The sequence below is a fragment of the Saccopteryx leptura genome, chromosome 1 (assembly GCF_036850995.1).
Source record: "Saccopteryx leptura isolate mSacLep1 chromosome 1, mSacLep1_pri_phased_curated, whole genome shotgun sequence".
Classification (NCBI taxonomy): Eukaryota; Metazoa; Chordata; class Mammalia; order Chiroptera; family Emballonuridae; genus Saccopteryx; species Saccopteryx leptura.
The window spans coordinates 251,016,617-251,084,370 of NC_089503.1; the positions used below are offsets into that span (position 1 = coordinate 251,016,617).

Genomic DNA, 67,754 nt, shown 5'->3' on the forward strand with positions numbered 1-67,754 from the left:
GAGCCCTAAGAAAGAGGTTGGGTGAAGCATGACTGGGCACCGGGGCAGGTTGGCTGGCATACACCCAAGTTTCAGGACTCCCTCCCCCAACAGTTTTGGGGTGATATGCTTCTTTTCTGATGTGTATATGGAAGATGAAGAAGTGAAATTCACCTGACCAGTGGTTTCGCAGCGGATAAAGCGTCTACCTGGAATGGCTGAGGTCACCAGTTTGAAACCCCAAGGTTGCTGGTTCTGAGAGCAGGCTCGTCATTGCGAGGTCACTAACTTGAATGGGGGATCATCCACACAATCCCAAAGCTCACCAGCTTGAGCCAAAGGTTCTGGCATGAAAAGTACAAGGTTGCTGGCTTGAGCAAGGAGATACTTGGTCAGCCCTTGTTAAAGCACATATGAGAAGCAATCGATGTACAACTAAAGTGAAAGCAACTACGAGTTGATGTTTCTCACTCTTCTCTGTCAGAAGCAATCAATGCACAACTAAAGTGGAAGCAACTACAAGTTGATGCTTCTCATCCTCTTTCCCTCCCTGTCTCTAAAAAATAAAGCGTAAATTCTTTTTTTTTTTTTTTTTTTACAGAGACAGAGAGAGAATCAAAGAGAGGGATAGACAGAGACAGACAGACAGGAACAGAGAGATGAGAAGCATCAATCATTAGTTTTTCATTGCGACACCTTAGTTGTTCATTGATTGCTTTCTCATATGTGCCTTGACCGTGGGCCTTCAGCAGACTGAGTAACCCTCTGTTCAAGCCAGCGACCTTGGGTCCAAGCTGGTGAGCTTTTGCTCAAACCAGATGAGCCCACGCTCAAGCTGGCAAACTCGGGGTCTCGAACCTGGGTCTTCCGTATCCCAGTCTGACGCTCTATCCACTGCGCCACCACCTGGTCAGGCAAATTCTATTTTTTTAGAAATAAAATTCCATTGGAATCAGACAAATAACATCTCCACCCATGAATTACTAAGGGCTATGAGGACGAAAGGAGAAGCAGATTTGTCTATCAGTACCGGGGTAAGAAGGAGAAACAGAAGAGGCAGAGACAAAGTGAGCTGTAGGGCCACCTACAATAGAGTGTCATGACAATGACAATAATAATATGCCCACTTATGAACTCTATTCTGTGCTGACCAATCACTAGGGGCTTTATAACTCACTGTATTAATTAAAATTTTTTTGTTTCAAGTGGTCCAATTCAAATAAGCATGTACAAAAAATGAAATTAATGGTTCATGCAGTTGAAAAGTTCAATGGGTACAGCTTATGGAACAGTTAGATTCAGAAACTCAGAAGATGTCATCAGGATTTTCTTGCTGTCACTTGGCTCTAATTTAGCTCTAAGAATGAGACTGCCCATTGTTCCCTCAAATCCAGTTACTGTCTACGGTGACAGAACCAGTGATTTTTATCTAATCACCCATACCAGCAACCCGGCACTCAAGCTGGTGAGCCCATGCTCAAGCTGGCAACCTCAGGGTTTCGAACCCTGTATCTTCAGCATCCCAGGCCTATGCTCTATCCACTGTACCACTGCCTGGTCAGACCCTTTCCTCCTTTTCTGCTCCTTTTGTTTAGAATGAAAACATAGAGTCTCATGTTGGATCATGTTGGATTGGGTGGTTCATACCCTCTAACTGAGCAACAAACTGAAAGGAGCATGGGAGTCTGAGACCAGAGAGCAGCCATATTATATTGCTGCTACTGGATTATTATATAAGAACTGTCTATCTTGCCTTATTTGAGTCTCCATTACAGTGTCCAAAGAACATTTTAAGTAATATAGCCCCACTTCAAAGTAGTCTCACACCTCCTGGGGGCCATGCCAGACTTATATCCCACCATCTCTGCCTTCCCGTGCAAGGAGAACAAACCCCTTTCTCCCACAGGTCCACAGCAGATGTCCTTTGGACAACTTGGGTCATGTGGCCATCCCAGAACCAATCACTTTTAGAGGAATGTAATATACTAATTAGCCAAGCCTGGGTCCTGTGCCATCCTTTGATCTGGCAGAGAAAGTTCAAATTTACAGGAGTGAAGTCTGGGAGGGCACAAAAATGAAAATTACATTTGGGTGCTGTTAATAGGAGAAAAGAGAATTCTGGTGAATGGGTATAAAAACAATTTCTAGGGTTCTAAACATGGTCCTTGGAGCAATAATGAGGGATGCTCAGGCCCTGTTTGGGCTGGGAGAGGAGAGAGAAGAATGTAAGCATCATGTAGGGTCTGGTAAAAGACAGGTTGCAGTACTCAACATGCTACTTTACAGGCTTATTGGGGGGGGGGGGTTGTTATGAGTATTAAGACCTTAGTACTAATGGGATGTAACAATATCTTGAACTATCTTAAGCAAACAATAATTGCTATATATGCCTGACTGGTAATGGTACAGTGGATAGAGTGGTGACCCAGGACACTGCGATCCCAGGTTCAAAACCCTGAGGTTATTGGCTTGACCATGGGGTAGCCAGCTTGGCCAACATGCCAGCTTGAGCACTAGGTCACTGGCTTGAGCATGAGATCATCAGCATGATACCGAGGTCGTTGCCTTAAGCTCAAGGTTGCTAGCTTGAGCAAGAGGACACTGACTCAGCTCGAGCCACTTCACTCAAGGCATATATACCTGACTAGGAGGTGGCACAGTGGGTAGAGTGTCAGCCTGGGATGCTGAGGACCCAGGTTTGAAACCCTGAGGTTGCCGGCTTGAGCACAGGGGGTCATAGATATGACCCCATGGTCGCTGGCTTGAGACCAAGGTCACTGGCTTGGCTGCAGCCCCCCCCCCCCGCCAGTCAAGGCACATATGATAAAGCAATTATGAACAACTAAGGTGTCGTAACAAAGAATGGATGCTTCTCATCTCTCTCCCTTCCTGTCTATCCCTCCCTTCTCTCTCAAAAAAATAAAAAAGGCATATATGAGAAGCAATCAATGAACAACTAAAGTGAAGAAACCACGCCTGACCTGTGGTGACGCAGTGGATAGAGTGTTGACCTGGAATGCTGAGGTTGCTGGTTTGAAACCCTGGGCTTGCCCAGTCAAGGCACATATGAGAAGCAACTACTATGAGTTGGTGCTTCTCATCTTTCTCCTCCCTCTCTCTCTCCTTTCCTATTTTTCCCTCTCTAATAATTTAAGCCCTGGCCACATAGCTCAGTTGATTGGAGCCATCCTGAAGCGCAGAGGTTGCCCATTTGATCCCTGGTCAGGGCACATACAGGAGCCGCTGGATGTTCCTGTCTCTCTCTCCCTTGCCTCTCTCTCAAAAAAAAAAATAATAATCATTGCTATATAATGTAATATGTCAATTATATCTCAATAAAAATAAAATAATTGCTCTACATACCAAGTGCTTATTATGTTCCAGGCTGTTCTAAGAACTTGATATAACCTCTCTCCTCGAATTCTCATAATAGCCCTATGGAGTAGGCACTATGATTTGACCCATTTTATTTTGTATATTTGTTATTATTATTATTATTATTATTAGAGAGAGAGAGAGGGGAAAAGGGAACAGAGAGACAGGAACATAAAGCTGCTCCTGTATGTGCCCTGACCAGGGATGGAACGGGCAACTTCTGAGCTTCGGGATGACATTCCAACAAACCGAGCCATCTGGACAGGGCTTAAGTTTTTATTTATCAACTGAGTTTTACAGAAACAGGGAGGGGAAGGGAGAGAGAGAGGAGGGGGAAGGAAGCATTAATTTCTTGTTCTACTCAGTTGTGTATTCATTGGTTGCTTCCCTTATGTGCCCTGCTCAGGAATTGAACCCACAACTGTGTTGTTTCTGGATGATGCTCTAACCAGGCAGGGCTATTTGACCCATTTTATACATGAAAAACTGACACGAGGAAGGGTTAAACAACTTTTCCAAGGTAGCATAGTAAGTGGCAAGGCTGGGGTGCAATGTGCCCCATTCATGGTCACCCGTTACAGTTTCTGACTTTCTCTCACACACAGTCCAAATGCCAGTTTACTGAGGAAGAAATTCTTACTGAATCACTCCTGTTTTTCAAACATGCAGGGGTAGCCCTGGCCAGGTAGCTCAGTTGGTTAGAGCATTGTCTCAATGCGCTAGGGTTGTGATGTGATCCCTGGTTAGGGCACATACAGGAACCAACTAATGAATGCATGAATGAGTGAAACAACAAATCAATGTTTCTCACTCTCCCTTCCTCTCTCTCTAAAATCAACCAATAAATAAAAATAAATAAAAATGCAGGGATAGTCAGAAACAGCTGTATCCAGTGATTAACATAAAATCAGCTATATCTTTTATTTATTTATTTATTTATTTATTTATTTATTTATTTATTGTATTTTTCTGAAGTTGGAAACGGGAAGGCAGTCAGACAGACTCCCGCATGCACCCGACTGGGATCCACCCGGCATGCCCACCAGGGAGCGATGCTCTGCTCATCTGGGGCGTTGCTCTGTTGCAACCAGAGCCATTCTAGTGCCTGAGGCAGAGGCCATAGAGCCATCCTCAGCACCCGGGCCAACTTTGCTCCAATGGAGCCTTGGCTGAGGGAGGGGAAGAGAGAGACAGAGAGGAAGGAAAGGGGGAGGGATGGAGAAGCAGATGGGCGCTTCTCCTGTGTGCCCTGGCTGAGAATTGAACCCAGGACTCCTGCACGCCAGGCCGACACTCTACCACTGAGCCAACCGGCCAGGGCCAAGATCAGCTATATCTTTATATCTCTTAGCTAGGCTTTTCTCTAATTTTTACTCCACAAACATTTCTTGAGCACCTGTTCTAGGTGCTGGGAACACAAAAATGAACAAAACAGACTAGTGAGGACAATGAATCAATAACAAAAGGTGATATTAAGTACTGATGATGCAAAATATAATAAGCTATTTCACGGCGATGGGGAGTGTGGGATGGGTTGCTATTTTTTAAATTTTATTTATTTATTTTTATATTTGTTTTTTGTTTTGTTTTGGTTTTGGCTTTTTTTACAGAGACAGAGAGAGAGTCAGAGAGAGGGATAGACAGACAGGAACAGAGAGATGAGATGAGAAGCATCAATCATTAGTTTTTTATTGCTCATTGAAACATCTTAGTTGTTCATTGATTGCTTTCTCATATGTGCCTTGACCACGGGCCTTCAGCAGACCGAGTAACCCCTTGCTGGAGCCAGTGACCTTGAGTCCAAGCTGGTGAGCTTTTGCTTAAACCAGATGAGCCCACGCTCAAGCTGGCGACCTCGGGGTCTCGAACCTGGGTCCTCAGCATCCCAGTCCAACACTCTATCCACTGCGCCACCACCTGGTCAGGCTGAGATGACTTTCTAACCAATCAAGCAATCCAGCCTGGGTGAGGGTAGCTATTTTAAATAGAGTGATCAGGGAGGTCTTTATTGAGGAGGTAACATTTTATTCAGAGGCCTGAATAAAGTGAAGGCATGATCCCTGATATTTAGAGGAAGAGCCTTCCAGGCTGAGGGAACAGATGGTGCAAAAGCCCATGTTAACTTCACCATCTGGCAAATTTTCCCCTCCAAGTGGCAAAGATGTTCCTGGCTACTCCATCTGCCCATTTTGTCACCCAGTAGAAAGTGACACCCCCTTTGTAAAGTCCTAGGATGGAAGCTCATTGATTACATTTGGATCACATTCCACCCTGGTGGTTCACCGTGCTCCAGGGATGGTGCGTTTAATTGGCTAATCTGGGGCTGGCAAGAACAATCAGGTAGGTATTATCCTCCCCCCAGGAACGTACCTCTGTGGGGTTTACCCCAGTTTAAACTAAGCCCAAGCAAATAACTGTTATAGTTTGGTCTATAATTACTTTCCACATTATGTTTTTGTTTTGTTTTTTAATTTTTAAAGATTTTATTTATTGATTTTTAGAGACAGCCAAGAAAGAGAGAAAGTAGGAGTGGGAAGCATCTCGAAGTTGCTTCTCGTGTGTGCCTTGACCTGGCAAGCCTGGGGCCTCGAACCAAGGACATCAGCATTACAGATTGGCACTTTATCCACTGCACTACTACAGGTCAGGCTATTAAAATTTTTTTTAATTTATCGATTTGAGAGAGAGAGGAAGGGGGAGAGAGAGAGAGAGAGAGAAACATTGATTTATTGTTTTACTTATTTATGCATTCATTGGTTGACTCTGGTTGACTCTTGTATGTGCCCCGACTGGGAATGAAACCTGCAACTTTGGTGTATTAGGACGACATTCAAACCAACTGAGCTACCAAGCCAGGGCACTTTCCACATTATTAAAAGAACTGCACACTCCTTGTAAAATAATATCCCGAGTATACAAATGCACACCATATATTTCCCCCCCAAAATTACAAAATTTCACACTCCCAAATATATGTAATTTTACAAATACAGGATCATACTATATACATACTGCCTGGCAGCACTGCCTAGCATTATGCAAAAACTCAACAGCTTATCACTATTTTTTTTTCTATAAATATTTTTTATTTATTCATTTTAGAGAGGAGAGAGAGAGAGAGAGAGAGAGAGAAAGGAGAGAGAGACAGGGGGAGGAGCTGGAAGCATCAACTCCCATATGTGCCTTGATCAGGCAAGCCCAGGGTTTTGAACTGGCGACCTCAGCATTTCCAGGTCGACACTTTATCCACTGCGCCACCACAGGTCAGCCCAATTTTTTTTTTTTTTTTAAGGGTTATTCTTTTTTTTTTTTTTTTTTTTAATAATTTTTTATTTATTTATTCATTTTAGAGAGGCGAGAGATAGAGAGCGAGAGAGAGAAAGGAGAGAGAGACGGGGGGAGGAGCTGGAAGCATCAACTCCCATATGTGCCTTGACCAGGCAAGCCCAGGGTTTCGAACCGGTGACCTCAGCATTTCCAGGTCGACACTTTATCCACTGCGCCACCACAGGTCAGGCCATTATCACTATTACCATTATTATTTATTACTACCCAGACTGGCAAGAGATGCTGATTACCTGATAACATCAGTAGCTTACATTTTTGGAATGTTTGCTACATGCCAAGCCAAATTTTACAGATGAGGAGGCTGAAGCTCAGATAAGGTAGGTCACCTGTCCAGGGTCACACAGCAAGAAAGTGTTTTGGCCACAGAAACCAAAGCTGTTCACCACCACCACCACCACCACACACCCCCGCGCAGTAGCAGGAGCTCGAGAGGGCCCCTGCCCCCTCCTGCGGGGCCTGGCAGGGCTACAGCCTCCCGCTTATCTCAGCCCAGGCTCCCTGCTGGTCCCGCCCCCTCGGGGCAGCTGCCACTTGGAGGCGCCTGGCCGGGAAGGGCCTGGTCAGCTGTGTCCGGCGGAGGCAGCTGTGGACTGAGCCAGAGGTGGAGGAAGCGTGGGGCAGGAGCTCTGGGCCCCCGGTGGCAGGGGCTTCATCATGGATCACTTAGGGGCGCCCCTCTGGCCCGGAGTCGGCTCCCTCTGTCTCCTGCTCACCGGGGCCACCTTGGCTCCCCCTCCCAACTCCCCTGGTCCCAAGTTTGAAATCAAAGGTAAGGAAGGATGGAGCTGTGTGTGGACCCCTACACTGGGTCCTGGAGGACAGTGCTCGGGCCTGAACTTCCAGCCTGGGTGTCTGAACCTCTAGAGCGGGTTCTGGTGAGGCATGCCGGGTCTAAGTCCCCAGACTGAGTTCTGGGGCAACGCTGGAAAAAAACGTAAGGTTCCTATTTTATCTTTTCGGGGAGCCTGGGACATGCTACATCCTAATGGAGCAGGAGTGGTGCTGGGTCTGGGCTCCGCGGTCTAGAGTCCCTGAGGGGAAAGGACCAGCGGACCCTCCAGTCGGGGAGAAAGGAAGAAGCCCGGGTCCGAGTCAGAGGGGCCGGGCCGCAGGCGACTGTAAACACGGTTGGCGTGCGGGCACCAGATCCCTAGTGCGGCTGGGTAGAGGGAGGGGGGCGGGGGGCACGGTTAGCGCTATCGGGCGGCCGGGAGCCTGCAGGAGCCGATAGGGGGCCCTGCCTCCTCTACACACACCCACGGGCTCTCTTGTCCTAGGCTGGGGCAGGCCGTGCAGCGGGAGACCGAAGCCTTGAGTGCTGCGCTCAGTTCAGAGAGTTGGGGGGTGGGCGAGTATGTATGGCGGCAACAGTAAGGAAAGTAACCTGCGCTTGGGAGTTCTGGAGGCACTACCTCTGCGTATCCCTCCGGCGCCCCACGGGGTAGAGAGCTGGGTGGGGCTTTTGTCTTATCTGTCCGCACAGGCGGCGGGAAAGGGGGAGGGCTCTGTGGTCCGAAAACAGGGCTCGGCTCCCCTGACCCCTTGTACCCCCCCCCCCCCCACACACACACACTTCCAGCGGCCCTGCTGGTGGCCCGCGGGCCCGAAGAGCTTCTGTGCTTTACCGAGCGGTTGGAGGACTTGGTGTGTTTCTGGGAAGAAGCTGCAAGCGCCGGGGTCAGCCCAGACAACTACAGCTTCTCCTACCAGCTCGAGTGAGTCAGTCTGACCCGGCAGACAGACGCCCCCACAAGTGGAGGGGGCGGGTGCGGCCGGGACCGGTAGGCACCTCCCCTACTTGGTAGGAAGCCCGCGGGTTCAGGGCTGACACAACCACCAGTGGCGGGGGCTGGAACATTCCGGCTATCACCGCTGGAGCGCGTCTCCGAACAGAGGGCTGGGACAACCTCTAAATCAGGTCTAAGGCGTCGCGTACATGGGGCTGAGACGCCCTCTCGTGGTAGTGACCAAAATGAAACCACGGTCGGGTCACCACCACTTATTTTGCTCCCTTCTCTCCCGGTTCCTCCGCACACAGAGGTGAGCAGTGGAAGCCGTGCCGCCTGCACCAGGCGCCCACAGCCCGCGGAGCGGTGCGCTTCTGGTGCTCACTGCCTACTGCCGACACGTCGAGCTTCGTACCCTTAGAGTTGCGCGTCACAGCGGCCTCGTCGGGTGCCCCACGCTACCGCCGTGTTATCCAGATCAACGAAGTGGGTAAGTTCTCCGGGAATGGGGGAGTGGTTGAAAGAGCGTCTCCGTCTGCGCCCACCTGAGCTACCTTTCTTTTTTTTTTTTTTTTTTTTTTTTTGTATTTTTCTGAAGCTGGAAACGGGGAGAGACAGACAGACTCCCGCATGCGCCCGACCGGGATCCACCCGGCACGCCCACCAGGGGGCGATGCTCTGCCCCTCCGGGGCGTCGCTCTGCCGCGACCAGAGCCACTCTAGCGCCTGGGGCAGAGGCCAAGGGAGCCATCCCCAGCACCCAGGCCATCTTTGCTCCAATGGAGCCTTGGCTGCGGGAGGGGAAGAGAGAGACAGAGAGGAAGGGGGGGGGTGGAGAAGCAAATGGAGAAGCAAATGGGCTTTTCTCCTATGTGCCCTGGCCGGGAATCGAACCCGGGTCCCCCGCACGCCAGACCGACGCTCTACCGCTGAGCCAACCGGCCAGGGCCTGAGCTACCTTTCTTGGTAGTGCTCCTGGATCCCCCGACGGGGCTCGAAGCGCGGCGAGCAGATGAGGGCGGCCACGTGGTACTGCGCTGGTTCCCACCGCCTGGGGCACCCATGGCGAGCCTCGTCCGCTACGAGGTGAACATCTCCGCAGGCAGCGCCACAGGGAGTGCACGGAGGGTGAGGATCGTCACTACCTGCCTGCGCCAAGGCTACCCCAAAGGTCCAGCCCCTCTGAGTCCCCCCAAGAGGGTCACTATGGCCCAACCCCTCCAGGTCCCGCTCCAGATGTCAGACAACCCATTGCCCTGGCACACAAACCAGCTCCACGCCCACCGATAAAGGACCTTTCTCACTGCCTTCCCAGTCTACCTGAATCTTTATCCCAAAGCCTTCAGGGCTCCGCCCCCTCCATGTCTGTTTGCCTCTCCTGTATTGGCCACGCCTCTCACCGGGCCCCGCCCTTAGGTAGAGATACTGGATGGCCGTACTGAGTGTGTGCTAAGCAATCTGCGGCGAGGAACGCGTTACACTTTCATGGTCCGCGCACGTATGGCGGAGCCGAGCTTTGACGGCTTCTGGAGTGCTTGGTCGGAGCCTGCGTCGCTGTTGACAGCTAGTGGTGAGGCCCCAGGTAGGGGTGTAGAAGGGGCTGGGGCTGAGCATGGGCAAGCCCATTGCCTTGACCTATTCCCGGTTCTCCAGACCTGGACCCGCTCATCCTGACGCTCTCCCTTATCCTCGTGCTCATCCTGCTGCTGCTGGCCGTGCTCGCCCTCCTCTCCCACCGCCGGTGAGCACCCCATTCGGGCACATGGTCCAGACCCCCCCCCCCCCACCAACGTCCCCCTTTCGCTGTGGAAACTTCCTCTCAGAGGGAGGGAGGCACCTACCCAAGGTCACACAGTGAGAAGTCAGCGTTAGGGCAAGGATGCAAGTCAGACAAGACCCAGACTCTTAGTTAAAATATTCTGCTCTGGGGGACAGCTCATCTTGTTTCCCTTCTACCTCAGTGACTGCCCCTTTTTAGATTCCTTTGCAAGTTCCTTTATCCAATTTCATCAACGAGATGGGCTTAATGGAAAGATTTAAGCCCTTGAGTGTCTTCCCATCCCTGTTAAGCTCCTCAGATGCTTTATGATATGACCAGTCATCCTGAGGTTTTTGTAATTCTAAGCACATCCCATGTGGTTTCACACCCCCAAGCCTTGGCACATGCTGTTCCTTCCGCATGGATTGTTCTTTCTGCCTTTTCCACTCAGCAATCTCCTAGCTGCCTTTCAAGGTCCTGTTCATTTATTTGGTTGGAAAATACATATTGAGTGTCAACTATGTGTTAGACACTGGGGAGAAAGTAGAGAACAAGCCAGACATATCCCTCCCTGATCTTGTGGATCTCATCGAGTCAGACAACAAACAAGGGAACCAACAGATATTTGATTCTATTTAGCAATAATCATGCCTTGGATAAACCTCATTTGCTATGATACTGCCACTGCCCAAAGCTTGATATTTGACTATAAATTGTGATGAATGATATCACAGAAACAAGTGAGATATGGGGACATGACACATGGTTAGGTAAGACCTCTGGGATGTGACATCAGAGTGGAAATCTGAAGGTAAAAGGAAGCAACCATGTGAAAAGCAGGGAGAAGAAACAAGTGCAAGGGCCCTGAGATGGTAATGAGCTTAGAACATTGAAGCAGCTGCAAGAAGAACTCTATTGCTAACACAGAGTGTTTGAAGAGGGAATGGTGGATGATGAGATGAATGAGGTAAAAGGGGTGAATATATGCAGGGTTGTCTGCAGGGCTGTGGGGAGGAGACTGGATTTTATTCTTAATGCATTGGGGAATCACGGGAAGGAGTGAGAGAAGTTACATAATGGACCTCCAGGCAAGCCTGGGCCAAGTTTAGAGGGGTGAGGCAGTGTGTATTGAACACATTCTTCAAAACACTGTTTCAGTTGCTTCCTGTAGGGCCCTACAGATGTTTCGGCCAAAGCCCCTATTCCATTTCCCCTATGCACTCTTCTGCTTTCATCACGATTGTCAGGGGCTAGGAGTATGTGCCCCTATGACTGGATACAGAGGGGATGTACTCAATGACATATGCCCATGTATTTATTTTTTTTTTCACCAGGGCTCTGAAGCAGAAGATCTGGCCTGGCATCCCAAGTCCTGAGAGTGAATTTGAAGGCCTTTTCACCACCCACAAGGGTAACTTCCAGGTAGGTGGTCTGGTTGTTTCCTCAGGGCCTGCAACTTCCCTGTTCCTGTGGCCAAACCTCAGGTCTCAGAGATGGCTGGTACTGTTTTCCCAGCTGTGGCTGTATCAGAATGACGGCTGTCTGTGGTGGAGCCCCTGTACTCCCTTCGTAGAGGACATACCCACCCCTCTGGAAGTCCTCTCTGAGCGCTGCTGGGGGGTGACACAAACAGTGGAACCAGGGGCCAACGGTGAGGGGTCCCTGCTGGAGCCGGTGGGCAATGAACATGCCCAGGACACTTACCTGGTGCTGGACAAGTGGTTGCTGCCCCAGAGCCCACCCAGCGAGGAGTCCCCACGGTCTGGTGGTGATTTGGACATAGCAGCCGTGGACGAAGGCTCAGAAGCATCCTTCTGCTCATCTGTTTTGGCCCTGAAACCAGAGGGGGCTTCGGCTGCCAGCTTTGAGTACACCATCCTGGACCCCAGTTCCCAGCTCTTGCGCCCAAGGGCACTGCCCCCTGAGCTACCCCCCACCCCACCCCACCTAAAGTACCTGTACCTTGTGGTGTCAGACTCTGGCATCTCAACTGACTATAGCTCAGGAGGCTCCCAGGGAGTCAAGGGGGGCTCATCCAATGGTGCCTATTCCAACCCTTATGAGAATAGCTTCATCCCAGCCCCTGAGACTTCACCCTCCAGCTATGTGGCCTGCTCCTAGGACTCTAGTCCTCAGAGGCTTGGGCACCCAGTATGACCTCAAGTGCTAGTCCAGGCTTAAGACTGATCTGGCAGGGTTGGCAAGGCCTCTCTTAGGACTGGGGGCATTTCTGACCTGGTTGTGTGCCTAATCCATCCTACTCAGGAAGTCACAACCTTGCAGTATTTTTAAATGTATAATATATATAGCGCCTCCTATGGCTAGGCCATATGAAGAGCAGTTTAGTATATGTGCTGCCAAAGCGAGTACATGAAGAGCAGTTTAAAAGGCTGTGAGCTCAGTCTGAAATTCAGGACCTGGAAATCTGAATAATCATAATAAAATGAATCAGCCACTGTAAGTTACACTAGCTGCAAAAGAAACAACTTCTAAATCTGAGTGGTTTAACACAATTAGTAGTTTCTCTCTCATATCTCAGTTCAAACGGGTGGGCAGCCATTCCTGAGATGAATCAGAAGCCCAGACTCTTCCAGTCTGTAGCTTCACCATCCTCCAATACCACCCTGGGGTCTTTAGATGGACCCTCTGCATTCTGCCAACCAGCAAGTAAAGGGAGAGAGAATTCTGTGGGCCATTTTAGGGATATAGCCTAGAAGTGGGCTCCCTCTCTTCACAAATTCCACAGGCCAGAAATGGTTATATGGCCCCAGCTAGACCCATGGATGGCTGGGAAGTGAAGTTTAGCTGTATGCCCAGGGAGAGGAAGGCTGTTAATGGGCCTCTAGCTTGTCTCTGGCACTAATAACAACAGTAATAACATTAATTCATAGAGCTTTATTCTACATCAAGGCCTCATTCTAAAAAGCATTCTAATAGCACCAAATGTCATCAAGTGGCTCAATGGGAGTTCAAGTTTAACCATTTTTTAAAAAAACCCATTTTATTTATTTAGAGAGGTGAGAGAGAGAGAGAGAAGGGAGGAGGAGCAGGAAGCATCAATTCCCATATGTACCTTGACCAGGCAAGCCCAGGGTTTCAAATTGGCAACCTCAGCAGTCTAGGTTGATGCTTTATTCACTGGGCCACCATAGGTCAGGCAAGTTTAACCACTTTTTTTTTTTTTTTGTATTTTTCTGAAGCTGGAAACAGGGAGAGACAGTCAGACAGACTCTCGCATGCGCCAGACCGGGATCCACCCAGCACGCCCACCAGGGGCGACGCTCTGCCCACCAGGGGGCAATGCTCTGCCCCTCTGGGGCATCACTCTGCCAAGACCAGAGCCACTCTAGCACCTGGGGCAGAGGCCAAGGAGCCATCCCCAGCGCCCGGGCCATCTTTGCTCCAATGGAGCCTTGGCTGCGGGAGGGGAAGAGAGAGACAGAGAGGAAGGAGGGGAGGGGGGTGGAGAAGCAAATGGGTGCTTCTCCTATGTGCCCTGGCCGGGAATCGAACCCGGGTCCCCTGCACGCCAGGCCGACGCTCTACCACTAAGCCAACCGGCCAGGGTCTTAACCACTTTTTTTTTATTTTTTTTTTTTATTTTGTTTTAGAGAGGGAGAGAGAGAACAAGAGAGAGAAACATCGATATGTTCTTCCACTTATATATACTGTCATTGGTTGATTCTTGTATGTGCTCTGACCATTGACTGAACCTGCAACTGTGATGTATTCGGACAATGCTCAATCAACTGAGCTACCTGGCCAGGGCAAGTTTAACCACTTTTTAAAAGTTATCTGATATAACTTATGAAAGCTGAACATATGCATACCTTCTGCTGCAGCATTTCCACTTCTAGGTAAATAGCCTACACCAGCATGTATGGGCAAGAAATGTTCATAGCAGTAAGTTAATTTGATGAATATATTGGGGTATAGTCACCATGAAATTATATGCAGTAGGGAAAAAGAATGAAATAGAAAATGTAGCTGATTTAATTTTGTATGACAGAGACAGAGGGATAGACAGGAAGGGAGAGAGATGAGAAGCCTCAATTCCTCACTGCAGCACCTTAGTTGTTCATTGATTGCTTTCTCATATGTGCCTTGACCTGGGGGCTACAGAAGAGCAAGTGACCCCTTGCTCAAGCCAGAGACCTTTGGGCTCAAACCAGTGACCATGGGGTCACGTCTATGATCCGTGCTCAACCCAGCGACCTCGCACTCAAGCTGGTGAGCCCGTGCTCAAGCCGGCGACCTCGGGGTTTCAAACCTGGGTCCTCTTGCGTCCTAGTCTGACGCTCTATCCACTGCACCACTGCCTTGTCTGTAGCTAATTCTTAGTAACAGTGTTGAGAGGGAGAAGAAGGAAGTCTCAAAAATCTTTTTTTTTAATTTATTTATTTTAGTAAGGAGAGAGAAAGAGAGAGAAGGAAGGAGGAGCAGGAAGCATCAACTCCCATATGTGCCTTGACTGGGCAATCCTAGGGCTTCGAACAGGTAACCTCAGTATTCCAGGTCGATGCTTATCAAAAATATTTTTCGTAAAACTTTTTATAAAGTTCAAAACAGCAAAACTAAACAATATGTTGATAGGGTACAATGTGTACATGATAATGCTATTTTTAAAGAAGAAAAAACCACTTTACTTTCTTTAGGTTTTTAAAAATCTCTATCTCCCTGAGGCGTTATTCTAGCTACAGGAAAGAGGCATAGGGAGATGGTCACACACCAAAGCTCAGGACTGGCCTCCAGATCTTGATCCCTTGTCTGAGTTGGGGTCACCAGCTTGGGTAGGCCATGGTGTGATTGTCATCTCTCCATCTGGTTGGAAAGTCACACACCATTCTGCCTTGTGGCCCAGTCCGCCTGGCTCCAGACAGGCTCTGAAGCTGCGCTGTCTTGAGCCTGATGTATCTGGCTGCAGCCAGCACCGGGCAGGAAAATACCTCTGGAGAATAGACAGCTGCAGGGCATCCCCACTGACCTCTTCCTCCTGGGTCTGGAGGGCCACAATGAGTCCACAGCCTTGGCCAGGCCCAAACTGGTGACCGAAGTGGGCAGCTGTGTCCAGAAGCAGGGCAGCCAGGTAGGCAGCTTCCTGGGGCTCCAGGTCTTCAGCTAGGTACTCCTCCAGGCCATCGAGCAACAGAAGGAAGGGGGCTGGTCCCCGGGCCTCATGGGCAGAGCACAGGAGCTGAAGGAGCTCACGGGTTGAGGGTGGGTACCGGAAATGGATCTTCTAGCAGGAGAGAAAAAAAGGAAAGGGCACAGAAAGTCAGGCTCCTGGCTTTAACAGCCTTTTCCTTGCATACTTTCCTGGATGAGGCTCTCTCTCCCCAGACAGCTAGTTCCAGAGTGAGGCAGCTGAGAGAGGTCCAGTATATTCTTCTGTTCCCCCCTCCCTTTTTTATTACCTATCACTCATCATTGCCCGGTATTAGTTCAGAACAAGGTACAGTATGTCTTTTCTTTTCTTTTTAGCGATAGTGGTAAGATTTACTATTGCAAAAAGAGAGAGTACGCCCTCAAAGCAAGGAATGCCTTTTTGCCAAATCTCTAGGGCAATCTTTACACGCAAAGCCCACCCTTAGCCTTCCCAGTCTGACCCCATCATTGACTCCGGGTTCCTCGGAACCAACTCGCGTCAGGACCGCAAACAGGGTTATTCCCGCTCCTTACCAGCCTTGACCACACCCTTTGGGCACCGCCTTTCGCTAACTCCGCCCCTTCACTGGGTAGTCTCTCACTTCATTTTAATAAGCCCTCACAAATCCCGCCACTAGCTCATTCCTGACTCCGCCCTAGAACGGCTGTTTCGGCTTGCCCTTACTACGTCCCCGCCATTGGTCTATTTATCACTCAATCCTCGATCCGCCCCGCTACTGACTGGTCCGCCTCAGGTCGCGTCGCCCTGTTACCTGAAGGCGCAGGGGATCGAGTGCCGCCGGCGTCCTGTGGGGCAGGCTTTGCAGAGGCCTGCGGGTCAGGAAGAGGACGGGGCCTCGGCCCTCGCCTGCTGCCTCCAGGGCCGCCGCGAATAATAGCGCTGTCTTTCCAGATCCTGGGCCGCCGAGCAGCAGCAAAGGCGACCCAGCCTCCGCTGCGTCATCCTCCCTGGGCCCGGCAGCCCTACCCAGGCTTAGCATCCGCCTCAGCGTCTCCGCCATTCACAACGTACCTTTGTCCAATCGGCAGCCCGTTCCTCCCCTTAATCCCACCCAGGTCGGTACCTCGTTGGTTACAGTGCATTTAGCTTCTCCGTTGGTCTATGGATCTGTCCATCAAAATGAAGATCCGCCTTTGCTAGCTTCTATACTGCTGAAGGAACAATTAACGTAGTCTGAGGAAGGAATGCGGCAGTTTAAAGGGGAAAAGGCCCTCTCCTTGATTGAGTCCGCATAGGGAAGCAGCACAAATACTGTACTACATATTGTATTATTGGCAGCTAATTAGACAGATCTAAGCTGTGAGAGTTGGAGGGAACGGGCCCTCCCCAATAAGTGACACACTCAAGTCTCCTAGACTCAGTTTGCTCACCTGCAAAATGGAGCTCGATATTGCAGAGAATATTGAGATGGGCATGTGTCTATGTGCGTTTCTTCTGATGTCACGCAATGACAGTTGAGAAGCGAAGAGATGGAGGAGCTGTATACTTATCTCTCTCTGGGTTTGAGTACTGGCACAAGTGTCTGTTGAGGGCTGCTGGCTCAGGGACATTTGTGTGCAAAACATCAGAAGCTGTCTCTGAGCCCTGGTTGGATAGTTCAGTTGATTGGAGTGTACTCCCGATATGCTAAGGTTGCAGGTTTGATCCCCAGTCAGGGCACATATAAGTGTCAACCAATAAATGCATAAGTAAGTGGAACAACAAATTGATGTTTCTCTCTCAAATCAATAATTTTTTTTTTAAAGAGTCAGAGAGAGGGATAGACAGGGACAGACAGACAGGAACGGAGAGAGATGAGAAGCATCAATCATTAGTTTTTTTGTTGCGACACCTTAGTTGTCCATTGATTGCTTTCTCGTATGTGCCTTGACTGTGGGGCTACAGCAGACCGAGTAACCCCTTGCTCAAGCCAGCGACCTTGGGTTCAAGTTGGTGAGCTTTTTTTTTGCTCAAACCAGATGAGCCCTCGCTCAAGCTGGTGACCTTGGGGTCTCGAACCTGGGTCTTCCGCATCCCAGTCCGACGCTCTATCCACTGCGCCACCGCCTAGTCAGGCAATAAAAAAAAAATGTTTTTTTTTAATTTAAAAAGAAGGTGTCTCTGAAGGTCTGTGAGGAGTTTTAACTGGCTCCCTCACTGGCCTAGGGGCTCCTTGAGTCCCGCCAGGGATAAGGGACAGGGGAGGGCGGGAGTCAGCACCACAGAACAAAGAATGGGCAAGGAGAAACAAAGAAATAGGAGCTGGGAGACTGAAACCATTTTTACTTTGTTTACTCAGTAACTCCAGCGACCTGAACAGTGACTAACTAGCTCACCTCATGTCAGTGATTTATTTAATGAGGATACATGGTGGGGTAAAAGTAGGTTTACAGTTGTTCATATGAAAAATAATACAATAATTAATAAATAATAATACAAGAATAAACTTTCATGTACTCACAGCTGTAAATCTACTTTTGCCCCACCCTGGATCCTTGTTAAATAAATGAATGAAGAAGATAGAATTGGTGAGAAAGTGGGAGAGAAGTAGGAACAAGTGATCAAGAGATGGCAGGCTGGGCCTCTTCACCAAGACTTTGCCCCGGAGCTGCTACTCACTGGCCCTGTTGCCCTGGCAACTCTGTCGCCTGGTAACTTCAAAGTAGTGCCGTTGCCAGGAGACCCAGGGGCAGGGTGGAACTGAGATTATTTCCTGGGCTTTCTCTCTCCCTCTGGGACCAGAACACAGCTCCACAACATCCCCAATACACCCACTCTCACAGCTTGGTATTCCACACCCCTACACACACACACACACACACACACACACACACACACACACACTCCATGGCATCTCCACATATATTCTGCTTCCAGAATCCACATCACCCTGATGCTCACATCCTATTCTGACACAAAGCATCTTATTCACACACTCTCCTACCTTCACACCCCACATCCTTCCCTTGCGCACATACCAGAACACACTGATACAATCATACCATTGCCACCACACAGAGACACTTTTCCTTTCAGCTGGTATTCTGGCAGCTTACACACACACACACACACACACACACACACACACACACACACACACACATTTCCTTCTATTTTATGTTCCTGCAGCTTTTTCTATGCACACAGAAGTGAGGTACACTGTTATATCACTTGGTCAAAGGCACCACCTCAGCCTCCCCCAACAGATACACAACCCATGATTCACCTCAGTTTGTAACACTCCAAATGCACAAGCACCCAGAAGTCTCACAGAGTTACATACATGGAAGCATGCTAAATACAGTCTCACCTCAGGTCTTTGCATTTGCTCTACCCCTGCCTAGAGCACCCAGCTTCCAGATATTCCTGTGACTTGTTTTTCTACTCCATTCTCTGCTCAAATATGACTTGGTCAGAGAGGTTTTCCCTGACATCTGTGTAAGATGAACATGCTCCACTCTTTAACTGCTTATCTGTCTTTATCTTCAAATACCTTATAACTTTTGATGTTATGTATTTATTTTATTGCCTCTTTCCCCACTAGAATGTCCTCCAAGGTAGGGTCTTACTTTTGTTCACTGTTGGCTCCCCAGCTCCTAGATGAGCACCTGGTACACAATAGATGCTCATAAATGTAGGCTAGTGAGTACATTGGCAGAGATGCAGAAGTTTGGCATATATCTCATGCAAACAGTACTTCTTTCTTTCACTTCTCAGAATCCTGTCTTCATGTCCTGACAGAAGGACACTGAAGATAGAGGAGCTCCTTGGAGGAGGGAGGATTGATGTGTGAGGGGGTGGGGAATTGGATGGCTCAGGGACAGTCTGTGCTTCTCCCTCACTTATCAGCATCCTCAAGTTAACTTATTTAACAAATATTTATTGAGTACTTCTTGTATGCCAGGCCCTCTTTTGGGCACTTGGAATTCAGCAGTGAATATATGACAAAGTCTCTGAGCTGACATTGCTCATGAGGGAGAAGATAATGACCATTAATCATAATGAGGAATTTAAATAGTCTGTGAGCAGATGTTAAATGCATGCAAAAAAATTTTTGCACAGGGAAAGAAAATGGGGAGAACCAATTGTTTGACATATATAATTATATATGTGTATATATATATATATATATACATATATATATAATTTTGAATAGCGTGGTAGGGGAAGACCTCAATGAGAAGTTGACAGCTGAGAAAAGGCTTGAAGGGGGTGATGGAGTGAATCATGCAGATATGTGGGGAAGACATTCCAGGTGAAGGCACCTGCAACTGCAAAGAAAGACCCTAATGCATTGGGAGAACTTTGACTATTAAAAAAAGTTATTGATTGATTTTAGAGAGAGAGGAAGGGATATAGAAAGCAAGACCAAAACACCCTTTTTTCCCTATGTGTGCCCTGATTGAACCCCAACCTTTGCATATTAGAACAATGCTCTAACCAATCAAGCTATCCGGCCAGGGCAGAACTTTGGCTTTTACACAGAGTGCCGTGGGGATCGACAGGAGGGTTTGAGCAGAGGAGGGTCATGGTCTGATTTACATTCTAAAGCGGAGCTCCATTTTGGTTGAGCTGAATTTGAGATGCTGTGAGACCCACGAGGTTACGTCAGGAAAGCTTTTGAATAAGCAAGTACATCTTAGTCTGGATTCTCTATCCAAGGTTACCTATCCTAGTATGGGGATGTAGGCAAGGCCCGGGCTACTGTCATTACTCTCTCTAGCAGGCCCAGACAATTCTTTTGTCCTGCAACCCCTATTTAACCCTTTCCTGTCCCGTGCTTAACTTCAGGACCAAGGACAGCGCCAACAGGATTGTCTGAGGTGCTGTCCACCGTGCTGAACTTTTGTTTCCTTCCTAGCCCACGTGGAGGCAGCTGTAAGACAGGAGGGACCACAGGACAGGAGGGTCTCAGGGGTGGGAGCCCAGGAAACAAGAGCCCTGGTCAATGAAGCAGGGGCTTCAGGAATCTGTCTCTCCTCTGCCCTAGGGTCCCATCTCATTCCCTATGGTCCATAGCCAGGCTCACCAACTCCTTCTCCCTCCATTCCAGCCATTCTCCATGCTGTTCCCTGAACATAGCAGGCATACTCTCATCTCAGGGCCTTCGTGCTTGAAATGCTCCTTCTGCCACCCCTGGTGTGTGTGTGTGTGTGTGTGTGTGTGTGTGTGTGTGTGTATGGGTTTTTTTTTTTTTATTTATTTTTTATTTTTTAATTTCTGAAGCTGGAAACGGGGAGAGACAGTCAGACAGACTCCCGCATGCACCCGACCGACCGGGATCCACCTGGCACGCCCACCAGGGGCGACGCTCTGCCCACCAGGGGGCGATGCTCTGCCCCTCCGGGGGGGGGGGTGTCACTCTGCCGCGACCAGAGCCACTCTAGCGCCTGGGGCAGAGGCCAAGGAGCCATCCCCAGCGCCTGGGCCATCCTTGCTCCAATGGAGCCCAGGCTGCGGGAGGGGAAGAGAGAGACAGAGAGGAAGGAGGGGGGTGGTGGAGAAGCAAATGGGCGCCTCTCCTATGTGCCCTGGCCGGGAATCGAACCCGGGTCCCCCACACGCCAGGCCGACGCTCTACCGCTGAGCCAACCGGCCAGGGCCATTTTTAATTTTTTTTTACAGAGGCAGAGATAGACAGGGACAAACAGACAGGAACAGAGAGAGATGAGAAGCATCAATCATCAGTTTCTCGTTGCACGTTGGGACTTCTTAGTTGTTCATTGATTGCTTTCTCACATGTGCCTTGACCGTGGGCCTTCAGCAGACCGAGTAACCCCCTGCTGGAGCCAGCAACCTTGGGTCCAAGCTGGTGAGCTCTTTGCTCAAGCCAGATGAGCCTGCGCTCAAGCTGGCGACCTCGGGGTCTTGAACCTGGGTCCTTCTGCATCCCAGTCCGACGCTCTATCCACTGCGCCACCACCTGGTTAGGCTACCCCTGGTATTTTAACAGCTCCCTTTCTCCTCTCCTTCACACCTCATCTTCAGTATTATCTCCTCAGAAAGAAATTCCCTGACCACTCACTTTAAATTGCAAACTGTGTCTCTCTCCCAGTTGTCTCATTGTCTTCTCTAGCTTGAGTTTTCTCCTTATCACTTATCAATATCTAACATATCAGAGATCCCAATTCCTGACCCAAATCTGTGATCCTAGAGTTTGGAATTCGGAATTCTTCAGACTTTCAAAAGTTACTAAGGTGCAAATACTATGTGTTGTATAGTGGTGTCTGGGAAATATCTCAAAATTAAACACCTTCTCAATGAAACATAAGAATATTCACATCAAGTTAAATAAAAGCTATAATAACCTCATTCATGTCAGTTCAGGACAGAATTTTGTCAGAAAAGAGTTATGAAAAAGTTTTTGTTTTCATACCTTTTTGAAATTTGGGGTTGCCGTGACCAGAGTGGGGAAGTGAAGACCTGAGTGGGGGCAATGGATGATTAAGGGAAACACAGAGACACAGATAGAGTTTGGGCCAGGGAGACATTGTGCTCTGATGGAGACACAATGACTCCAAGCCTGTTTTCAGGCTGGCAATCTCTTGGGGCTTCGAACCTGGGTCCTTTGTTGTCCCAGTCCGACACTCTATCCATTATGTCACCGCTGACCCTGCTTTTGGCATCAATGCCACGAACAGCCTTCAAGTTGTTTCAGTGACCTTGCCTTGCCAGGTCACTCAAGGTTGAGTAAGGCCCTTCCTCTGCTCTCAGCTGCACGTAGGCTGGATGCATTCAGACGCAATGGCTCTCTACAGAGGTTGTCGTTCTGTATATAGCTTGTGTATCTTGTTTACTGTTGTCTCTTATGTAATAGAATGTGAGCTCCATTAGGACAGAACTTCATATCTGTTAACTACACAGCACCTAGCATACAGTAGGTGCTCCCTAGTGTTTGTTGAATGAATGAATGAATGAAGTCTTACTTTTTCTGGCCCCTGGATGACTCCATGACCTGAATGACCTGTCTGAAGCACCTCAGAGCCATGGTAGAGTGTGTGTCTGTGGTTCCCTGCCTCTCCTAGTCTCCCTGGTCTCTGCTAGATCCTCAGCACAACCTCATAGTCAGAACCCCTGCTTTCACCCCTGCATCCAGGGGTTGGCTTTGAGGTTCCTACTGCCCTCAGTACCCCCCTAACTATCAGGACCATCAGAGTCTCCTCATCCTAGTCCCTGTGCCCTCAACAACCTGACCATGGTAAAAGACAGGGCAGCTGCCTGGGGAAGACAGTCATGTGAGGACCCTCACTGTGGGCTTGTTGCCTTACATATGACTTGTGGGTTTGCATTTCAAAATGAAGAAACAAGGGCACAGAGAGGTTAATTAACTTTTCTGAGGCCAAGAAATGCTGAGCCAATATTTAAACCTAAGTTGCTGCCCAGCCCCACACTGCCTTTCCACACTCGCCCTCAGATACATTGTAACAGTACACCCACACCCAGCCTCACCAACACCTAGACCCACAAAGTCCTCAGCACTCCAACACCCAGGGAAGGAAGGCATGAGGCCAAACTTCTGTTACAAACAGGTCTTTATTAAAGATGAGGAGGGGGCAGGAAAGGGAGTGTGTCTCCTCTGCCCACTGCCTTTAGTTGCCCCTGGGGATGGGGAGCCCTCTGTTCCACCCATACCCCCCATGATGGCACATCTGCATGAGGCTGAGGCATGGGGGCAGTTTGAAGAACAGGAGTGGGTTCCAAGAAAATAAGTCCTTTCCCACAGCCCTAATAAATAATAGAAGGGTTTGTGGTGACCTTGGGGCACAGGCAAAGGGAGACAGCACCCTGAACCACAAAACCTCTAAACTGGACATGCCCTGCATAAGTAGGGAGTTAGGAGGGACTGGGTGAGAGGGTTCACATGGTGGAGGAACTGAGAGGGGAAGGGGTTCCCCAAGGACTCTGCCATAGCAGAGCCTGACCCCACCCTCTGGCTAGATTCTGATCCTGAGGAGAGAAGACCCAATTACAAAAGATGACCTCATCTCTCTCCTCAATTTTGCACATATTTAGACATGGGTGGTCCCCCATTGGCTGGAATCATACCCACCCACCCTAGAAATTCTGAAAACCAAGGACTCATTAGTTGTTCATTTAGCTGAACACTGGCTGGAGTTGCCCTCTTGCCTGAGGATTCTAAGAAGTGAAGAGTAGGCTCCCAGTGGCTGAAGTAAACTCCTTTTGGTTAGAATTCAAAAACTAGAGGCTCCCATTGGCTAGGCAGTGGCCAATGGGGTCAGGGTTTGGCCTTTAAATGGGCAATCCTAGAGGGCAAGGACCCACCTCCCAGTTATTCCCACTTGGATGTCCGAGAGGGCAAGAGAGGCAGGGGGTTCCCCAAATGTCCTTCCAGCCATTCCCTGATGACCAGGCCTGGCTGGTTCGGGGACAGGGGGCTTTGGCACTCACATGGCGCACGCACACACATGCGTGGCAGGGAAGAAATGAGGACTGGGCAGATTCTGGGTGTGTGGTTGGGCCTCACAGCAGGTGGTCACGGCTAGCAAACAGGTAAGGGCTGAAATTGTCCCGGTGGAAGGGGGAAGGATAGAGTCCACTAAGGGTGTACAGGTCCCGTAGCAGGGGTGTGGGCAGCAGCAGCTTCCGGCCACATCCACCACCCCCGCCTGGACCCCCAGGCCCAGGAGAGGAGGGTGAAGGGCCTTGGCTGGGGGTTGGTGCTGGCAGGGGAAGGGGCAGCGGCAGGGGCGTTGGCTCAGATCTCAATCGAGGGCGGGGCACACGGGGTGACGAACACATGGCTGGAGCCCTGGAGGACACGCAGCTTGGGATCAGGTGGCCACGGCGGGCGCAGTTCTGCGGCTCTGGGAGTCAGAGGTCAAAGAATTAGAAAGCACGGAGGAGGTGAGACCTCTGTGGCAGTAACTGCCATCTGGAGGTTTCCCCATTTACCACCCCCCCCCCCCCGTTCCCTCAACACTCACTGGATGGGGTGAGCCGTGCCGGTGTCGAATGCGGCCTGTAGGCCTCAGGTTCCTGAGACAAAGAGGCAGAGGGATGGGGCTAGCCATCTCTTGGCCACAACATGAGGGGCTCATTGGGCAGACAGCCCAATGGAAAAGACAACCAGATTCTCAGGATAACCATGTCCCCTTGGCAGGGAGAGAGGAGGCAAACCCTTCTATTCTGTGGGACTGTCCCCCAGGTCTTATGTCCACAGAGATGAGTCATCTCCCCACATCCTCATGGCCCTGAGAGTCCCCCACCTCCTGCCTGACTACCTGCCTTTTTGGTCCTCCTCCACCCACCACCCTCTCCAGCCGGGAGCAGTCCCCGGCCTCCCTTACCTGGGCCACACTTAACTTTTCGAGGGGGCTGTCCATGGTGGGGGCTTGGCTCAGGCCCTCCCAAGGGGAGAGCCTTCGGCCAGAGGGTGGCCGGCTCTGGAAGTTGTGCACAACACAGGTGACCTAGAACAGAGGAGAAAGGCATGTTGAGGCTAATACGGTAAGAATGTGGTAAATACCATTCCCATTTTTCAGATAAGGAAACAGGCTCAGGTTTCAAAGACAGCTAACATTTTGATGGTGCTTACTATATTCTTTCCACTTTACTAAAAGGTAGCTACTATTATTATTTATTCCACAGGACTGGGACCAGGAAGAGCCAAGTAAGACTAAGTTGTGCAAGGGCAGGATCTGATCCTGCCTTTATTGAATTTTTTGATATTTTTGCATTAATTTTGATTTTTGTTTTTTGTATTTTCTGAAGCTGGAAACGGGGAGAGACAGTCAGACAGACTCCCGCATGCGCCCGACCGGGATCCACCCGGCACGCCCACCAAGGGGCGACGCTCTGCCATGACCAGAGCCACTCTAGCACCTGGGGCAGAGGCCAGGGAGCCATCCCCAGTGCCCGGGCCATCTTTGCTCCAATGGAGCCTTGGCTGCGGGAGGGGAAGAGAGAGACAGAGAGGAAGGAGGGGGGTGGTGGAGAAGCAAATGGGCGCTTCTCCTATGTGCCCTGGCCGGGAATCGAACCCAGGTCCCTCGCACGCCAGGCCAACGCTCTACCACTGAACCAACCGGCCAGGGCCTAATTTTGATTTTTTAAAAGTTTCAGTAAAATATTATTTGAGTTATTGAGTGCTTTAGTACCCCCTTAAAATTTGCACTCAAAGAAAGTACCTCATTCACATCTCCCTGATCCAGGTCCTGTTATCCCATTTCACAGATGAATATCCAGACCGGGTAAGGTTAAAGATTTGTCCAAGGTCACAAAATCCACACCCTTCAAAATCATGCAGTCTTCCCTCTAGGGTCAGGGAGCTGATAGAGGGTGTCTCATACCAGAATGGATGCAAAGGGGACTCACCAGAAAGGTGGCAATGGCCGCTCCGGTCAGGAAGCCAGCCAGCACATCCGACCAGTGGTTGCGGTACTCTGCCACGCGGACCACACCCACCAGGAAGGCGGGGCACAACAGGGCCAGGCAGAGTGAGGGTTTGACCAGGCGGGAGCCCTTCACGCGGAACACTAGTGTCACGTACATCTGCAGGAGCCAGACTAGTCAGGGGACACAGGGGTCGCAATGACCGAACCCAAGTAGCCACTGCGTTCAGGACTAGGGCGCATGGCAAAAATCCCTAGGATCGGCATTGGGGTTGAAGATGTGGTCAGGGGCTCCAGGGAACAGAGCCAGGGGACAGGAGTTCAGGGGATGAAGTCACGGACTGTCAGTGTGCCCTTGCTGCGATAGGGGCATGGTCAGATCACCAGAGAGCAGTGGAGCTCTGCGTGGGATCTCCCAGGGACTAGTCACAGACGGGGAAAGGCCTTTGCTGGGCTAGGGCGTGGCTACAGATCCAGAGGGTGGAGACAGGGCCCAACACGGGGTCTAGCAGCTCCATAAGATGAAATCCCAACTCGAGGGACCACTAACTGAAATAGAAGCAGATACTCAAACTCCAGAAAAAGGAGTCAAAGCAGCATGGGGTGTAACCAGGGGAAAGCAAAGGAGAGTCAGGAAGTCTTAGCAGAGAGCAGTCATGGGCATAGCCAAGATAATGAAGGGTGAGGACAAAGCGGGTGGGTGGTTGAGGACTCCAGGAGGCAAGGGCTCCAGGAAAGCCCGCCTACCCAGTCACCCAGCCAATATCCAGGGCCTGTAACATCCTGGGGACATGGCTAGGCTCCAGACTCCGTGTCCTTATTTTACAGGAAGGAGCCAACAGCCTTCCATTGCGCGTGGCATTACTGGGTTGGGAGGCAGTGCCAGACAACAAAAGGCGCAGTGAAAAACAACGCAATAGGCAGACTCGGGGGTGTGACCAGGGTCCGCTGTGTAGACTCCACCTCACAGGCAGACTAACAGCACTGGGGGGTGGCATGACCAGGGTTGAAATTGGAGGCGCTAGGCCTAGGTGGCCTCCTGCCCACTGGCCGCCCACCACTGCTGCGCTCCCACTTTGGGGCTCACCGCCGTGTAGGTAACCGCATAGGCGCAAAGGGCAGCGTCCTTGCAGGGGAAGGCTCGGCGCGCTGCGGCCACCAGGCTGGGGCTGCCAACGCAGGCACCCTGATCGGTGACAAAGCGGTCGGGCCCTGGCCGGTCTGGTGAGGGCGGCAGGCAGCCCAGAGCTGTATAGTTGGGACGGCACACAGACAGGAAGTGCGGTGTGGGGTTGCCAGTCACCACCTGCCCTGCGTTGGCGAAGATGGTCGTGGTGAAGAGGCCGAAGGAGTAGACCCCTGGGTATGGGGTAGGAAAGGGGGTTCATGTTGGGGGCCCTACTGCCACAGTAGCTTACCTTCTGTGAGCTCCCTTATGACTCATCTGGGCCCTGTCTCCTTGTTCCTGTGACCACCATTAAAGCACCTGGGCTTCCCCTTAATGTTGTACCCCATTGTAGCTGGGCCATCATGATGGCACTCTGAGCCTCTCGCCTCTGTCCCTCTGAGATTATTACTATGTCAGAAGTGAGTCCTCCCCTGGAACCCTATTATACCTGGGCTAGGACCCCTCAACAACATTGCATTACATCAGTATTAGATCCATGCTTGGGGCCTCCTAGGATCACCCTGATAGCATTTCTGGGCCTCTTTTTTTTTTAATTATTATTCACTTTAGAGAGGCAGGGGGAGAGAGAAAGAGACGGAAGGAGGGGGGAGCACTTCCATATGTGCCTTGACAGTGCAAGCCCAGGGTTTCAAACCGGCGACCTCAGCATTCCAGGTCAATGCTTTATCCACTGCACGACCACAGGTTGGGCTCTGGGCGTCTTTATACCTGGCCCAGACTTGCTATTACTGTGTTGCTCATTTCTCCTCTGGATCACCAATAAGGCAGAGCTGGAAGGCCAACCCTCTGCCACAGGGACCACCATTATGGATGAGCTGTGCCCCCTCCCCTAGCACATGGCCACCTATTGTGGCTGGGAGTACATTTAAAGCACAGTCAAGGTCTCATCTCCGTGAGACCCATGGCGTTTAGCCTGCACCTGTGTCCCCCTTTTCTGACTGAGATCCTCCTTGTGGCAATTTGGGGCCCTCCCCTTACAAGTTGCCATGGTTGACTTAGGCCCCATCCATGTCCCTAAGACCTCCATCATGGTTGACTTGAGCCCAAGTCCCTTTTTGCCCCTGAAGATACCATCATAACAATTCTAGGTCCTTTCCCCCCTGTAATCCTGATTATGGCTGAGCCTGGCCTTATCCCTTTGTGGCACTGAACCCTGGCCCTGTTACTTACCCAGGAAGCGAACCAGCCTCCTCAGCGGGGGACTGAAGCGGCAGCAGGCTCCAGACACGATGGTGCTTTCCCCAATGACTGGGATGGCTGAGGGTGGTGCAGGGAAAAAGGCACGTGCCAACTCCCCCAGCAAGATCTGTGGGCAAGACCAAAACAAGGTCTTCCTGGCCTTCAAACCCAGCTCTCTGCCCACCTCCCCCTAACCCTCCAGCATCCTGGAAGGTCCTCCCACAATCTACCAAGGCTACACCCAGTCTCACCGTGAGGGTGGGCCCAGCGGTGACCAGAGCATAGATAAGCGCAGGAGGTGCTCGACTGGCAGCCTCAGGCCCCGGGTAGGGCTTGGCGTAAGTACTGTCGTAACAAAAGAAGCCCTGGGTATGCACAGGGAAGGTGTCCGTGAACTCCAGACGATAAGCGAGTAGGACCACCACGCCCAGCAGCACTGACTGCCACCCAGCCAGGGTAGAAAGAGAGATGGAGAGAAAGAAGGGAGAAGGTCAGGCCCAAGCTGGGGATATGGGGGAAGAGAGAGAGACACACATAAAGACATGGAGACAGAGAGAAGGCGAAGAGAGATAGACAGTGATCAAGACTGGGGGAGATAAAATGATTGAAAGGGACAAAGAAGTGAGGAACGGGACTAGAGAAATGTCAGGGTCTAGGAGGCACAAAGTAAAGAAAAGAGACAGAGATGGAAACAAAGAAAGAGAAAAGACAGAAAATGAAGAGGAATGGAGAGAAAAGAGAGTAGGAGAAAGAGAAAAGGCAAAGAAAAGAGAAGGGACTAGAATGGTAGAATAGAGAGAGAAGGAAAGAAGAAATGGGATTGAGGAGAGAGAGTGAGGACACAGCTGAGATATGGCCAGAGAGATACAGAGATGGTGGGTGGTAGAGTGGTAGATGACCAGGGAAATAATACTAGCAGGACTAGCAGCTACCACACTGTGGGCAGGTGTCATTGTCATACTAAATGTCTTCTGTGAATGAATACCTTTTACCTTCTAAATACACCCATTTGACAGAAGAGGAAACTAAAGTTCGGGGAGTATGTGAAATGCCCAGTCTCAAAGTAAGGATGGGAAGAATGAGACTGGAACCCTGGAAGTACCACTTCTGAGTCCAAGCTCATAACCACATCTCAAGAAAAGGGAACAGTGCTCTCACGTCACTCAGAGACAGGGGGTGAGAGATCAGGGAGAGAGAAGGCAGGAATGGAACCAGGGAGATGGATAAACCAGTCCAGAAAGGGACCTGGCCAGAATGAAGGGGACTGAGGTTGGGCAGAGAGGGGACAGGAAGGCAAGTACACCCCCTCCCTACTGAGGGTCTGAAGGAGATATTGGGCTCCTCACCTCCACGAAGACAAAGCAGGGAATAATGGAGAAACTCCTCTTCAGCTGAGGTCTCCCTCCCGCCATGGTGAAGGCCTTGGCCTGCGGAGGTGGGGAGGGCATGGGGTGGCCAGGGTGGGGCCTAGTGGTAGGCTCAGGTCACTGGCCCTAGTGGAGTCCTCTGGCCACACCTCTGCATATCCAAGTTTTGGCCCTGCCCCTGCCCTTTGGAGACACTAGCCTCCCCTGACACAACCCCCTCAGCTCAGCCTGTTGGTGCGGGGGACCCCAAAGATTCTCTAGTGGTCTTCACCCCCTATAAAATAGGAGATTCTGACCCATACCTTTTAGGAGGGATTCTCCTCCTTATCAAGGCCTTTAGAAGAGAATTCTCCAGCTTAATGGGGACACCTCCCACATGGAGAAGGATCCATTAGAAGGGTCCTCATCCCCACCAGTTTTAGGGGACCCTGTTCTCTTTCCCCACATGCTTTACAGGGATTTCATACTCCATGTCTTCTACCTCTACCAGGCTCCTCCCCTGAGCCTCTTCTTCTATGGCCCACAGTGGCCTTTCTCCTGACCCTATGGTTTGTGGCTAATAGCCAGGCCCTCCTTCCCTCCCAGGTGCCTCTCCCTCTCTACCTTCTTCCAGCCCATCTGCCTCCCTGAATCACTAGGGGGCTCTCTGCTCACCACCTGTTGCCCCATACCCCCCAGCACTGAAAAGCTAGCAGTCACACCTGCTTGACACCGGTGTCCCAGCCCAGCCTCACCTGTGAAGGAGCCCTATGGCTTCCTACAGGTGGCTGCCAAGCCCACGGACTCACAGCCACTCCTGACAGCCAGCAGGACAGTGATGGTCACCCCCATTGCACAGATGAGGAAACTTAGGCGCAGGTAGGTGAGGGTAGGCACTCTGGGTCCAGTGCTCCATCCACGAGGCTTGCTCTTCAGTGTAACATGTGGGGTAAATGCTGCTAGAGGTCCCAGCTGTCTACCTGGCCACAGCCTCCTCACCCTCCCAGAGACACAATCACCCATGCTGGTACCCGCAGAGTACACAACTCAGCCACAGCCTCCACCCCCCACACACACACATTATGGGCCAGCATTCATCCATCTCACCAGCGTGGACCAAGTGCCTGCTGCGTTCCATCAGTGTGCTGGGTGCCAGCCTTGTGGTGAACAAGGCAGGCCCACTCATTCAGACAGGTGCCCAGAACCCACTACACACATAACTGCATACTCGTGCATACACACATGGCACAGTGTGCACACAGACGGTCACAAACACCCACACAGCTCAAACAGCACCCCCCTAAGACACAGTCATAGGAACATAGCAAAAGGTCCTCTACACACCTCAGCTCCACACACAGCCCCACATGAGTCCTCACTTCTCAGGGATGTAGATTCAGGGCTGCCAACACATGTAAGAGTCACATCAAAAAGAGAGTCATCACACAATGGGGGTCAAAGAACCAGTCATAGTGTCACACCCCTAATAACAAGGCATTCAGTGACAGCCACACACATGAACAGTTCTCATCCACATTGACAGCCATAGCTGAAACATGGTGCTACCCACGACCACAGCCACATGGCCACACAAGGGCACATATATGGAACATGACAGGCTCACACACATAGTCACACTGCCACACAAGAAATGCATATGATCATAGCCACACATTACATGTGTAAAATGACCCCTCTACACCATCAGAAGAAACACACAACAGCAGCTACACATGACAGTCATATACACACATTCATACAGATACCAAGACAGTCATACAATCACAGCTATAGCCATTGCAATAACACAGCCACACACACACCATGAATGATATCCACGATGACAGCCACACAATGGCAGCCATAGGAGGCAATCTCAGACACACCACATCGACATTCCAGAAACCACACAATCACAGCTATACAGACACACAATGACAGTTACACAACCAAACATTGATATATAATAACAACCATACAATTCCAATCACCCTCACCACCACTGCTTGGCTTCTCAAGCGTGCAGTCCCCTCCCCATACTCCTCTCCACCAGGCCGGTCCCCAAGCTCCAGTTCCCCTCTTCCCCACCTCCACGCTGGACCCGCAGGGAACAGGACCAACAGGCGAGCTAGAGAGAAAGACCGAGGGTGGGAAGCCCCCGAGAGAGGGTACAGGGGGCGCTTCAAGCCCCTCCTCCTCACCGGGTCGAGCCTGCTGCGCCTGAGCTCGGGTTCTGCCTAGTCTTCACTGGCGCAACGGGACGGACAGACTGACTGCTGGCCAGGCTGGCGGACGCACAAATGGAGATACAGTGGGCCAGCCTCTGTGCGCTGCACAGACTCCGCTGCGGAACGGAACGAGGAGCGGAGCCTCCTGGCACCTTATTTGCATAACACCATGGGCGGGGCCTCGTGGGGACTTATTAACAAGATCCGGGGCGGGGCCTCGGTTGTTCTTTGGGGCGGGGCTTGTTGGAATAGATGGGTGGCTGGAATGAAAGATGGAGGTTACGGATGGGGGTATTCTGGGTGAGGGGAAGCGATGAGGGTAAGAATAGGGCAAAGTGTCCAAGGGTGACCCTGGGCCTCCACGCTCCCTTTTTGGGCCTCGGTTTCCCCATTTGGACAGTAGGATCAGTAGGCCAGATAGCCAAGGTCCCCAAGGAAGGAAGGCTAGTGGCTAGTGTGAAACAGCCTGTCTGGGCACTCATATCTGGACAGACCAACCCCTAACCTGTCATATACATATCTGGCCTGAACCTAGGCCCGCATATTCCAAACAGCCCCTGTGGTCTCTATGCCCTCCCCAACACTGGGGAGTAAATGGGAGTGGGTCATTCTCTGGCACATTAAGCAGCAGGAGCAACAGTCCACTGGTGGAGGAGGGTCTTGGCTAGTTTATTTTCTCTCTGAATGGGTCTTCAGGGAGAGCAGTCCCGGCTGCTCAAGCTGTGAGGAGAAAGGATGGGTAAGAGCCGGGTCTGATCCACGGGACCCCAGGGCTAGCAGTCAGGGCACATGAGCCCGGGATGGGAGTTGGGAGGATCCATCCTGTTGGATTCCAGGGCTAGCCAGGAGGGGCAGGGTGGGTGAATCAGGAGAGGATTCACACCTGATGGGAAGGAGCGGCTTTTGCTGAGTGGTGGCTGGGAAGGGTCCTGGTCAGAATCGGAGTCCGAGTCCCAGGAGGTAATTAGAGGGCTTAGGCATCGATGCCCCTTGTAGCCTGCAGGAGGGACAGGTGTCATTCTGGCTTTTCTTGTATGAACTCTGAATGTGTCCGCTGAAAGACCCCTGAATATGTGCCAGTATCCCTTGGTCATATCTCTTGAATGTGACCCAGTGTGAAACCTACACTAAAGTATCACCTCAATAACTCTTGAATTTTACTCCAATGATCTTTTTTTTTTCTCCCAGGGGAGAACGCGAACACAGTCCCCCCATTACCACAAACTATGCAGTCAAGTTTCCCACATTTGGGGAAATCGCAGGGGTCAGCACATCCAGAGTGCAATGGACAAGCCTCGCCCTGGGAAAACCACCTTCGTGATCATGGTATCTCCCCTGCCAGGTAAGTATACCCCAATGATCCTTTAAAAAGACCCCAGTGGCCTAATCTGCGGTGGGCGCAGTGGATAAAGTGTCGACCTGGAACCCTGAGGTTGTCTGTTCAAAACCCTGGGCTTGCCTGATCAAGGCACATATGGGAGTTGTGGCTTCCTGCTCCTCCCTCTTTTCTCTCTCTTTCTCTCTCTCTCTCACCTCTCTAAAATGAATAAAGTCTTTAAAAAAAAAATGACCCTATCTGATCCTGACTGACCCCCAGATGAAACCTCCAGGGACTCCTTAATGTGACCTCAGATTAAAACCTAACAGATATGACCTTAAATATGGCCTCTGAACGTGACCTCCATGTGTGAAGCTGGAGAATGACAACCCCCCTCCCCCAGCATAGCTCAGCCCAACTCACCCCTGAGGCTTGCAGCTCTGAGATGGGCCCCTGAGGACATGTTGAGGCCATCAAAGGAGTTCTGCAGATTGTGCACAGCAGACCTACAGGAAGATGGGATGCTGGGGGTCTCAGCTGACTCTGGACTGCTTGAGGTTGGGGCAGAGGGGCTACTGTGGGGGGGGAGAGCAGAGGCAGAAGGGAGTCCCAGCTGGAGATGGAGGTCTGGACTCAGAGGGCTTCCAGGTTCTGGTGGTCACTATTTGATCAGATGGGGAGCAGGGCGGGGCAGATGAGGGTCAGGGGTCAGAGGTCAAAGAGGGAGCTGGGCATCACCATATGTCACTCAGCTCCTTCTGGAGGTCATTCCTCCAAGAGCCATTGCCTCCTGATGGCATCTCCTCTGTCTCCATCCAGTTGGATGTCTCACACCCCTGCTGCTTCATCTTGGTCAGGACCTGGAGTCCATGGGGAGGGATATGAGAGAAGAGCAGTAGTAATAATAATAATGATGGTGCAAGGTGACCATTACATGGCACTTATGCCAGGCTGCCCTCAAAGAGCTTAACAGTTCATCAGCTACCTCTTCAGATAGGAATATGTTGTTACACCCATTATACAGATGAGAAAACTGAAGCCCAGAGAGGTAAAGAAACTTGCCCACAGTCACAAAGCAGTAAGTGGGAGAACTGAGATTTGAACTAGGCTTTCTGGCTCCAGTCCAATGGTGGAGGTCAGCAGAGATCCCCATATTCCAACTCCTACAGGGTCCCTGTCCTGCCCTCTCACCTTACGGCACTTCACCTGAGTCTTCTGCATCTTCTGAATGTTCATCAGGTTCTCAGTGATCTCCTCCTCCTGTGCCTCTGCAAGGGGAGGGGTCTCAGAGGGGCCAGGCAGCAGAAGGGTAGCGTCCCACCCTACCCCCCTTGGCTGTGGGCTCCAAGTACTCACCAAGCTTCTGATAGATGAAGGTCACCTCCTCCCGAACCAGCTCCAGCTCCTCCCACAGGAATTTCTTGCTGAGGGAATAGCTTAGCCTAGACCCACAGACCCCCACAGCCCCTCATCTGGTGGCCTCTCAATTTGCCCACCTGCCTCCCCAAGCCTCCTCCACCTCCCAAGTTCCTATCTGTTCAACGCCCCACCCCAAGGCTTTGGCCCCTCCCCCCAGCTGCCCACCCACCTTTATCCTCCAATTACTCTTCCCCCACCTCCCCTCCCCAGCCCCTAGTTTTCTCTTCCTGACTTCCAGCTTCCCATTTCCTCAGCCCCTCAATTCCTGGCCTCTATCTCCCCATCTCTGCTCCCTGTTCCCCCATATTCTCAGCTTCTGCCCCCCTCAACCTCCCCACTGCCCAACTTCCTGATCCCCTGGCCTCCCTCCCATCCTACCTCCAGCTTCCTGTTTTCCCTGCCTTCTGGCCTCCCAGTCTCCACCCCAACAACACACTGCCTTCTGTCTTCCTCCTCCTCATCCACTCTTCTCCTGTTCCCCAAGCCTTCCATGATCCCCATGCCCCTTACTCAGGCCTCTCCCATTTTCCTCATCCTGGCCTTCCTTCCCTCTTACAGCTTTCAGGCTTCCACCCTTGCAATACTCACCTGTCTCTGATCTCCTGGGCCAGCAGCTGCAGGCAGTGGCTAGTGCGGGCCCACTGCACCCCCTCACTGTCCCGCAGGGTCTTCTTCAGCTCCTGCAGGCCTTGAGCCAGGGCTCCATAAAGCTCCTGCCGTCCCTGCTCCGTGCCCCACTTTTGTCCCTCCTTCTCTGTCTGGAGGCTTGTGGGGCTCAGCAGTTCTGTAGAGAATGGGAACTTGACTGAGGCCCAACCACACCAAGCCCAGCTTTGAACTCAGCTGGCTCTAGCCTGGCTGAATACTGACTCTGAATCTAGACACCCATTTTACTCACTCTAACTGAGCTGACCCCAATGGCCTCCAGCCTGACCTTGACCCAAGGCCAGTCCTCACCTTCAAGCTGTTGAATCTTGATTTGTTGCAGGCAGCTTTCCTTCTCCAACATGGTCACTGAGTGATTTAGGAACTCAAAAGCCTGTGGGGGAAGAGGTCATGCCTAGAGGTAGGAGGGGAATGGAGGACAGGGATAAGATTACTGGGGGTAGGGCTGGATGAGGAGGCTAACCTTTGTTTGGGCCTGTAGCTGGTTCTTGAGTGACTCCAGTTCGCATCGCAGGAGCTTCTGGGTGTCAGGAATCATCATGGTGGACTTAACTGTAACCAGAGGTGTGGGTCAGCCTGGCTGGGAAGGGTGGGGGCAGGGGTAAGGTCAGGAGAGTAGTCAGCAGAGGCTCAGGGTAGGGGTGAAGTATGGGGGGGGGCAAAGTCCAGAACAGGGATCCACCAAGGCTGAGGTAGAGTCAGCATAGGGGGTCAAGGTCAGAAACAGGCCTGGAGGGCAAGGTCAGGAGAAAGAGCTGAGTGGGCAGCAATGGTGGGGTTCTATGGAGACTGGGGCAAAGGGTTGGAAGTAGGAACCAGCAGGTTGTCCATACACAGTCTTGGTAGGAGGGAGGGTTCTCACCTTTAACTTTGGAAGAGCTGGTCTCCAACGGTTTCTAGGAAATGGGAATATGAGGGCAGTAGAAATTCATCCCTGTGTTGCCTCCTTGCTCACCCCAACCCAGTGTGGGGGTTTAGACATGAGTTGGGTCTGCTGACTTCTGGGTATCACAGACCCCAAGTGCAAGGAAAGCTGCCTCAAAGCACATGTGTGCATCTCCCCTGGCCTGTACATGCTCAGAAGTGCACTCATGTGGCTTGTAACCTACATGTGTGGGCCTCTGGGCTGCCTCTGACAGCATGCACCTGCAAAGCCCTGTCGCTGGCCTGGACTCAAGAAATGGCCTTCCTCCTTAGGGGCAAAGGACATTGACAATGTCTGCAGGCAGCGCCAATAGCACTGATGCATAATTATGCACAATCCCACAACAACCACAGCCACACAGAAACAACGTCAGACACAGCCATGCACTCTTAAGTCATAAGATCCAAGGCATCCACTCCCACCCACCTCAGATACATAACCAGACACAGACACACAGTCATACCCAAAGATTATTACAGACAAGAACCCACTAAAACACACTATCCCACATCCATTCCATTAATTCCCTCATCCATTAAGACATTTTCATTGCAGGCCTGGTGATCACTGGGAGGTATTCTGGGTGTGGAAGACACATGGTGGGAGGGTTCTTGAGGAGGACCTCCCTGTCCCCACAACCCCCTCCCTAAGCCCCACAGCAATAGATCTCAGTGAAGCAGGAGGGGTTTCTCAGGTGGGGGTGACCTTAGTGATGCTCTGATGCCTCTTCACAAGTTCCTGGTCATTACAGCACTCCTGTGAGTCCGGGTTGGGGAAGGGGGTAGACCTATGCGACCAAGGCCCTGAATTCCTCCCTGACATCCAGTCTATACTCTTCACTCTGTCCTCTAAAGCAGCTGGCCCCAAGATCTCTGGTTCTGGGGTCCTGGACCAGTGACCCATGGAGTCCAAGGTCTTGTCTGAGGAAGTGCCTAGGGGTGAGTGAATGAGGGCTTACTGAGGGTCACTCCAGAACACTCCAGCCCCTCCCAGCACCCTAGCCCTGGAGAAGCCCCTCAACGAACCCCAGTACTTGTCACACTTCTCATTAACAAGCACACACAAGTTGGAGGCCAAGGGAGATAAGCAGTAGTAAGGCGCAGAGCAGTCAGGGTCCCGGGGTAGGCCAGCCAGAAGAGGGTCGCTTCAAGTAAGGAGGACAGGAGGCTGAGACCAGCTCCATGTCCCGACACTCCCAGACTCAAAGAGTCATCAGCCCTGAACACAGAACCTCCAGCTATGGTATGATGAAAGATGACCCCAACCCCAGGAGTTGAATTGGGCAGTGAGAAGAACCTAGACCCTACAGGAGAAAGTAAGGCCTCAGAAGAGTCTAAAAAAAAAATCTTAACATTGGGCCCTATGGGAAGGGGCATTCCTGGTAGGAAACAGCATGTGCAAAAGCTTGGAGATGTGGAACTATGTCCTCAGTGATGGTAAATTCAGGGCTGTTGGAGGCAGAGTCCAAGAGGAAGCAGCAGGAGTTTAGCAGGGCACTGAAAGCCAAGCAGGGAGTTTGGACCTGGCTCCCCAGGTAAATTGGAGCCATAGTGTGTGTGAACAGGAGAGGCAGGGCATTCAATAAATATTAGCTGAATTGGGGCCCAGGCCTAGGCTAGGTGAGACTGAGAACAGGAAAGAAGTCAGCTATGTGTCTCATATCCACACACCCCTGCCCTTCCAATGTGGTCAGGGCTGGCACCAATGGTGTCACCTAGGGCAGGGCTGTCTAAAAAAACTTCCAGCCTGACCAGGCAGTGGTGCAGTGGATAGAGCGTCAGACTGGGATGCGGAAGGAACCAGGTTCGAGACCCTGAGGTTGCCAGCTTGAGTGTGGACTCATTTGACTTGAGCAAAAAAAGCTCACCAGCTTGGACCCAAGGTCGCTGGCTCGAGCAAGGGGTTACTCGGTCTGCTGAAGGCCCACAGTCAAGGCACATATGAGAAGCAATCAATGAACAACTAAGGTGTCACAACGAAAAACTGATGATTGATGCTTCTCACCTCTCTGCGTTCCTGTCTGTCTGTCCCTGTCTATCCCTCTCTCTGACTCCCTCTCTGTCCCTGTAAAAAAGCAAACAAACAAAAAAAAAACCTTCCAGGTGAAGGATATCTTGCTCTGGGTCAAACTCAGCCAGAAAGGCCAGACTCTAGGCCTTTCTGTTCTTCTGCCCTTGCTGAACCCTCTGGTGCTCTTCTTCTGCCTAGTCCTTCTAGAAGACTCCTATACACACTTCAAAACCCTACTCAGCATCTCCACTGTAAAAGCTTCCTTAATCCTTTTTTAAGCTCATATTTTCTGAGCACCTCATTGAGTGCTGGGCACCACCCTCAACACTCATTGGGTCTTCACACCTACCCTGTTGCATAGGAGTTATTATCCCCCTCCCCATTGATTTGAGAGAAAAAGAAAGACAAAGAAGAGAAAAACAGAAAGAAGGGAAGGAAGAGAGAGAAGAAGCATTAATTAACTCATAGTTCCATTTAGTTGTGCACTCATTGATTGCTTCTTGTACGTGCCCTAATCAGGGATCAAACCTGTGACCTTGGTGCGCTGGGTTGATGCTTCTTCCACTGAGCGACCCGGCCAGGGCCCACAGGAGTTATTTTTAAGCCTGAAATGTTCTAAAGTACCTTTTCAGGAGGCACTGGAGACCCTGAATGGCTGGGGTTAAAATACTAGCTTCCCAGCTGTGTGATGTTGGAAGAGTTACTAAACCTCTCCATGCCTCATTATCCCCAACTATAAAAATGGGATGTTATACTACCATATTATTGAGTTGCTGTGATGAAGTAAATTAACCCATGCCAGTGCCTAACATACAGTAGTGGAAAACTCAGTGTTTGTCCTTGAATGTCACGCTTGGGGCCTGGGGGCCAAGGAGCTTTGAGAGGATTGGAAGGGGAAAGGGAAGTCCAATTTCTGAGTGCCATTGCAGGCAGAACCACAGTCGAGCCCCCCTCCCGCCCCCCTCCCTCACACTCCCATAGTAGTTGTTCTGCCAGAAGACCCTCTATGGAGAATTCTCGTGGCGAGGGGGCAGGGTCGTTAATTAGCCTGGGGCCACCCCCAGGCTATAAATCCTGTGCCCGCCGGACTCCCGATCCCTTTCCACACCGACCTACCACATACCACCTGTTCATGCTCTCCCATTAGGGACCGCGAAGCCAGTCCCCAGCTGTGATGCTGAAATTTGATCCTGTGGGGACACCATCGCATTAAAATGTGCGGAGCCCAAAGGTAGTCACAGAGAGGGGTGTGGCTGGCACTTTAGCTCCGCCCTCATCGAAGACCTCATTGGCGCCTTCCGCTTCCGCAGATCTTACGAGCCGCCGTGTAATTGGATAAAATCCCAGTGAGGGGGCGGGATTTCAGGCTGGTTTCTGCTAATCTATTAGTCAATATCTAATACAGGCGGTACAGGAGGCGGCAGGGGGCGGGATTTCAGGCTGGTTTCTGCTAATCTATTAGTCAATATCTAATACAGGAGGTACAGGAGGCGGCAGGTTACGATGAATTGGCCTCGGGATTAGCTAGGAGGCGGGACGAGTTCTTGGTCTCTCGAGGAGAGGTGGCGGAGCAGGTCCGCGGGAGTTAAGTACCGAGGCCAGATCGCGGTCCAACCTTGGCGCCACTGAGTTGAGGTCCAAATTTCTACTTTTGCTGTCAATGTCTTCGAGATGACATTTGGGGATGTCCCAGAATTGGGTGGAGTCTCGGAGGTGTTTTGGGGACCTTAAAAGCTATAACTGAGATCTTGATATGAGAGCAGTACTCTTTTCTGTAAGAACTGGTACCCAGAGGTAGTATTTGGGGGTCAGTGAGGTGATCTCTGAAGATCTAGGGCTACGAGCTTGAGCTACTGGCGCTGAAATTTGGGGGTTTGTGAGGTGGGATGGGTGTTGGGGTCCAGAAAGCCTGAGATCTTGAGGGTTGACATTTAGAGAGATGGGGTCAGGGGTTGTCGCAGGACTGCTCTGAGTCTTCCCCACCCCCCATTCCTGGGCTGCTGTGCCTGGATATCTGCTGGACTAGCCCAGGTGACCCGGGCCTTGCGCAGGTTCACGGGGTCGGAAGTCCACGCTCCAAAGGTAAAGCTCGAGCCACCCGGTGCCTCCTTCCCGGGCCTGCAAAATGATGGAAGGCGGGAACCCTGGAAGCCTGACTAAGGTAGTCCATCTACTGGTCTTGTCCGGAGCCTGGGGCATGCAAATGTGGGTGACATTCATCTCAGGTAGGGACCCTTGGTCTGCATGTCATGGATACCCAGGGTGGGGACAGGAATGAGAGGGGGACCTGGATTATCCTAACAGACATGTGGTCCCTTACACCCCACAGGCTTCCTGCTATTCCGCGGCCTTCCCCGACATACCTTTGGTCTTGTGCAGAGCAAACTTTTCCCTTTCTACTTTCACATCTCCATGGGCTGTGCCTTTGTAAACTTCTGCATCTTGGTTCCACAACGTACCTGGGCTCAGCTCACGTTCTGGGAGGCCAGCCAGGTATGCAGAATTGGGCTTCACTACTCTCAGAAGACTCATTCCCAGGACCCCACTGAGCACGTATGGCTACACCTTTGTGAGAATTAAACAAACTGCCCTTTCTTCTTAGTGGATATAAAGCTGAGCTCTGGATCCCCTTGAGCAGTGCATAGCCTACACAACTGTCCCCAGCTGCTGGTCTACCCTCCAGTGTCTCTCTGCTGGCCGCTGCTCCCTCTCCTCTCTCTGGTTGGGCCTGCCGCCAGGCTGTGGTGACTCAGCTGGGCTGGGGCACTGACCCCAGCTAATTGTTTAAAAACTAGCCTGACTGGGAATTTATAGTCCCTCACCCCCATGCACACATTTTCCCAGCCACCAGGCAAGGGTAAGGGACTATTTTGCATCTCATGTTTCTCTATCCCGCCCTCCCTCTGCCCTCATTATGTTCCTCAGATGTGGGCAGTTAAAGTCTGACAGGGGTTTCAAGAGTAATCCCACAGAGCCTGACCAGGCAGTGGCGCAGTGGATAGAGCACCAGACTGGTATGCGGACGACCCAGGTTCGAGACCTCGAGGTCGCCAGCTTGAGCACGGGCTCATCTGGTTTGAGCAAAAGCTCACCAGCTTGGACCCAAGGTCGCTGGCTCAAGCAAGGGGTTACTCCAGGGGTCCCCAAACTTTTTACACAGGGGGCCAGTTCACTGTCCCTCAGACCGTTAGAGGGCTGGACTATAAAAAAAAAACCATGAACAAATCCCTATGCACACTGCACATATCTTATTTTAAAGTAAAAAAAACAAAACGGGAACAAATACAATATTTAAAATAAAGAACAAGTAAATTTAAATCAACAAACTGACCAATATTTCAATGAGAACTATGGGCCTGCTTTTGGCTAATGAGATGGTCAATGTGCTCCTCTCACTGACCACCAATGAAAGAGGTGCCCCTTCTGGAAGTGTGGCAGGGGCCAGATAAATGGCCTCAGGGGGCCACATGCGGCCCGCGGGCTGTAATTTGGGGACCCCTGGGTTACTCGGTCTTCTGAAGGCCCGCAGTCAAGGCACATATGAGAAAGCAATCAGTGAACAACTAAGGTGTCGCAACGAGAAACTGATGATTGATGCTTCTCATCTCTCTCCGTTCCTGTCTGTCTGTCCCTGTCTATCCCTCTCTCTGATTCTCTCTCTGTCTCTGTAAATAAATAAATAAATAAAGAGTAATCCCACAGAGACAGGAGAGGACTATGGGTAACTAGAAATTTAAGGACTTTTTATTTACTCCCTGTGGGCCCAATGTCAGTTTCTGGGGCCTGTGCTGGGGCCACAGAGGAGACAGGCCCTGTCTTAGGCACTCTGTTTTGGGGGATTAAGGGGACAGTTGTGCTCTGTCCCAATTTGAGGAAGAGAGGTTCTGTCCTGAGATACCTTCAGTTTGTGGGAACAGAGGAGAAGAAGAAACTTCTAGTCTGAATATCAGAGGAAAGGAAGCTCAGAAGGTTTTGGGAGGATAGAGGAGATGGTGACATGAAGCCTTTCCTGCCAGTTTCAGGGTATGAGAGCTGGAGCTCTGGTTGGGTCTGGGCTTGGGAAAAGAGAGGGAGGCCTGGCATTGACCCAGTGCTGTCCCCCATCCCCTTCTGGACTTTGAGGATGCAGAAGGACCCTCTGAAGGACCCCTCCTGCCTCCCAGGCATGGCTCACTTTCTTCTGCTCTCCCCTCCAGCTCTGCCTGCTGTTCCTGAGCCTTACGCTTGCCACCATCAATGCCCGTTGGCTGGGGCCCTGCACCACAGCTGCCATGTGGGCCCTGCAGACCGTGGAGAAGAAGCAGGGCCTGGGTGGGGAGGTGCCAGGCCGCCACCAGGGCCCTGACCCTTACCACCAGCTGCGGGACAAGGACCCCAAGTACAGTGCCCTCCGCCAGATCTTCTTTCGCTACCATGGCCTGTCCTCTATTTGCAATCTGGGCTGCCTCCTGAGCAATGGGCTCTGTCTTGCTGGCCTTGCCTTGGGCCTCAGGAGCCTCTAGCATTCACTGCTTCTTTGTCCCTGCTGAGACCCCAAATGTCAATAAACCCTTCTTTGGAAATGGCTGCTGTCATTTTTCTCCAACTGGGAAGCAGAGGGAAGGGTGGACAAGGGTGGAGCTAAGGGCCTCTGTTTCCCCATTCACAAGGCATGATGATTTGGAGTGTTGGCTGTTGCAGCCCCTAATCTCTTCCTATAACAGTGCCCATTTGTTGAGCACCCACTGTGGGCCAGGCATGGACCTAATCATTATATATACCATACGTTATTGTAACAATAGCTGGTTCTGATCCCCAGGGACAAACCATCCCATTGACATTGTGAGCTGAGAGCCCACAAGACATTTCCAAAGAGAAGGGTACAATGGTCCTTTCCTTATCCATGGGGGATAGATTCTAAGACCCTCAGTGGATGCCTGAAACCATGGATAGTACCAAACTCTATATATACGATGTTTTTTCCTATACATACATATCTTTTCTATTAAGAAAACACTTTATGGCTGCTCTGGCATATCTGAATTGCCAGCATCACCACTCTTGTGCTTTGGGGCCATTATTAAGTAAAATAATGACTACTTGAACACAAGTACTGTGATTCCATGACATTTGATCTAATAATTGAGATAGCTACTAAGTGTCTAACAGAGCATCCATAGCATGGATATACTGGACAAAGGTGGGATGGAGCAGGATGGCATAAGATTTTTATCATGCTATTTGGAATGGTGCACAATTAAAAAATATATTTTTCCAAGTGAGAAGAGGAGAGATAGACTCCCACATGTGTCCTAACAGGGATCCATCTGGCGTCCCCCCATCTGGGACCAATGCTCTGCCCATCTGGGGTCATGCTTGCAATCGAACTATTTTTAGCACCTCAGGTGGAGGATCTATGGAGCCATCCTCAGCACCCAGGGCCAATGCACTCAAGCCAATGGAGCCATGGCTGCAGGAGAAGAGAGAGAGAAAAGTAGAAGCAGTGGAGAAACAGAGGGTCACTTCTCCTGTGTGCCCTGACTGAGAATCAAACCCAGGACTTCCACACACCAGATTGACACTCTACCATGCAGCCAACTGGCAAGGGCCAGGTGCACAATTTTAAACTTATAAATTGTTCTTTTTTTTTTTTAAATTTTATTCAGTGAGAGGAAGGGAGGCAGGGAGACAGACTCCCAGATTTGCCCCAACAGGATCCACCTGGCAAGCCCACTAGGGGATGATGCTCTTCCCATCTGGGGTGTTGGTCTGTTGTTCAGCAACCAAGCTCTTCTTAGCGCCTGAGGCACAGGCCATGGAGCCATCCTTAGAGCCCAGGGCCAACTTGCTCCAATCGAGCCATGGCTGGAGGAGGGGAAGAGGGGGAAGAGAAGTGAGAAGGGGAGAGGTAGAGAAGCAGATGGGCTTTTCTCCTGTGTGCCCTGACCGGGAATCAAACCTGGGACATCCACATGCTGGGCCAATGCTCTACCACTGAGCCAACCAGCCAGGGCCTAAACTTATAAATTGTTTATTCTCAGAACTTTTCAAGTGGACTGCAGGTAATTGAAACCATAGGAACTGTACAAGCCAGTGTACGATTCACCGCATTTTTTCTTCTCTACATGACCAGTGTGAGTAAGAAGCAAACCTTAGGTATTGGGTGCCATGGACGTTTCAGGGCTGCTTGTTACTGAGCATATGCCAGTCCTTCCTGACTGATGCATGTCATTTTCATTCATTCTTATGGCGGTCCTTAGAGGCACCTGCTGTTTCCATGAAGCAACAGAACTCAGAGAAGTTCAGCAAATGACGTCAGATAAAGTTGTCAGAATTTGAACAGCAGCAAAGCCTGAACTATTATAACTGCAGAGCCTTTCCTGCTGGCATAAAGAAAATTCTAGGACCTCAGGTCGGGCTAGATGTACCAAATTTCCTTACTGTGTGGCCTCAGTCAAAGGGCTGCCCCTCTCTGACACTCAGTTTTCTTATATGTAAAAGGGGGATTAATTCCTAGGGCCCTTAAGAGTATTTGGAAATGGGATCTAGCTCACTATGAGGTCAGGTGCTGCAATTTACTTCAAACACTAATTCAGAACAGAACCACACACAACCCTGTGAGATGGAGACTCTTGTTAACAACCATTTGACTGCAGGAGAAACAGTTCCAGAGAGGTTAAGTAACTTGTCCAAAGTCACAGGGCTAGGAAATGGTGGAGCTGGGATTCGAACCTGGCTCCAGAATCCGCACTCTCAACGGCTCTGCACTTAATAGGAACTCTACAGGTAGTTCGGTGTTGTGGGGTGGGCTCTAGACTACGGCACAGGTGGTGCCGCTTCCAGCCCCTACCCCCACTTTCCACAAGCCCCGCCTGGGACTCGGCCCCGCCCTGCCCTTCTACGGGAGCCGCCCCTCCTCTCCCGCCTGGGCGGAGCCGGCGCGGGATCCGGGTGGCTGTGGGCAACCTCGGCGGTGGCGTTGAAGGTGGCTGCGGGGTCGGGGTCACGGTCGCTGTCGCGGCCGAGGGTAGGCCGCAGCGAGTTCGGAGGCGGAAATCCCGCGGCCAAGACCCCCACGCGAGGTGACCCCTCGGAAGGAGCGCACCCAGCCCCGCACCTCCGCGTCCCAGCAGGTCTGGGGGGGAAGGGGGTGAGGTGAGGCCCCGGGGGGACAAAGGCGGCCGCGGGAGACGCTTCTTCCCTCATCCCTACCCAGCTGGGCTCATTCGGGGGCGTTAATGGGGCGCGGGCGGGAACGAGAACCCGCTGAGAACATGAGATGGGACCATATGGTGATGGGAGGAAGCTCCTGAGCTCCCCTGCACAGGCTGGGGCTCCCTAAATCCAGTGAAGAGGGACAGGGCCTAATCCCAAAACCCTTACCAAGTGCCAGGCGTGAGACAGGATGGGCAGATTGTCAGAAAGAGGTGGGACCCGCTGACAGGCTGGCTGGGGCTGGGGGTGGGGCGGGGGCAGCAGCCTGGCAGCCCTGCCCAGCTTGGGGAAAGGCTTCCTGTCTCTTGTCTTCCCCTCAAACTCGTTCTCCCGGAACACGGGGTGGGGCTAAGGGCTGGGCAGGAAAGGGGGGCCGGTTGTGTCCTACTTGAAAATGGAAAAAAGCCCCAAAGCCAGTTGAGAAAGAGCTCTGCCAGGGGTTCCTCTGTGGGTGTGCTCTCCATTCACCCAGGTCTTCTGGAACCTTTCTGTGTGACTCAGGGAGTAGCCATACACCGCTGGGGAAACGGAGATCTAGGGAGACCACGGGGCTGAGTGGGTATCCTGGACCCAGATGAAGCGGCCCAGCTGTGTGGACACATTTCCAGGAAAGACAGGACCAGGGATTGAGGAGGATGGTATTGCTGGCAGTGAGGTTCTTGATTATTAGGTGGCTGGGGTGGTTTCCTTCTATTTGAGGACCATCACCCTGGCCTTCAAGGGCTGGAGCTGGCTTGAGTCAGCTCTACCCAGAACGAGATGGGCCCAGCCCCTTTGACAAACAGAAGGTGACAGTATTCATCTGGGGCAGAGCAGGCTTTATACCTGGGCTGGCTCACTGAAACCCTTGGTGTAAATCTACTGAAATCCCCTCCCTGTGGGGATCAGGGAAGGTGTTAAACTTGGCCACCCTGGTGGTGGCCTACAGCTGCCAAAGTCAACACCATTGCTGCAAGGGGGGCTCTATCCAGCTGGCAGGCCCCCCCTCTCCCCAGCTCACACCTGGGCCACACTGGCTGCTCACCAGAGGGCAAAGTCCATACCTGTACCTTCTGCAGGGTCTAGTTCCTCGGCAGCCAGAGGAGGCACCCCGTGTGCCCCCCAGCCTGGGCCCTTGCATTTGCCTAACATCCCCTTCCCAGCAGAGGACACTGCGTTCTGGAGAGACCAAGTGACGCATCCAGGGTCACTTGGCATTCAAGTGAGAGAACCAGGGCTTGAACTCAGGTCTGGTGCATACACTAGAGTTGTTACTTGTCTTTTATTTCCCTGCAGGCCTGAAGGCCTCCCCACCCCAGGAGGCTCTCTGCTAGGATGGCATCAGCTGGAGACCCCCCCACTGGCCCTCGTGATGCAGCAGACCAGAACTTCGACTACATGTTTAAGCTCCTACTCATTGGCAATAGTAGTGTGGGCAAGACATCCTTCCTGTTCCGCTATGCAGATGACTCCTTCACACCCGCCTTTGTCAGTACCGTGGGCATTGACTTCAAGGTCAAGACTGTCTACCGTCATGACAAGAGGATCAAGCTGCAGATATGGGTGGGCTGGGGCGAGGCTATCCATGGGTTTGTGGCTGGGAAGAGCCTGGGGGTCCTCCAGGGATGTCCATGGGAGGGTATAGGGCTTTGGGAAGGGGTCCGGGTGAGAGAGAGTAGCCCAGAGTTGAGGAGGGGGCATGGGATAGATGTGAAGTGTAGGGGAGCCTGACCAGGCGGTGGTGCAGTGGATAGAGTGTTGGACTAGGACACAGAGGGCCCAGGTTCGAAACCCCAAGGTCGCCGGCTTGAGCGCGGGCTCTCTGGCTTGAGCACAGGGTTGCTGGCTTGAGTGTGGGATCATAGACATGACCCCATGGTCGCTGGCTTGAGCCCAAAGGTCACTGGCATGAAGCCCATGATCACTAGCTTGAGCAAGGGGTCATTTGTGCTGCTGTAGCCCTCCGGTCAAGGCACATATGAGAAAGCAATCAGTGAACAACTAAGGTGCTGCAACAAAGAATTGATGCTTCTCATCTTTCTCCCTTCCTGCTGTCTATCCCTAACTGTCCTTCTCTCTGTCTCTGTCTCTCTTTCTCTCTCTCTCTCAACACACACACACACACACATACACAGAAGGGGAGTATTATCTATGAGGTAATTATTCAGGATATGGGGATATGCCCTGAAATGTGAAGTCTGAAGGGTGGTCAGTAGTAACGCAAGGCAGGTAGAAGTTCTGGTGACTAATCGGAAAAGGATTTGGGTACCATCTCAGTTGTGAGCCCAGAGGCCCACATTGAGCCTGCCATGTGTCAGAGTTACTCCTACCATATAGCTGTTACCAGTTTTAGTAACAATTGTCATGGTAACGAGTACCAGGATGGTACCCTTTGGCCCAGGTGGCTCCTGTTTGTGGTCATTAAGTTGGTTCTAGGAGATGAAGTCACAGGGGTTTATAAGTCTGTGAGAGGCACTGATGCACACCTCAGACGGGGAATTCCTCAAGGGCAGGGCCACGTCTCACATCAGATGGGCTGAGAGGGGCGGTCCATGTCTCCCTCATTAGATTGGTGGCTGTGAAGGCAGGCCCATATTTCTCCCATCAGACTAGAGGCTGTGCAGGCTGTATCATTTTCTCCCTCATATGGGCTGTGAGCACAGGGCCCTATATGGGTGCAGTGGGGAACAGGGTGGCTTCTAGTAGGCTGACCCTGCTGATTCCCCAGGACACGGCAGGACAGGAACGTTACCGTACAATCACCACAGCCTACTACCGTGGAGCCATGGGCTTCCTGCTCATGTATGATATTGCCAACCAGGAGTCCTTCACTGCCGTGCAAGACTGGTGAGTGCTTGTTGACCACTGATCCCTGACCTTTCCCCTCTTTTGTGACCCCAAATCTCTAGTCTAATAGCTCTCAAACTCCACAGGGCTACACAGATCAAGACCTATTCCTGGGATAATGCTCAGGTCATCCTCGTGGGGAACAAGTGTGACCTGGAGGATGAGCGTGTTGTGCTTGCCAAGGATGGCCAGAGGCTCGCCGATGACCTTGGTTAGTGCCCAACCTGGGCTGCAGGTCCTGGACCTCCCAGAACAAACCCCATCCCCATTATTGGATGCCAAGTCCAACCATAATCTCCAATCCTTTGCTCTTTAAGGATCTGCTGGAAAAATGCCCACATGTAGCCACTTTCTCCATTTAATTTCAGGAAATTCATGCATAGATCCCCTTTCCCTGACCACTGCCCTGGGAAACCAGACTCAGAAAACTGTATCTGGAAATTTATCCCACAAACATTCTCACCCGCTTGAGAAACAGTATGTCAAATTACATTGCTATTTAGTAGCAGTGAGCCCTTGGCAGCTCCTAGTTGTCTCACAGTAGAAGAAGCAACAAAACATAAGGTATATTCACATGGTAGAATACTATGCAGCCATGAAAAAGGGCGAAGGCATTCTTTGTTTTCTGCTATGGCAAGGTTTCTGGAATATACGGTTATATGGGAAAAGCAATCTGCAGAATAGTGGGTATGGCTTCTTCCTTTAGTTCAGTCAGGGATCAGCAAATGTTTCTTTTTCTTTTTTTTTTAAATATTTATTTATTCAATTTTAGAGAAAGAGAGAGAGAGAAGGGGGAAGGAGCAAGAAGCATTGACTTCCATATGTGCCTTGACCAGGCAAGCCCAGAGTTTTGAACCGGCGACCTCAGCGTTCCAGGTCAACACTTTATCCTCTGTGCTACCACAGGTCAGGCACAAATGTTTCTTTTTTTTTCTCTCTTTTTTTTTTACAGGGACAGAGAGAGAGAGAGTCAGAGAGAAGGATAGATAGGGACAGATGGATAGGAACGGAGAGAGATGAGAAGCATCAATCATCAGTTTCTCGTTGGGACACCTTAGTTGTTCATTGATTGCTTTTTTCATATGTGCCTTGACCGTGGGGCTACAGCAGACCTTGCTCGAGCCAGCGACCTTGGGTCCAAGCTGGTGAGCTTTTTGCTCAAGTCAGATGAGCCCGCGCTCAAGCTGGTGACCTCGGGGTCTCGAACCTGGGTCCTCCGCATCCCAGTCCGACGCTCTATCCACTGCGCCACTGCCTGGTCAGGTCACAAATGTTTCTTTAAAGAGGCAGATAGGAAATATTTTGGGTTGTAGGATCTCTGTCACAACTATTCAATTCTGCCTGAAAGCAGCCATAGACAATATATCAGTGAATGAGTGTGACTGCCAGGAAAAGTTTATTTACAAAAACGAGATGGGCCAGATTTGACCTGCTTCTTGAAGTTTGCTAACACCTGCATTAGTGCATAAAGAGAATGAGAATCAGAGTACATATGTATGTTTGCCTAAAGGTAATCCGGAAGGATACAGAAGGATTCAGTAACAGCAGTGACCTGAGAGTCTGGGAGCTGGGTGGCTGGAAACCAGGTTGGGAGGTGGATTTGCACTTTAACTTTTTGAATCAGGTGGATGAATTATCTACTCAAAATTTAAGCTCAATGAAAATCTTGTCCTGGAGTATTCTAGTGTTCTAGGCTCTCCCAGGCCTTTCCTTTCAGGAGGTGGTGTAACTACTGTAAGGTAGGGTAGGATGTGTTAAGGACCCAGATTTGAGCCAGAATCCTGGTCTGCAACCCACTGCTGTGTGACCTAAGGCATATTGCTTTTCCTCTCCGTGCTTACATTTCTCCAGTTAGGAAACAGAGGTGAAACAGTATCTACTTCATAGGGCTGTTAGAAAGATTAAGTTTAGGCAAATGCTGGCCCTTGTCGAACATTAACTCATATTATTTCTCGATTGCTTTGTGATCTTGTACAGGTTAGTCCAGCTCTCTGGGTCTGTATTTCCCTGTGTCAAGTGGAGATAACAACAGCCCCACCTCACTGAGTTGTCATGAGGGTTGAGTGAGTTACTATGTGTGAAACAGTTGTAATGAAGTTTGGCACACGGGTTGGTTGCAACTAAATGTTAGCTGGCAGGATTGTGAATTATTGTGGATGCCTGCATATAAAACTCTAAGCACCATAAGGCCCACAAAGCCTCAAATATTTACTATCTGGCCCTTGACAGAAACAGTCCAAGGACCCCTGGACTATAGTAGCCCCTCTTCTCTTTTTGTCTTGCCATCAATTTGTTGGAGAAACTGGGTCTTTGTTCTGTGGAATGTCTTCCATTTGAAGTTTGTCTCTTTGTTCCTTCATGGTGTCATTTAACCTGCTCCCCTGTCCCTTGTGTTTTCCGGGAACTTCAGCCTGTGTTTAATTTTCTGGTGTGCTGGGGAGTCCTAGATCCCCAATTTGCCTGGAACTGGTAAAATCAGCTACAATCCAGTCACGGGCTGGGATACTTGTGGATGTTGCCCACACCTTCTTACAGAGAACATCTAGTTACTGGGCTGAAGTAGGATTCCCACTCTGTCATTATGTTTATTTTATTTTCATTTATTTTTTATCAAGGGAGAGGTGAAGAGGAGGAGAGACAGACTCCCACATGTGCCCCAAGTAGGATTCACCCCCAGTCTGGGGCTGATGTTCTGTCCATTTGGGGCTGCTGCTCTGTTACTCGGCAACCGAGTTAATCTGGCACCTGAGGCGAGGCCATGGAGCCATCCTCAGTGCTTGGGACCAACTTGCTCATTTGAGCCATGGCTGTAGGAGGGGATAGGGTGGGGAGAAGCAGATGGTTGCTTCTCCTGTGTACCCTGACTGGGAATCAAACTGGGGACTTCTACATGCCGGACCCATACTCCACCACTGAGCTAACCGGCCAGGGCCAACTACTATTAAGTTTAAAATACCAGAGTACAAAGCAGGAGGTAGAATTTAATTTCAGTTTTGTAAAATATCCACACACATGCACACGCGCACACATACACACTCTTACAAACCCAAGTCCAACAATTGTGTATTTGTATTTTTAAGCCTGACCAGGCAGTAGTATATTGGATAGAGTGTCAGACTGGGACCCAGAGGACCCAGGTTCGAAACCCCAAGGTTGTCGGCTTGAATGCGGGGTCATCTGGCTTGAGCATGGGCTCACCAGTTTGAGCACAGAGTTGCTGGCTTGAGCCCAAAAGTTGCTGGTTTGAAGCCCAGGTTTGCTGGCTTGAGCCTAAGGTTGCGGGCTTGAACAAGGGGTCACTGGCTCAACTGGAGCCCCCCACTCAAGGCACATATGAGAAAGCAATCAATGAACAACTAAGGCGCCACCAAGGAAGAATTGATGCTTCTCATCTCTCTCCCTTCCTGTCTGTCTGTCCCTATCTGGCCCTCTCTCTGTCTCACTCTGTCTCTGTCAAAAAAAAAAAAAAAAAAAAAAAAGTAGAAAGCTAAATATCAAAACACCAATAGTAATTATTTCTGGGTGATGAAATTACAAATAGCTTTTATATGTTGTCTTGATATTTTTTAACAGTTTCTAGCTTCTCTAGCAAATATTTATGATGAGAAAAAAAGTATTAAAAAAAAAGAACTCCATTTGAGACAGAGCACACACATTTAGGGAAATGCCACATTTGCCCAGGAAGACAGTGGAGTGACATTAATGATCACTAGGTTTAGAGTAGAAGATCTGAGTTCATGCCCTGCCTCTACCATTTATTCATTATTCATTCATTTATCCGTTCATTGAGCAAGTAGTTCCCTAGTGCCTGCTCCATGCCAGGCACTGGATGCAGAGTGCACAAGGCAAACAGAAATCCCGCCCTCTTGGAGCTGATGGTGTAGTAGCGGAGATGGATAGGGAACAGAAAATTTTAACCTGGCCCTGGCTGGTGGTAGAGCGTTGGCCCAGCCTGTCAATGTCCCAGGTTTGATTCCTGGTCATGGTGCTTCTCCACCCCTTCCCCTCTTGCTATATTCTCTCTCTCTCTCTCTCTCCCTCTCTACCCCCCTCTCTCCCTCCCCCTCTTCACCTCCCTGCCTCCTGCAGTCATGGCTTGATTGGAGTGAGTTGGCCCCGAGCACTGGGGATGGCTCCATGGCCTTCACCTCAGGCACTAAGAAGAGCTCGGTCACTGAGGAACGGAGCAATGCCCCAGATGGGCAGAGCATTGCCCCCTAGTGGGCTTGCAGGGTGGATCCTGGGCAAGACACGTGGAAGTCTGTCTCTGTCTCTCCCTCTCCTCTTCTCACTGAGTTAAAAAAAAGAAAGAAAGAAAGAGAGAAAGAGAAAGAGAGAAAGGAAAGGAAAAGAAGAGAAAGAAAATTATTTACCTAGTTAATTACAATTACAGTTAGTGCAGCATGACAAGTGCTGGGCAGGGGCCATTAACCCTGCCCTGTGTGTAATATGGTAGGTGTTTGTCTGAATTCCCAGCCCATCTTGACAGGTACAGCAGGTGAGGTCACACTGGAGACTGTTCCAGGGACAGTTCCTTGCTGGCAGGTCCATAATCAGCCTTTTAGGGATACAGGAAGGATGCCATTATTTTCAAGTTGGCCACTTTTTCTGGCTGAACAACTGTAGACAGACCCCCGGAGAATTTGTTCCACTTCCCACCTTTGGGAGTCCAACCAAGTTATGATGGTCACTAAGCATATACTCAAAGCTGCCTCACATCCTACCTCCCCAGTAGGAGTCAGCCAACCAAGACCCAAGGTGGTACAATGGGAATATTTATTATTTATTTATATTTAAAATATTTTATTTAATATTTATTAACTGTTGTCATTCAAGCAAGGCAGTCTGGGTATGAATCCTGACCCTGCCATGTGTTACCTATGTGAATTTAGGTGGGTGACTTTCCCTCTCTGTGCCTCAGTTTTCTTACCTGTAAAATAGATTATAATAGGATGAACCTCAGAGCATCATTAAAGGTGTTTATTTATGTAAAGTGCTTAGAAAACTGCCTACCACTTAGTAAGTACAATATTTTTCTTATTTCATTATTATTATTATTATTACCATTTTTAGTGTATTCTGTAGGCCAGGAACTATATGCATCGCAGTGTCCGAGAACACTGGGCAACCTGCTATTATCTGCCTGACAGACTGCAGACTGATAGCCCCTTGGGATGAAGCCAGTCTTCAGCTCTATTTTATTTGGTCTTGAGTACATTTTCCATAACATTTCAAAAGTCCACATAACTATCTAGCTTCATGGGTGTTTTCACGCTATCTTCCCGTGCAGTACAGTCAGATGGAAGGTAAGCTGCCGCCACCCACAGGCACCTGTGTCCTCTAGGCACCAGAATGTTACTACCTGGACTCTTGTAGCAACTGCCTTAGGATAGTTTGGAGCAGGGCTGCCGTCACAGGTTTTTATCAGCTTGGTTCCCATTTTATAGATAAACAAACTGAGGCTCAGAGAGACTAAGACATTCAGTCAAATTCCCAAAGCTGCATAACAGGCAGAACTGGGCTTGGAATCCAGATTTGGATGATGCCACAGCCCAGGCTGTGCCCCTCAGGGTCTCACAGGTGTCCCTACCTATGTTTCTCCAGGTTTTGAGTTCTTTGAGGCCAGTGCCAAGGAGAACATCAACGTGAAGCAGGTCTTTGAGCGCCTGGTGGATGTCATCTGTGAGAAGATGAATGAGTCCCTGGAACCCAGCTCCAGCCCAGGCAGCAATGGGAAAGGCCCGACCGTGGGGGAGGCCCCACCTCCCCAGGCTAGCAGCTGCAGCTGCTAGAGATGGTCCCCAGCCCCCACCCACCGCCTCCTGCCTCGGCAGGGAATGTGACTGAGGCATGAGCCACAAGGGCTGTTTCCAAGCTCAGGGTGCCCCCTTCCCTCCTGTCAGCTGTCTTCTACTCCGCGCATGGCTCATTTTCTTGCCCTAGCCGCCAGCCTGCCCAAGCAGCCCCTGTCACAAGCTCCAGACCCTGGGGACTCTGCATTAGAGGTAGGGTCTGGGGATGTTGACATGCATGAGCTCGATGCTTCTCAGGTGTTTTAGTGGGGTACACGGGCAGCCTGTGGGGCTCTGCAGTGCCTTCTGGGTTAGAGCCATGGTGCATATCCATTCTGTGTTGGGCATTGCCTGGAGTTCACGAGCTGGTTTGCCTCCTTCCTCATGCCATGTGGGTTCTCAAAGTTCGTCCTTGGAGATGTGGAAGGCAGCTCTTTGCTCAGGGTCCTTCTCTGGTCCTGATCCAGCCCAAGAACCTCTTCTGATCTCAAAGCTCCAAAGTGGGAAGCTGACTTTGGCCCTGGCAGACTCCTCCTTTCTGGCCTGCAGAGCCTCTGCCTGTGAAAACAGTATTAAAGCAGCTTTCCCTGTGGTGAAGGGAGAAGGGGTCAGAGCCCCCAGAAGTGCCTTCTGAGTTTCCCCAGAATTCCACATCACCCACAACCCTGCCATTGTTTTGGTTTATCCATGGTGTCCCTGATTTGGGATTGGCTTCTAGAATTATGCACCACATCAGCCAGAGAATTGCCAAGCCTCTGGCCTTCCTGCTCAGGGCTTCTAGCCAGGAGTTAACCTCAGAGCCAGCAGCCCGGGCCCTGCTGTCCAAAACTGCCTCTCAGGGCTGATTGGGCTGGTGATGTTTTAAGCAAGGTCTTTCCACATCTTATATCCTGCTAAAAAAGGAAATTGAACAGTGTCCCCATACCCTGCCCTCACTGGTGTCTTTCTGATGTAAGGACTTGGGCTCCTTTCACTTGAAGACCGGTGAAGACCCAGAATCTGTTTCCTGAGCCACGTCATCGGTGGGGCCCAGAGATGGGACGTTCCTTTTGCTAATGGAGGAGTCATTCTAAGGAATGTTTTGAATTTGTGCTGGAGGAATGAGGAGAGGGTTGTGCCACTTGCACTTCATGATATAGCTTGGGAGCGGCAGGCTGATGGGGATGGGCTGGGATCAGTCTCCCTGGTTGAGGCTTGGCTTTCTAGCTGCTCTGGGCACCTACTGGGAGGTTATGTGCAGTTTAGGGGGTCTATCATCTTCCCAACACCCCTAAGTGGCTCAGCTAAGTGGCCCTTCCTGTCCACCAAAGGCCCAACTCCAGTGGCATGACACCTTTCTGCCCTGGAACACTGATAGCCCGTAACTTGACAAACACTATGAGGACAGCCTAAATGGATAGTTTGTGTTCTTGATTGTATTCTCTCAACCACTACTGGCAAAATGACCTTCTGTAATCTTCAAGTTCTCAGCTTTCTCCTTTGGGGCACGGGGAAGGCCTGGTTTAAGTTTAACATAGCTTTTACCTTTATAGAAACTCTAGATTGAATCTATTTCTGAAGGACCCTATTTATGCCATACTAGGGTCTGCCCTTAGAGTTTCAAAGTGGCGATATCTTTGTATACCAATAATTTAGATGACTGGTGAAATGGTCAAGTTCCTGGAAATGCACAGAGGGAAAGGATCTGAGTGTTTGGGGTAGGATTCAAAAATGTTAGTTAGTTGCTTTAACATAACAGTGAAATTAAATTACCTAAGTCTTGTTAAGATTCACCAAGGCCTGTCCAGATGCTTTTGGTCAGTCCGTTTTCCCTAAGCTGCTGTCAGAAAAAATGGTGGCTCAGAGTCAGTTGTCACCACCCACATGATAAAACCAGCCTTGGGTTATCTCATACCTGGCTCAGCCCAAGCTTTCTGTTTACACAAGATTTTTCAACAGTTCAGCTTCAAGCAGCAACGAGATAGCTGCCTCTGGGTTCTCTCCAGACTGGGAATAATGTAGGAGAATAAGGTATTTTTTGTTTCTTCTAAAAATAATGCAAGTTTATTTTTTGATGTTTGGGGGGGGGGTTAACTCAAGATGGTCTCTGGGGAACAGAAACCAGTGTCCTCCCAGATCACTGTGGGGAAGGGAGGTCTGTTGAGTTTACAAACAAAAATTAAACCAAAGGCCATGGGAAAACCACCTTCTAGCTCCAGGGAGATGGTTCTGGAGCTGTCCGTTGAGACTGGGTCCAACATTGGTGCTGTCCCTTCTTACCATTTGCTTTTAGTAACTTGCCTTTCCACAGGCAGTGCTTGGGAAAATGCCATGATTGCCATGGTTTAGGATTCTGCAAATTTTTCTTTGGCTTCCCTGGGGGTGTGTGTGGGATATTTTTGTGTCTTTTTCTCCTACTTAGAAAAATAAGTAAAGGGTGAAATGTGGTCTCAGTGTTGAAAGCGCTAATTCTGCTAACTGGCCTCCTCTGATGATCCCAGAAACACTACGGAGTGAGCTCTTGACCTGCTTATTTCTATCCTGGATGTGGTTCTCCTGCATAAGCAATTCTTTGATGTCTACTGGAAAGGTGCACTTTTCTTCACAAGAAAAAGAAATAAATATAGCCATTATACCCAGATGCAGTTGTCCTTTTATATCCATTAGTGAAATGTGATTTCCAGGAAGAGGGCCACTGAATCACAGCCAAGCAGATGGTTGAGGGCATGTGTGATGCAGTAGATACTGGATTAGGCCAGGGAGGCTCAGGCTTGGGGCTGTGTCTAGCTGTAACTCAATGGCCACCGTTTGGGTCCTGGAGAGTTCCTCTGTATGGAGGGCAGGGAAGATAATTTGCCCTGAGTAATCTAGTAGGTAGGTCTATCCTTCCCCAAGTCTGGTCACGTCCCTCTGTTCAGAACCCTGCATGGCTTCCACCTGACTGGGAGTAAATGCCAAAGTTCTTCCTGTGGTCGGCAAGGTATTGCACGAGCTGACCTGCCACCTCCCAGCCCTTGACTCTTCCCACCTGCCCCCTACACTTGCTTTGCTTTAGTCTCATTGACTTCTGTAAGGCTGGTGGCCGGGGCCAGGCAGGTTCACATTGGATTTGGGCAGATGGTAAAGGAAACATGGAGCCAGAAAATGGTGGGCCATTCTGTTTATTAAAGTCTTGTAACAGTGGATGAGCAAACAGGCAGAGAAGACTGCTTCCCTCTGACTCGGCTCCCAAACCCCGACCCCCTCCAGACTCACTGGACTCACAGACCCCCACCAGCCTCAACACTCCCCAGCCAAACAGGCTGGCGGAAATACCCCTTCTCCAGCAAACAATCGCCCCTCCCCATGGAGGCAGGCAACCGCAATTTGCAATCTGCCACTCTGAGGGCGGGCACCCACAGCCTTCCACAGACTACACACACATGGGTTGCCCCACACCAATGCAAAATACTGTACAAGTGAGCAAACGTAAACACACGTTTACCCAGCAACTTCCTTGCTGCTATTTGAACACACCAGGCCCCTGCCTCAGTGCCTTTGCATTGGCTATTTCCTCTGCCTGGAACCCTCTTATCCCAGGTAATCACAAAGCTCCCGTCCGTCCTTCCTCTTTCAGATCTTTGCACAAATTTCACTGCCCCCATTTCCCAGCCCTCTTTAGTACTTTAGTACTGAACCCCTTTCCCAGCATTTCTGATGTCTTTTCCTATGTCCTCCTTCCCATAGCCCCTAAATGTAAAATACTATATCATTTACTCATTTAACTTAAACAAGCGTCTCCTTCAACATCATGTTGTTGTAAAATACCATACCCCAGATGCTGAAAAGTACTGTACCTCACTTCTGCAGGTTTACGTAGAGACACCAAGCCCAAATGAGTTTTGAAGGGTTTTATTAAAGGAGGAGATTTATTAAATATGCTGGCTGCATATGCCTGACACGGGGCATTTGCAGACTGAAATTGTGTGCACCAAATACATCTCATGTGCTGGTTATATACCCTTGATCACACACCAGCTGGGGAGAGCATGACATCAAGGCACAAGCTTACAACATTTGTTTAGGGGATACACAAAAACATTAAGACTTTCAAGGTAGCACAATCAAAGACATTTACAATCTTTCAGAGTTCATCTTCCCTCCTTTGCCTAGAGGTATGTTACTTTCAGGATTCCAGGAAGGGGGGAGGAACTACAATCAATGTAGGGTGGTATATAAATTCTGTCTTCCCTTGAAAGAGAAGAAGTTTCTCAGCTAATCTTTATTTTATTTTTTTAAAGATTTTATTTATTCATTATAGAGAGGGGGAGAGAGAGAGAGAGAAGAAGGGAGGAGCAGGAAGCATCAACTCCCATATGTGCCTTCACCAGGCAAGCCCAGGGTTTTGAACTGGCAACCTCAGCGTTTCCAGGTTGATGCTTTATCCGCTGCACCACCACAGGTCAGGCTCAGTTAACCTTTATTTTAATTTTAAAACTAAATGACCCATTGTTCTTGCAAGTCAGAAACTGCTACATTCTTCTCCCTCCCCTCCCCAAAGGAAGGACAAGACAGGAAAGCCTGACCTTTCCTCCTAGAATATCAATATTAGTTTTGCAGCTTTTTGGTACCTACTACAATCCCCACTGGTTTTATATCCTAAGTCAAATCCTTGACTTAATTTACTGAAGAGCATGAGGCTGTTGTGTAGGAATATTAATTTATAACATGTAACAGATATTTAATAGACAGCATCAATAGCAATACGATTCATTAAAGAAACATATTACCAATTAATTTCCTATAAACTGTACAACAAACCTTTTGCAACTTACATAAAAACTAATTGGCTTATATAACAATTTACTTTTAGTCAGAACTCTTAATTTTAAAACCTTTAACCTTTAGTGACAATTAAGCTGGCTTTTGTTTTATCCTAGTTTTCCTTTTTCCCAAAAGTCTGATTAAAAAGGTGTCCTTAGTGAGTTTCTTCATGCATTAGCCGTACATAGACCAACAAGCTTCCGGTTTGTGTTTGGAGTAGGGCATGCCTTCTACCTTGGCAGCAGTGGAAGTGGTCAGGATTACGGTGTGGGGACCTGTTCTTGTGGGAGTCAGTCCTTGGGTGATATATTCTTTTTTTTTTTTTAATTTTTTTATTTATTCATTTTAGAAAGGAGAGAGAGAGAGAGAAAGAGAGAGAAGGGGGGGAGGAGCAGGAAGCATCAACTCCCATATGTGCCTTGACCAGGCAAGCCCAGGGTTTTGAACCAGCAACCTCAGCATTTCCAGGTCGACGCATTATCCACTGCGCCACCACAGGTCAGGCCAGGTGATATATTCTTTATCCAGACTGAGTCCCCAGGCTGAAAAGGATGTGCTGGCTCTCCTGGCATTGCTGGAAGCGCCTCTCAGACAGTCTTTTGAACAGTCTGCTGAGTGACCTGCAGACCCTGCAAGTACTTAAGGAAGGAGTGGTTACGTTTCCTTTACAATTTGATTTATGCATTTTATTTGTCCTGAACCTTTTGGGGTCTGTGGGCACAATGTAACTTCAAATTAGCTTCTAATTAATATTGGGTTCCTTTCTTACTAGCTGAGAGACATTGGATATAAATGCAGGCCTAACATTAGAATGGGCAAGTTAAACCTGGAAAGAATTCTATATAGCAACTTCTGAATAACTGTCACTGTGGCCCTACTTTTAGAAGAAAAAGCTTTCATCTACCTGTTTTTTGTTTTTTGTTTTTTGTTTTTTTTACAATTTTCTTACTTTTCTCAGTATTTATTTGGATGTAAACTAAACACTCAGATATTTTGCCTTCTGTAATAGATTCTAAGTCTGGCTTTTCTAATTATAGACCTTAAAAGCCATGCTCCTCGCTGAGGAGCTTGAGGGCCCTTTTCTGTCTATATAAACTTTTTCTGTATATCTGGAACTGATTGGAAAAGACAAAAACAGGCCCTGGCCGGTTGGCTCAGCGGTAGAGCATCGGCCTGGCGTGCGGGGGACCCGGGTTCGATTCCCGGCCAGGGCACATAGGAGAAGCGCCCATTTGCTTCTCCAACCCCCCCCCCCTCCTTCCTCTCTGTATCTCTCTTCCCCTCCCGCAGCCAAGGCTCCATTGGAGCAAAGATGGCCCGGGCGCTGGGGATGGCTCCTTGGCCTCTGCCCCAGGCGCTAGAGTGGCTCTGGTCATGGCAGAGCGACGCCCCAGAGGGGCAGAGCATCGCCCCCCTGGTGGGCGTGCCGGGTGGATCCCCGTCGGGCGCATGCGGGAGTCTGTCTGACTGTCTCTCCCCGTTTCCAGCTTCAGAAAAATACACACACACACACACACACACACACACACACACACACACAAAAGACAAAAACAGCGTTATTAGCTGCATCAAGTAAAAGAGAGTAGAGGTTTGTAAGAGAAACAGATTTGACATCTCTAAGATTCCAGCCTCTCCGCTGCTGAATAACTTAGTACATTAGCATTCAAAAGAAAATTTTAACAATACTGTTTCAAAATGATAATAAACTAAACATTACATAAAAGACATTATTAACAATATTGCATATTTCCTAATATCTAAACCAAGATTTCAATATCACAGCAAATAAAAAGGAGAATTAACAAAAGGCTTTTGAAGTAATATATACATTCCTAACATGGAAAATATTTTTTTACACAATAAGAAATCCTAGGTACAAACTACCCAGCTGGCAAAGAGATACTAACCCCCCCCCCCATTTTTTTTTGTTTTGAGACAGAGAGAGATAGGGACAGGAATGGAGAGATGAGAAGCATCAATCATTAGTTTTTCGTTGCGCGTTGCAACATCTTAGTTATTCATTGATTGCTTTCTCATATGTGCCTTGACCTCGGGCCTTCAGCAGACCGAGTAACCCCTTGCTTGAGCCAGTGACCTTGGGCTCAAGCTGGTGAATTTTGCTCAAACCAGATGAGCCCACGCTCAAGCTGGCAACCTCAGGGTCTCGAACCTGGGTCCTCGGCATCCCAGTCCGATGCTCTATCCACTGCACCACCACCTGGTCAGGTGATACTAACCCTTTTTGACCTATAGTAGTTTACACTATTAAGTTAGTATGAGAGTTGAGGTGCCCAAGGGGGAAGCAGGCTCCAGGAACTGGAAGAAGAGCCTGCTGCTTTTACCTTTTTTTTTTTTCCTTTTCTGCCATTTGTCCTGCATAATCCAATTCACTACCTGTAAGTAACTGCCTTGCTTTGAGCTGCTAATTAAAATACAAATTTTATAAAATTACCTTCCCAATAGTGGGTTGCTTTAGCCTACATGAGGTTTTTAATCTCCCCGCAATTCCCTGAAAATTCTTTTACAATTTTTACTATATGGCTAACGCAGCAGGTCTCCCCCATGAACCCCACGCCTCCATTTGGACAGCTATGCCATATGAAGGAACTGGGAGACTTGGAGGGGACCCAACACCCACCTTGGCCTCGTGGGAGAGAGTCGGAATCTTTCTATAATTTTTACACCAGTGGAGGGTAACAAGCCACCATCCCCAAGCCATGGAGGGTCCACGCGACCCCAAGTCCTAGGGAGGGGAAGGGGAGAGGCAGCCGGAGGGCCTGTCTTTGATAATCCCATTCCTTCTTTTTTTTTTAAGATTTTATTTATTCATTTTAGAGAAGGGGGGAGAGAGAGGAGAGGGAGGAGCAGGAAGCACCAACTCCCATATGTGCCTTGACTGGGCAAGCCCAGGGTTTCAAACCGCCGACCTCAGCGTTCCAGGTTGACGCTTTATCCACTGCACCACCACAAGTCAGGCAATCCCATTCCCTATAATCTTGTTACTCATGATTCCATTACTTGTTCTGGAGTTGGAATTTATTTCAAGGAACTGATAACTAGCAAGGTCCACACCCATGGTTTGTTAAGTTCTAAATCCTTTTTCTTTTCTCTTAAGATTTTTCTAAAGCAAAGTTCCAATTTTTAATACTATTCCTACCCTGTATTTTCCAAATGGGCAAAACCTTTTCTGGTCAGTAGGTGGATATCTGATTATTTGAAACTAGTTTCTATTCTATATTTCCTCTAGTCACCTCACCCTTACTCTAGCACACACACACCCCGCCCCAAGGCTGGAGAAGCACTTCCCTTGGCTGCTTGTAGTATGGGACATTTATTTGTCCAATGTCTTTCTTCCTTACAATATGCACATTGATTCTTTCTTAGAAGAGTCTTTTTTTTTTTTCTCTTTCTTCCCCCCTTTTTATTTTTATTTTTATTTTTTTGTATTTTTCTGAAGCTGGAAATGGGGAGGCAGTCAGACAGACTCCTGCATGCGCCCGACCAGGATCCACCAGGCACGCCCACCAGGGGGCGATGCTCTGCCCCTCCGGGGCGTCGCTTCTGTTGCGACCAGAGCCACTCTAGCGCCTGAGGCAGAGGCCATGGAGCCATCCCCAGCGCCCAGGCCGTCCTTGCTCCAATGGAGCCTTGGCTGCTGGAGGGGAAGAGACAGACAGAAAGGAAGGATAGGGGGAGGGGTGGAGAAGCAGATGGGTGCTTCTCCTGTGTGCCCTGGCCGGGAATCAAACCGGGGACTTCTGCACACCAGGTCGATGCTCTACCACTGAGCCATCCAGCCAAGGCTCTTCCCCTCTTTTTATATTTTGCTCTCTTGGGGGCCCCTTGCCCTTAAAAGAATTCATTTCTTAAAGTGCTATTACTGTCACTTCAGTTATTCTTTTATCCTGTTTCAGACTCAAATCTGGCCTAAGAAGATGTGGCACCTTCTCTGTATGGAGCAAGCTTTTAGCCTTTGTGGCAGATTCATTATTAAATTTAGCCATTGATCAAAGTATGAAAACTGATCAGGGTGGCCTGGGTCCTCAGTTATAATGTTCCAAACTGCCCTAACTAGCCGAAGGTTAAAAGTCCTGGCCGATGGCCCTCCAACCCCAAAAGTGGGCCATTCTGATTCACAGAGAGAGAGCGAAGCCTTTTCTTGGACCATTTAATTCTGTATTCACGGCTGTCTCCATAAGCTTCTTTTTTTTTTTCTTTATTCATTTTTAGAGAGGAGAGAGAGAGACAGAGAGAGAGAAGGGGGGAGGAGCTGGAAGCATCAACTCGCCCAGGGTTTCGAACCGGCGACCTCAGCATTTCCAGGTCGACGCATTATCCACTGCGCCACCACAGGTCAGGCCATAAGCTTCTTGAAAGTGCTTTAAAAGACAACCTAAGGGGGTCTTCTGTGTACTGTACCCTCCTCCCATATTTAAAGCTAGGTCCACTGATTACAAAATGGAGACTGTTCCAGAAAAATCCAGGAATTAGCACACTAGTAAAAGCAAGGAAGATAAGACAGACAATAACTAGCACTCAGAATAAAGGGTGCTTGATTATACAGATATTAATTATTACACAAGATGAGGGAAAGGAGCCAATAGAAGAGAATAATTTCTTCAAGGGAGAAATCAGACAGAGTGCCCTGAAGCTAGAGGTCTTAGACCCAAGAACAAAGGAATAAACAATTCACCATTTAAGATTGCCTTCTAGTTTTAAGCCAGAAACTTCCAATTTTTGACACAAAAACTCAAGCGAGGCCTTAAAAACAGACACATTTAAATATTAAACAAAGACTTTACATACACAGATCACAAATCAAGAAATTTAAGAGCCTGACCTGTAGTGGCGCAGTGGATAAAGCATCAACCTGGAATGCTGAGATCGCCGGTTCAAAACCCTGGGCTTGCCTGGTCAAGGCACATATGGGAGTTGATGCTTCCTGCTCCTCCCTTCTCTCTCTCTCTCTCTCCTGTCTAAAATGAATAAATAAAGTCTTTTATAAAAAAATTAAAAAAAAGAAATTTAAATGAGCACACTTTACTTATTCTAATTTTTCTGACAAAGACAAAGTTCAACAGACAAGGGAGGGGTTCCCCCCAGTGGAAAGAACCATACCCCAGATGCTGAAAAGTACCGCACCTCACTTACAAAGGAAGCGCTCCCCCTTGTGGCCTCTCAGGTGCACACAGGCCGCAGCACCAGAGATTCCTCTATCACACCAATAAACCAGGGGTTTCTAGACAGATACAATAAAAACAAAGACTGAGATCTCGACAAACAAAAGGTGTCCCTGGAAGTCCTGAGACAGAACTGATCAGCTCAGTATCAACTCAGTCTCTACTCAAGTCTCTTCCCGAGAGCCCCACCAAATGTGGCACCACCAAATGTCCCCACTCAGGTCTTTCTCTGGGAGCACAACTAGATGCCTCTGGAAGTGTGGGGTCTCATTTCAGTCCCCACTAATTGTTTTTCTAGAGTACAACTAAATGTGCAAACACAAATGGACACCTCTGGAAGCCTGCTTTTCAGAGTACAACTAGATGCATCCCAGATAATCCTAAGGCAGAACCCAAAACTCTCCACTGATGTCTCAGTCTTTGGAGAGTCTACTGCAAGAGTGTGACCGCATCCGGTCCTCTAGCAGCAGATCCAAACAGACAGACTAGTTCCAAACAGCAAAGCAGAAGACTGGCCCTACCTACACCTCCAGAGTTCCAAACAGCAAAGCAGAAGATCTGCCTTACCTACATATCTCCAGAGTTACAAATCGGCAAAGCCAAAGATCTGCCCTACCTACATCCTAGTCCCAAACAAATAAAGCCAGAATTCAGTAAAACAAAAGAGTTGCTTTACCTACCTCCTTGATTTCTCTGCCGAATTGTCCAAATTGTCAAATTTGGGAACCAGGAGGCGTCTGCCAAAGAACTGTCTGGACCTACAGGAAAACTGGGAGCCCTGGAACGTCTCAGGTGGTGCCTCTACTTGAGATTCAAGCAGGGTCAGGCAGCTCCCCAGAGAGACCAGCCAATTTGGGATGTCTCTACCTGGTGATGCAAAACATCGGAGCTCCACATTGGGCGCCAAATGTTGTAAAGTACCATACCCCAGATGCTGAAAAGTACCGTGCCTCACTTCTCTGGGTTTATGTAGAGACATGAAGTCCAGATGAGTTTTGAAGGGTTTTATTAAAGGAGAGATTTATTAAATATGCTGGCCACATATGGCTGACACGGGGCATTTGCAGACCCAAATCATGTGCACCAAATACATCTCAGGGGCTGGTTATATACCCTTGATCACACACAAGCTGGGAAAAGCATGACATCAAGGCACAAGCTTACAACATTTGTTTAGGAGATACACAAAAACATTAAGACACAATCAAGACATTTACAATCTTTCAGGATTCATCTTCCCTCCTTTGCCTAGAGGTATGTTACTCTCAGGATTCCAGGAAGGGGGGAGGAACTAAATCAATGTAGGGTGGTATATAAATTCTGTCTCCTATTGAAAGAGAAAAAGTCTCTCAGTTAACCTCTATTTTAATATTAAAACTAAATGACCCACGCCAGCTTGAGTGCGGGCTCATCTCCTTTGAGGAAAAGTCCACCAGCTTGAACCCAAGGTCGCTGGCTCCAGCAAGGGGTTACTCGGTCTGCTGAAGGCCCGCGGTCAAGGTACATATGAGAAAGCAATCAATGAACAACTAAGGTGTTGCAACGCGCAATGAAAAACTAATGATTGATGCTTCTCATCTCTCTCTGTTCCTGTATGTCTGTCCCTGTCTATCCCTCTCTCTGACTTACTCTCTGTCTCTGTAAATAAATAAATAAATAAATAATAAAAATTAAAAAAAAAAAAAACTAAATGACCCATTGTTCTTGCAAGTCAGAAACTTCTACATTCTTCTCCCTCCTCTCCCCAAAGGAGGGATGGAACAAGAAAGCATGACCTTTCCTCCTAGAATATCAATATTAATTTTGCAGCTTTTTGGTGCCTTACAACACTGTCAGCTCTTCAAATATAGGGATTTTAAAATATTTGACCACCACACCCAGCTGTTCTTTTTTTTTTAATTTTTAAATTATTTATTCATTTTAGATAAGGGAGACAGAGACAGAGACAGAGAAAAGGGAGGGAGGAGCAGGAAACATCAACTCCCATATGTGCCTTGACCAGGCAAACCCAGGGTTTTGAATGAGTGACCTCAGCATTCCAGGTTGACGCTTGATCCACGGCACCACCACAGGTCAGCTGTTCTTATCTGATACAATAAAAAATAAATAAAATAAATATATATATATATATATTTGCTCTTTGTCCCTAGTTTATGGCATGCATCTCTTAAGACCCATGATATCTCTGGAGTGCTAAGTGTCTTTTGTATGCTAATAAGAGGATTGGGGCAGAGTATGGAGGATTTGGTAGCTTCAAGATGGGAGCTGGTCTCCAGAAAAACCAAGCCATGATTAGAGTGTTGTAAATGTCAGTCCAGCCCCCTGACATCTGGAGGGGCGAGAGGGGCTGGAGATAGAGTGAATCATCAATGGCCAATGATTTAATCATATCTATATAATGAAACCTCCATGAAAACCCTAAACAATGGATGAGCTTCTTGGTTGGTGAATACATTGAGATGCAGGGAGGGTGGTGGTATGCCCAGAGAGGCATGGAAATTCCACACCTCTTCCCTATACCTTAACCTGTGCGTCTCTTCCACCTGTCTGTTCCTGAGTTGTATCCTTTGTAGTAAATGTAATAATAGCAGAGAAAGCACTTTCCTGAGTTCTGTGAGTCATTCTAGTTATCAAACCTGAAATGGAAGGAGGATGGTGGGAATCCCCTGACTTTGTAGCCAACTCAAACAGAAGTGTGTCTCACCTGGGGACCCAGTACTTGCAACTGACATCTGGAATGGGGGGGCAGTCCTGTGGGATGATCCCTTTTGGGCAAACAAGTTCGTAATAAGTGTTTGCTCACTTGTATTGGGACAGTGCCATGTGAGTATAGTCTATGTAAGGCTGCCAGTGCTTGCCCTCAGGGAGGCAGATTGCAAATTGCAGATTGCCTTTCTGCTTGGGAAGGGCCATTGTTTGCTATTATTTGCTGGAGAAGGGGTTTTTCCCCCAGCCAGTTTTGGCTGGAGAGGAAGAGAGTGTGGAGGGAGAGTGCGGAGGGGCTTGGGAGCCCTGCTGAGGCTGGTGGGGTCCTGTGAGTCTGGAGAATGAGTTGGGGCTTTGGGAGCCCTGAGTGAGAGGGAAGCAGTCTTCCCTGCCTGTTTGCTCCTCTGCTGTTACAAGGCTAATAAATGGAATGGCCCACCATTTTCTGGCTCCACCATTCTTTTACCATCTGCCCGAATCCTATATGAACCTGCATGGCCATGGTAGCAGCCACTGGTTCTACAAACAGTTAAACCTGTGACCTGTGATGTGTACTTTGGATAGTTAGAATCAGATTTGAAATGAACTGTAGAACACTCGGTTGGTGCCTGAAGAGACTTGCTTGATGTGGAAAACCCCTACATGTTTGGTGTCAGAAGCATGAGTAAAATCAGATTATTTCTGACATACAACAGGCACTGGATAATGTTCAACGAATGAATGAACTGTAGGGCCCAAGAGTAAAGCCAGGCCCATGGACTTGTATACAGTACCCAATTCAGCGAGAAAGAAACAGAATCTGCCACACTGAGAACTGTCGAATTAGGAGTCTTTATTACAGAAGCCAGTGACCACGAGCGGACTAGTGTCCCAAACAACTCGTGGCCCTGAGCACAGTCAGGGGTGCACTTTTAGACAAAATCCACATCCTGGTCAGGGTATGGGGAGGAGAGGGGGCGCTTAGCGAAGTATGTCACAAAAGCAGAAAAACAAGCTCATTAATCTTGCTGACCTTTTGCAAAGTTCATCATCTATAGGAGCAATTTGGGGAGGAGCATCCTGAGGCTTAACGACTGTGGGAGTCTGTCTGACTGCCTCCCCGTTTCCAACTTTAGAAAAATACAAAAAAAAAAAAAAAAAGAAGAAGAAGAAGAAGAACCTTGCTTCACCAGGATTCTCATTTCTGCTCTCTACATCTCTCTGCAGCCACATCCCCATGAGATGGCCCCCTCTGAACCAAGTGCATTGTGTGTGTGGGGTGCTTCTCTCTCCTGCTCATTCTAGTTAACACCCCCAAAACAGGTCTCT

The 67,754-nt window shown here is 49.6% G+C and overlaps 6 protein-coding genes, 1 non-coding gene and 1 pseudogene across 13 annotated transcripts; 3 read left to right on the forward strand and 5 right to left on the reverse strand.

The window, feature by feature from the left end:
• The first annotated feature begins 7,211 nt into the window (after nt 1–7,211).
• EPOR (erythropoietin receptor) lies at nt 7,212–12,653 on the forward strand. The gene is made up of 8 exons (XM_066345806.1): nt 7,212–7,471; nt 8,282–8,417; nt 8,741–8,919; nt 9,400–9,557; nt 9,846–9,999; nt 10,083–10,170; nt 11,523–11,610; nt 11,704–12,653. Exons 1-8 carry the CDS (start codon nt 7,357–7,359, stop codon nt 12,307–12,309), a joined length of 1,524 nt encoding a protein of 507 aa, XP_066201903.1. The 5' UTR covers nt 7,212–7,356; the 3' UTR covers nt 12,310–12,653.
• On the reverse strand, nt 10,733–10,884 carry LOC136390163 (U4 spliceosomal RNA; annotated as a pseudogene).
• Nucleotides 12,654–14,567: 1,914 nt separating the features above from the next.
• Nucleotides 14,568–16,356, reverse strand: SWSAP1 (SWIM-type zinc finger 7 associated protein 1). Its single transcript, XM_066345814.1, has 2 exons — nt 16,107–16,356; nt 14,568–15,427 (listed from the first exon to the last, which is right to left on the reverse strand). The coding sequence occupies exons 1-2, from the start codon at nt 16,353–16,355 to the stop codon at nt 14,924–14,926; spliced, it is 753 nt and encodes a 250-aa protein (XP_066201911.1). The 5' UTR covers nt 16,356; the 3' UTR covers nt 14,568–14,923.
• A 6,492-nt stretch (nt 16,357–22,848) lies between these two features.
• On the reverse strand, nt 22,849–30,251 carry PLPPR2 (phospholipid phosphatase related 2). 5 transcript variants are annotated; one of them, XM_066345823.1, is made up of 9 exons: nt 30,210–30,251; nt 29,401–29,481; nt 28,306–28,419; nt 28,046–28,181; nt 26,774–27,045; nt 25,670–25,846; nt 24,643–24,765; nt 24,280–24,331; nt 22,849–24,159 (listed from the first exon to the last, which is right to left on the reverse strand). In XM_066345823.1, the coding sequence occupies exons 2-9, from the start codon at nt 29,464–29,466 to the stop codon at nt 23,816–23,818; spliced, it is 1,284 nt and encodes a 427-aa protein (XP_066201920.1). In that variant the 5' UTR covers nt 29,467–29,481; nt 30,210–30,251; the 3' UTR covers nt 22,849–23,815. The 5 variants fall into 5 exon arrangements, with proteins under 5 accessions (XP_066201920.1, XP_066201919.1, XP_066201915.1 ...); XM_066345822.1 differs by lacking the exon at nt 30,210–30,251 and adding an exon at nt 30,156–30,207; XM_066345833.1 differs by lacking the exon at nt 30,210–30,251 and adding an exon at nt 30,156–30,207 and having other exon boundaries at nt 24,004–24,159; nt 24,659–24,765.
• Nucleotides 30,252–32,212: 1,961 nt separating this feature from the next.
• CCDC159 (coiled-coil domain containing 159) lies at nt 32,213–39,195 on the reverse strand. The gene is made up of 11 exons (XM_066345839.1): nt 39,090–39,195; nt 35,894–35,927; nt 35,495–35,583; nt 35,323–35,404; nt 34,954–35,149; nt 34,303–34,370; nt 34,138–34,214; nt 33,685–33,806; nt 33,370–33,452; nt 32,512–32,625; nt 32,213–32,348 (listed from the first exon to the last, which is right to left on the reverse strand). Exons 1-11 carry the CDS (start codon nt 39,174–39,176, stop codon nt 32,344–32,346), a joined length of 957 nt encoding a protein of 318 aa, XP_066201936.1. The 5' UTR covers nt 39,177–39,195; the 3' UTR covers nt 32,213–32,343.
• On the reverse strand, nt 32,814–32,978 carry LOC136389994 (U1 spliceosomal RNA). Its single transcript, XR_010748526.1, has one exon. It is a non-coding gene; the product is annotated as a U1 spliceosomal RNA (small nuclear RNA).
• Nucleotides 39,196–39,481: 286 nt separating the features above from the next.
• Nucleotides 39,482–42,528, forward strand: TMEM205 (transmembrane protein 205). The gene is made up of 4 exons (XM_066345881.1): nt 39,482–39,601; nt 40,018–40,191; nt 40,296–40,459; nt 42,163–42,528. Exons 2-4 carry the CDS (start codon nt 40,092–40,094, stop codon nt 42,466–42,468), a joined length of 570 nt encoding a protein of 189 aa, XP_066201978.1. The 5' UTR covers nt 39,482–39,601; nt 40,018–40,091; the 3' UTR covers nt 42,469–42,528.
• RAB3D (RAB3D, member RAS oncogene family) lies at nt 39,500–56,398 on the forward strand. Of its 3 annotated transcripts, none has more exons than XM_066345868.1 (5): nt 39,500–39,601; nt 46,436–46,702; nt 47,868–47,986; nt 48,073–48,197; nt 53,591–56,398. In XM_066345868.1, the coding sequence occupies exons 2-5, from the start codon at nt 46,475–46,477 to the stop codon at nt 53,776–53,778; spliced, it is 660 nt and encodes a 219-aa protein (XP_066201965.1). In that variant the 5' UTR covers nt 39,500–39,601; nt 46,436–46,474; the 3' UTR covers nt 53,779–56,398. The 3 variants fall into 3 exon arrangements, with proteins under 3 accessions (XP_066201965.1, XP_066201958.1, XP_066201950.1); XM_066345861.1 differs by lacking the exon at nt 39,500–39,601 and adding an exon at nt 44,872–45,100; XM_066345853.1 differs by lacking the exon at nt 39,500–39,601 and adding an exon at nt 44,872–45,078.
• Nucleotides 56,399–67,754: the final 11,356 nt, after the last annotated feature.

Bases quoted from the DNA above. Each gene is read 5' to 3' on its own strand.
- PLPPR2 (XM_066345818.1), bottom strand. From the start codon at position 29,466: ATGGCGGGAGGGAGACCTCAGCTGAAGAGGAGTTTCTCCATTATTCCC. The intron at 25,847-26,773 runs GTGAGCCCCAAA...TGGCTCCTGCAG, and splicing joins ATGCGGTTACCTACACGGCG to ATGTACGTGACACTAGTGTT. The intron at 24,766-25,669 runs GTGAGTCCCCTT...CCTCTGTTCTAG, and splicing joins CGGCCATTGCCACCTTTCTG to GTCACCTGTGTTGTGCACAA.
- TMEM205 (XM_066345881.1), top strand. From the start codon at position 40,092: ATGATGGAAGGCGGGAACCCTGGAAGCCTGACTAAGGTAGTCCATCTA. The intron at 40,192-40,295 runs GTAGGGACCCTT...TACACCCCACAG, and splicing joins GTGGGTGACATTCATCTCAG to GCTTCCTGCTATTCCGCGGC. The intron at 40,460-42,162 runs GTATGCAGAATT...TCTCCCCTCCAG, and splicing joins CGTTCTGGGAGGCCAGCCAG to CTCTGCCTGCTGTTCCTGAG.
- EPOR (XM_066345806.1), top strand. From the start codon at position 7,357: ATGGATCACTTAGGGGCGCCCCTCTGGCCCGGAGTCGGCTCCCTCTGT. The intron at 10,000-10,082 runs GTGAGGCCCCAG...CCGGTTCTCCAG, and splicing joins GTCGCTGTTGACAGCTAGTG to ACCTGGACCCGCTCATCCTG. The intron at 11,611-11,703 runs GTAGGTGGTCTG...CTGTTTTCCCAG, and splicing joins CCCACAAGGGTAACTTCCAG to CTGTGGCTGTATCAGAATGA.
- CCDC159 (XM_066345839.1), bottom strand. From the start codon at position 39,176: ATGCGATGGTGTCCCCACAGGATCAAATTTCAGCATCACAGCTGGGGA. The intron at 35,928-39,089 runs GTATGTGGTAGG...CCCATTTCCTAG, and splicing joins TGGGAGAGCATGAACAGGTG to AAACCGTTGGAGACCAGCTC. The intron at 33,453-33,684 runs GTGATGCCCAGC...ATCTTCCTGTAG, and splicing joins AAGGAGCTGAGTGACATATG to GTCTGCTGTGCACAATCTGC.
- SWSAP1 (XM_066345814.1), bottom strand. From the start codon at position 16,355: ATGGCGGAGACGCTGAGGCGGATGCTAAGCCTGGGTAGGGCTGCCGGG. The intron at 15,428-16,106 runs GTAACAGGGCGA...CTCTCCTGCTAG, and splicing joins TCGATCCCCTGCGCCTTCAG to AAGATCCATTTCCGGTACCC.
- RAB3D (XM_066345868.1), top strand. From the start codon at position 46,475: ATGGCATCAGCTGGAGACCCCCCCACTGGCCCTCGTGATGCAGCAGAC. The intron at 46,703-47,867 runs GTGGGCTGGGGC...CTGATTCCCCAG, and splicing joins GGATCAAGCTGCAGATATGG to GACACGGCAGGACAGGAACG. The intron at 47,987-48,072 runs GTGAGTGCTTGT...CAAACTCCACAG, and splicing joins TTCACTGCCGTGCAAGACTG to GGCTACACAGATCAAGACCT.